This window comes from Tachysurus fulvidraco, chromosome 12 (genome assembly GCF_022655615.1).
Source record: "Tachysurus fulvidraco isolate hzauxx_2018 chromosome 12, HZAU_PFXX_2.0, whole genome shotgun sequence".
Taxonomy (NCBI): domain Eukaryota; kingdom Metazoa; phylum Chordata; class Actinopteri; order Siluriformes; family Bagridae; genus Tachysurus; species Tachysurus fulvidraco.
In genome coordinates, this window is record NC_062529.1 from 11,659,883 (window position 1) to 11,731,703 (window position 71,821).

A 71,821-nucleotide genomic window follows, 5' to 3' on the forward strand; every position below is an offset into this window, starting at 1 on the left:
ATCACATTTGTCTGTAAATTTCAGTCAGAATGTTTCTTTAGTCTTCTGAATTCATTCGGCTGCAACCATCATTAGTAAAGATTAGTGAGACAGAAGCAGCCATGTTATCCAAGCTATGGCACTAGCTCCAACACGCTTGACCTAAGAGGTTGTATGTTTTGGATCATCAGCAGATCTTTTCTTTCTCCACACTTCGGCCTTTCTATCATGTTGATAGATATTTACCTTCTTTCCAGAACTTTTGTGGCTACTCTCTGTATTTCTTTGTGAATTTCAATCGGACTTTGTAAGTCTTACTGCTGATGAGAGGTTTACACCTTGTGGTATGACCAGTCTTTTTCAAATACTTGATTACTTCGACCTAGTCGAGTGTTGTTTTGGGTTTTTCTTCACAGCTCTCACAGTGATTGTCATCAACTGCTGTTTTCCTTAGCTGACCTGTTCAATGTCCGGATGGTAGTTTACCAGTGGCTTTTTCAGGATTTTCCAAATTGCTGTACTGACTTTGCCCCATGATTGTGCTCTGATCACTTTCCTCTCTATTCTCAGAGACCTAGCTTGCTTTTCTCCCATAGGCAGCTTTCTGCTGTCATGTTGGTTTATACTTTTTAACACCAAACAAAGATTTCAGGTGAAACCCAGGGCTCGAACCAAGAACAGATATTCAGAGCTCCTAATTATTTAATATCAATCTAAAAGAGCCCACCTGGGCAGTAAGTAATGATCCAATATTCTGGTCACTTGAAAAAGATGAACTTCAATCATCTCATGTTTAACTTCTGATCTCAAACCCAAATGATTTCAGTGTAAGAAAGAAAAAACATGACATACTTTCAGAAGGGGTTGGTATTTTAGAACCCTATATCATTTAAAAAAAGGTGACAATTTTAAATCACAATCAATTCAATATGACAATACAACCTACATTCACAATGTGTGTCTCAGTCTTTCTAAATAAAATAAATAAATAAATAAATAAATAAATAAAAAAGAGAGAAATATATTAACTTGTGTGTAACAGACAGGGAAAAAAGTAAAATCACGTTGGCCAATATGAGTAGAGTGCAGTGAGGTTTCATTCCAGCATTTCACTGTTGACAATGTTTCTAATCCATGCCACCTGCTCAAACAGAAAGTCCCAAACACAGACCCGCTCTGTCGTACCTCCATAATGAGTCAGAGGCCCCACGGGACACTCACTGCTCCTCTCCCTCCTGTTATCACCCCTTCACCGGCTCACTCGCTAATGCCAAGCACTAATCGCCACAGAAAACAAATAGCTAGTTCTCAAATGTTTGGAAAAGGCTTCAGTGTTTGCACCAGGGCCTAACAAAATAATTTTTACAAGCTATCCAGTTGTGATTAGGGCTGTGAGAATTGAATTTCCATGGCACTGATCATATTAATATTAGACTAATTAATTGTGTTGTTTAACTTTGCCCATTTGTCATTGTGTACCTTCTACACAACAGTACACTTAGCTGGAGACAGAGTTAGGCCAGTTTTGAGCGCCTGCGCATCGTATAGCCGTCACGGCATCGCGTCTTATAAGCGGTGCATGCTTAGAAGCACGGACTCTTCCAACTTCACTTCTTAAATGACAAGAATACATTTTTTCCTTTGGGTATTATTAAGAAGTCCTACTAAGTGTGTGATGAGTCGGTTCTTCCATGCAAATATTTTCATGAAGTTACAACAGCTGCAAAATGAAAGTCATAGTGTACTGAGCTTCAGTAACAGTAGGGAGATTTGAAGTGTGACATTCAAGCCGACTTTCTACACACAACCAGGTATCAGTAGTGACCTAATAAAACAAGTGAACATACAACATGAGCACATGATGGACATACAGATTACTAAGGTAAAGAACATACACTCTTTCACTTCACATTTTATTGAATTGTCATGATGTGTGCATGTTGTTAGTGAGAAAAAAATGGGCTTGACATTGTGACATGTTTTATTTTGTAGATTCATTAAATCATATTGAGCAGTTTCAATCTCAGTATGAGTGCATTTGTAAATAGAGGAGATCAACAGTGAGGAAAAAATTAATAAAAAAGTAACAGAGAGAGTCATCGGACACCTTTTTTCTCCACAAAGGGTCACCACTCTGGTTTGATTTCAGTTTGCTGAGCACTGGAGCTTATTACCAACCTGCAGATGGCAGACGCTTGACTTCTTTAATCAGATTCAGCTAATAGAGAGAGAGAAACTTCCACATTCAGTGCCCTCGAGTCCCACTTTTAACCATTTAATTCTAAACTTTAGTGAATTATACAAAAAAGATTAAAGATTGTATGTAAGTACAGTAATTTGTACTGCCATTTTAATGTTTCTATCAAAAATGTTGTTTGTTACAGTTCTGTGCAAGCTGGTGGTTAACAGCCGTTTATTTAGACTTAATATTTCTGCACTGGCATGCAAGACAATGTCTTATGAGCATTAGATTTGGAGAATGACACTGTGGAAGATTACAATGCTAAATTCCACTAGGTGTATGTCAGAAATGCTTTAGCACACAAAGATGACTTGCTTGCTAAACTTCCATGTTGTATACTGCGAAATGGAGATATTTGGCATTTCAAAATCTTACAGTTCTACCCCATTAACCCCCACTAACAGGATCCTAAAGAAAGAGGGAAAAACAAACAAACAAACATCAACCTGGGCAATTTTTTGTTGCTTAGCCCTCACATGAAGTGTCCTGATTTGTTTAACTTCTGTAATGTTGTACAGAATTTTACATCAGACAAACACGCACCCTTATGTTGGAGTGGGGGACTGATTAGCTGTAGTTCATTAGTAAGCGCATGATGCAACCTGCTGAAGTGCCTCCAGTGCCAGCAGAGCCACATATTTGGTACTATTAACTATTTAATGTTGTTTCCAGATGTGAACCATATTCAAATCCAAAAGCCTCAGCTTCAAAAACAGAAAACCAACAAATCTCTTAATGCTTTTCATTTTACAGATCAGTGTTGTGTGCATTATAACAGTGACGCAAAAGCAAAAAGAGAAGAATACATTTCATATCAATGAAATGCCATACATTCATAAATGTAGTTTACTGGTTAAAAAAAAGAAAGCACAGAGAAGAGACAGCACAAATAAAACTTAAAAATACAAAGGGTCAGATGCATAAATATTCTTTTCTCAGTATACACTAGGACAGACATACTCCTATCCATGAGTTGTTGTGTAATTATAATTAAAAGGTTGGAAAAAAAAAAGTCCAAAAGCCATTCACTCAAACTGAATTGAGTGCTTTTCCGATTGGACAGCTGTGTACATGGGGTGCAGTCTTACCCAGTCATTAGCTAAAATGGCGGCCCAGTCTAGCTGAGCGATAGTCCGCCCTGAGCTGCACAAAGGCATGCAGGAGGTTCCTGTCCAAATTCGTGAGCTGCTCTCCTGAGCAAACCTGCTTCAGATTGTCAGGAACAACAACCAGGAGGTTACAGAGAGCGTGTAATGTGTCAAAGAGCTGCAGGACCAGAGGAACCTGAGACAGAAATAGACATAGTAATAACACACCTACAAATCCAGGTTGGAAAAACAAAACAAAACACTGTGATCCGTAAGCAGACAAAGTAGAAACTTTCACAATTTATAGTGCCAAAGGACAAATTATATAACAGATATATAATTTATAAATAAATATCCTGGTCCAACCCTGCAACAATCTGAAATAATGACTCAGTTTAAAAGTCAATTCTGCATGAGATACAAATTATGGCAGATTACAGTTTGATATTACTAACTACTGTGATCATATTTCTCAGTCAGCTGCAGCTTATATTTTAACTGAAGCTAGATAGATCACTGTTTGAACAGCCAGAAAGTAAGGATTTAAATATTGTAGAATGACCCCTCCTTACCCGGAAGTCTTTGGTGCAGCGGCGGTACTCTGCCACGTCACAGATGGCCAGCATGCCACCCATTGACGTGTAGCTGAACTGCTGCAGGTGCTCATGGATGAGCCTGTGAAAACGCACGCCCAACTCAGCCAGCACTGTATCCACATTTTTCCCATCCATAGACCTCCGTACGCGCTCCACCTGCTTACTCACGTAGGCACATACCTTAGAGCATGCCTAGGAACAGAACACACAGGAACAACACTGCAGCATCATGACAAAGGCAAACAAAAACCAAACTTATGATGATTGGAATATTTACATTAGTTTTTCAGCTATAATTCAGTACTTAATATTACTTACTGAAGTGTACTGTAGTGCACTCATTGCATTGTCCTCATCTTCTGGCCTGAAGTCGGTTTTCTTTTGCTCGGTGGTCAGTATATGTTTCATCTGGCCGATCATGCAATTCAGTGTTCTAAACATGATCAACCAAGTGAGGCCATTTAAGTGTACATCATAATTCAAGCTCATTCATGCTTTATACTGCAGAAGTCTAATCAAACGTATATATCTGTATTTTAAAACATATGGCTACAGGATTTTGGCATGTATCAGGAATGTCTCAAAAATGCAAGAGATTAAGACATTAAAGATATTGAAGACTAACCGGTCAATGCCTGTGTCTAGTTTCACTTCCATCTGATCAATCACCTCCTTTTTCTTTTGCAAACATTCTGTTAGCTTTGGAGAGGAGCTATGAGAAACACAGAAAATCTCATAGAACCAAAGACCCAGTAAAGATTGGGGGAAAAAAAAAAATACCCTTTATCCCTCCCCCCGGAGCACACTTAAGGATTCATCATTTACACTTACCTAATAAGTGGCATGAGATGGTCATTAAACTGCTTATCATAGAGGTGAAAAATAGTGTTAGCCTGCTGCACCACATCCAAAAAATAAAGGTTTGCATTTTTGGCATCTGCAGACGGAATAGCTGTAAAACAAAGACAAATTTACATTTGAACAATAAACACCCTACAAAGATAACACAATCATTAATGCAATACAAATAGAACACAATATTGTATACAACAACACAATCTTTCTCCTTCTACCTGAAAGGCCAATCTCCAAGGCATAGTCAATATGGTCCACACAAAGGTGCTCTACAAGCAGCAGGAAGATAGAGTAGGCATTTTTAGGGAGATCAGCTGGGTCAGACAACTGTGAGGAGAAATACAGATATTAGTTTCCACAATCAATTTTCCCAGAATTTAAGAGGTTATGGATCAAATATGAAACGTTGTTTTGCCTTGTTGCATCTCTGGAAGGCATGCCGTGTCTCTTGCAGCAGACTGACCACAACCTCTTGTGAGAGCAAGGTTTCTCCATGTGTGTCAATACTGGGACCCAAAGGCAGGTTAGTGCGCTGCCTGATCCGCTCTTTCAGCTCCTGGATACTGTATGTAATTATGTTAGAAACGGAATGTAATATTTAAAAAAGGTACCCAAGTTGTACAGAGATGGAATATTAGTCTGCCCTGAAACAGTGCATGTTTTCTGTGCTTTAAATGAACACTCAAGATTTCAACCTAATCACCACCTACTGCATCTGTAGAATAGGGAGATTATCGTGGACATAGTAAGTAGTAAATGTTTACTCCAACCTCACTTATACTGGAGGTCTGTCTCTGAATTTGCAAATTAAGATCTAATACATTATTTAAAAAATTCATTACTTTTCAAAATAAAAGATTTTAGCCTGAAAACATCCAGACAGAAGAAATAGCAATCACAAGACCTCCTTACCTTCCTGTTCCTACTGTACGCTTTTGATGATTCTTCGAGTCGTAGTATCGTTGCAGAATTGAAGCACTACGAGACTGCAGATATTGACGCTCCATGTCTATGTAACTATCCAGGTAGGTCGCGAAGATGCTTTTAATCAGTTTGGATAGAAAGGTGTGTTTGTCTGAACCCAGGTTAAACTCTGTTAGTTTAGCAGCCAAAGCTGTTGTCCTGAAAGCAGAAAATCCAGACATTGCTTAAACTTCCCAGACATTGTTAAAGAAGGAGTCAAACCACTGAGAGCTGTGATTTCATTCAAAGAAAATGAGAAATGAATACCTGGTGTAGAGGTCATAGAGGTTTATGAGGTATTGCTCCAATTCAGTGGAACGAGTCTCAAGTCTTTCTTTTACATGGGTCTAAAAGCATAAAGGTCCAGTCACTCCAGCTCTCAGAGATGCAAATTATTTGCCAATATACATATATGTACACACACAATTAAGATGAGCATGTATAGTTAGGAATATACCTGTAACTTGTTCTCAAAGATGTTTTGGATGAGTTTGGCCATGACCATTTCTGGGCTAGAGAAGACCTCGCCCACCTGTTTATTGACCTTCTGACAGAGAAGAGCAGTGTCCTCAAACACATCACTCTGCATGTATGCAGCCTGAGCGAACAGACAGAAAGATGTTCTTGTATCATTTCCTGGCAACTGCATCAGTTTCTATACTTCTAATATGTGTAAAATATATTAAACAAAATTTTATAAAAGACTCTCACCTCTTGGCACTGTTTGATGTAGACATCTATACAATGGGCATAGCCCTGAGAAAGAAAGCAGAAACAATATGAGGCAATAATTATAGGCAGTGAGCAGGTTCAGAAAATACACTATGGCTGTCTCTCTGCCTCACCTTGAAATGTAGCAGGACTGCAGCCACTTCTCTCATGCGGCCGATTTCCCCTCTGCGCTGAGCTGCTGTGAACTCCTGAATCAGCTGCCGCTCCAAGTCATGGTATTTACCTGAAATCCACACAGATTTATTTTTAAATAGATATATTGCCATCAAAGAGTATAAAAAGGTATGATTCATGATTTCATGATTTAATGCTTTAAATTTCTACTTTTATTCTTTCCCAAATTTAGTGAATTTGAAAGAATAAACACTCACTTGCTATTTTTGCTTTCACATCAGCAAATCTAAATAAGAACAGAGAGAAGAACAGAGAAAGTAGAGTGAACAGGTAATGGATAATTGGAGATCCATGATGACCACCTTGATTATTTTAAAAGGCAGAGCTAAAAATCTTTTACAAACTACGACAATGGAAATGGACATGGCTTAACGCATTGTTACAGCCTTAATAAAATGTACATTGAGAACTTGAACTAATGTTTACAGCAAAAATTCCATATAATTCATGTTCAGCGAATAGGTGGGATGTATTATACTAAAATACTACATTCATATTGTTTAGATCAACAATATTTTAAAGCTAAAAGAATCTTCTTTGATCTTCTAAGTACCAAATGTTTATATCTTAATACTTTTATATCATTGTAAAGCAGAACCACATAACTCTAAGTTCTTACTACATGCAAGACCAATGGCTTACTTTGATGCCCGATTTCATTTACATGAATTTGCTTTAAATAAGGTACTCAAATAAAATGTGTTTAGCTGTCAGCAGTCATGCATCATATTTCCCGAGGTGGACAAATTATAGCGTCATTGCATTAGAATGTTAGCTAGCACAGTGGTCAGTTGAAGGCTCCAAGTCCTTACAACTTGTACTTGTTAATGCAAATTCCTAATCACTGTAATAATGTATGATAAAGTGTCAGGTAGTTAAGTGCATTAATACAGACCAAATGAAATGAACAAGAGCAGCAGGTCCTTGGTTAACATTTTAGGTATGTGCTGTAGTGATCTGGCCTCACATGAGAGTCTTCACTTTCACTCAGTATGTTTAACCACAAGGCTGTCTTGTAAGTCCCATGTCTGCAATTGAACAACATGACCGTTTTGCCCTAATGCAGGGAGTTAGAAAGCTTTTTCTACTTTTCCTGGATATTTAACCTACATGCCCTCTAGGCAACTAGGAGTAAACTAATAGTCAGAACACAAAATCCGCATGTCCCAGGTGCCCCAGCTAGTGATTTATCCACCAGTGTTATTTGGATTATATTTCTCCCCCTAGTCCCATCTCTTTTCTCCCTTAACATCTCATACCACTTACCTGTCAAACGGCAACTCCTGAGCAATCAGGTGCAACTTCTGTATGATGTCAGCTGCTTCCTTTATCTGCTCAGAAAAAAAAAGAAGAAGAAGAAAACGACATGTTACAATGACAACAGATATAATTGAGAGTCAGACATAAAGAGGTACGCAACTTGCTGATAGGAGAAAATGGACATGAGAAAGGTCATCATAGCACAGGCCTTAAACCTGAGGATCAGCTTAGAGTAAATCTTTGCATCACCCCCTCCCTCCAGTCCTTCCTTCCTGTTGTCCAGAGAGGATAGGAGTGAGCCCATGAGCAGTAGCTCAACTAACCCCCTGCTCTGCACTCCACTGCCCATCTAGCGCTTTACTCTCACTGTGCTGTAAGTATTATGAATGGACTACGGCTAATCCCTGGTAGCCTTACCAAATCACCTTCTATAATCTGTCCCGATAGGCAGGTGGGAGGTATTGCCAAAATCAGGGCCAGACAAGAACTCCCCACCTCTCTCTTCACTGCCAACACATGGGAAGAACAGAATAGGAGAAGGCCCCAGCATCCACATCTTCCATTTCTGCTCCCTATTCCTGCCTGCCTCAGCTAACATCATTACTGTGCTCCCATGAGGTGGATCCAGCTTTTCTGCTCTCCTCATCGAGGTTTTCTAAGTATCTGTCCCCCAGCTAAGATTAACTAAATCCAATGTAAGTGATGTAAAAGTCTCCCTGCAGTGAGGGGTTTTTACCAGTGCTTGTCTTCACACTGTCTGGGGCCATCCCTCCTTTTCTAAAGGATTAGGTTGGCGTTCCTTTACTCCATTTCCTCTGCCCCTTTAGCTATTCACCACCATCTCTTCTCCCTGACCCCTCACTCCTTCTGAAGGTGGGCTCATTTATTTAAAAAAAAATAAAAAGGCTGCCGGGTATATTCCCACGCGTCAGGGAGCATGTTGGTGGTCTAACGCTAATAGCATATGATATGCAAGACCCAAGTTACCACGCCACACAGTGACTTGAAAGACACTTATGAAGTACTTATTGAGTTTGTGTGCATCAGTATTTGTGTGGATTATCTAATAATTATTTAATATCTTGTACCTTATCTATAATATTTTTATCTTAGCTGATCATGTAACTACCAACATTTATCATCATTTTACAAATATCCAGTGTTGGAAAACAATCTGACAAAGAATAAAAGGTATGTGAATTATAATTAATCCTAGTCTAACGAATTTCAGAGTGGAACTGCATAAGAATGTGGGATTTTAATCAATCAGCTGATGATTATTTTGTGAAAAGCAGGAAGTGCAAAATAACCATGCTAGCCTGCAATCAACTGCTACTCGCCTCCCACAACCATAGCATTGAGAGTGCTGAGACAGACAAAATCCAGCTAATGCAGGAAGCAGATATGGGCAGAAAAGATGAAAATTTCATCCAAAGAGTGAGGTTATATTTGAGGGAGTATTTATAATTATGATACTAATCTTGTTTATGTTCTGTAAAGCTGCTTTGATACAATGTCCATTGTTAAAAGCACTATACAAATACATTTGAATTTGAAGGTCTAGTCTCATGAGCATCTTCAGACATCTCAGGGTTGGGGAAAGAAGATAAAATGATTATAAAATTAATAAAGAATCTCTCATTTAGAGGCGTGAAAATCCACTGACATACTGGAGAAGTACAGACAAAGAAGAATTTTGTCTTGCAAGCTTTTAGTACAGATGAACAGTTGTATGATCAAACATATGCATATATATGATGGTATATATTGTCAAATAAAACATACCCATCCAATGACAGGAATATTGCATCACAATGTTTATACTTTTGAAATACTGACCTTCTCAGGGTTGGTAAAAACATCACTACGCAAATCTCCATCCAGGAATTCATTAAAGTAGGTCATAAGCCTCTGGGCCTCCACAGCCCTCTGCCTCGGAGTGTTCACTCCCTCCAATTGGTCTCCCAGGTGACACACCTTAGTGGCCACGTAGCTGATGTGATCATCCAGCTCTTGGAAGTGCTGAAAGGCAACCTGTGGAAACAAAACCAGACTCACAGCTAGCAGAGAGCACACTCTGCAACTTTTCTTAGAAAAAACCCCAAACACTGAAGCCTTCACACTAACAAAAAAAAAAAAAGAACAAACAAACAACAACATGTGAGCATGGTCTATCAGGAAACTCAGCCAATGAGGATTTACTGTTTTGCAAAAATAACTTGCAACCAGGGGGATGTGGTAGCCGAATGGCTAAGGTGTTGGACTACTGCGAAAGGCCAAGAACCCTTAATTGCTCAGTTGTATAAAAATGAGATAAAATGCAAGTTGCTCTGGACTCTGGCAAATACTAGAAAAGTAAATGTAGAATTGGAGCTTGAGGACACACACGTTATCAGGAATCATGTCACATGTTTGTAAATGATTTATGAAATCTGGACTAAAATTGTGTAGCATACGGTACATGCAGTCATCCCTGACCCACTTGATTTAATCCATCACTATCAAACCTGGTTACTCCTCTGAAGCTCCTGGACTTTGTGTGCAAACTCTTTGGCTTCCCGATGGCACTGCTGTTCAAGCTTCTCAACTTTCCTCTGGATCCGCTCATCCAATTGTTTCAGTTCCTCTATGTGGTTAACAAATTCTTCTAGCAGCCTGAAACAAAACGAAAACAATCCCCTTGTTTTCAGAGCAATACATAAGGGAAGATACAAAGATTCTATATATAAAATACAGCTACAAATTCAAAACAACAGAGTGAGAGATTGTGTGTCCCAAATTGCATACGTAAGCAATATTTTATATCACTGCTGAGAATGCACAATGTGAGTAGTGTGTTCATGCTGCAAATTTTAAAAAGAAGAACACCGTAAGTGCCCAGATGATGCACTGATTCAACTATAAAAAGTGAAGTGTGGAATGTTGGGCGACACTCTGCTGGACGAGACATCTTACAAATGTATTTTAAATTAACCATTCATTCATTCATTTTCTACCGCTTTATCCGAACTTCTCGGGTCACGGGGAGCCTGTGCCTATCTCAGGCGTCATCGGGCATCAAGGCAGGATAGACCCTGGACGGAGTGCCAACCCATCGCAGGGCACACACACTCTCATTCACTCGCGCATTCACACACTACGGACAATTTTCCAGAGATGCCAATTAACCTACCATGCATGTCTTTGGACTGGGGGAGGAAACCGGAGTACCCGGAGGAAACCCCCGAGGCACGGGGAGAACATGCAAACTCTGCACACACAAGGCGGAGGTGGGAATCAAACCCCGACCCTGGAGGTGTGAGGCGAACGTGCTACCCACTAAGCCACCGTGCCCCCTACTTAAATTAACCAGTGTCATTTAATTTTAACATTGGGGGGGGGGGGGGGGGGAGACATTCTGCTAAAGATTGAAGTGCTGCTTTACAAGCATTTGACATCATATGCCATAAACTGGCAAACAACTATCTAAAAAAAAGTTAGAGCTCCATTTTGGACAATCTTCATCTACAACTCAAACACTAGCTGGCAGATTACACTGTGCATAGTGTAGGTGCATGTAGTAGGTCCTTAGTTCATAGTGCAAGTAGTGAGTAATAGGTCATATGAGATTCAACTGTACATTTATTGGTGTACAGTTACATTAGAATTATTTAACAAAAATATATTAACCAGTTAGTAATCCAAAAAAGTGAGCAACAGTGATAATGTTCTTACACTGTTGTCGCATACTCCGTCAGATCGCTGTACACATAGTAAACAGCTGGATATAGAGAAAATACAGATATAGGATTTCTAGAATATTTCTAGGAATAAACATGCATAATGCAGGTGTTTAGGAACTTATTACAGCCCCACACCATTAGCTACACTTCCTGAACATTAGACAGTCTAAACAGAATTTTGGAAAACTGCAGCAACGCTCAGAAGAAGCATTACATTTCTCAAAAACTATATCTACAGTGCTGGCAAAACAGTTAATTGCCTATTACCAAACTGCAACTCCACATAAAAGTCACTTTATGTGTGAGTGTGTGTATCACACACTACTCAGAGCTTTGTCAGCTGCATTTCTAAGCACATGCAGGACAGCAGTGTAAAAACCTTCACGTCAGCATGTTTGGATTCTCTGGGTGGTAAAAAAAAAAAATAAAGAAATGAAAGAAAAAAAATTTCAAAGTGATGAGTGCAAAATCTCATATCACAATAATTCCCCCAATGCTCAGTGCAGCTTAGGGTCTTTTCCCTTCTCTCTTTCACTGAAATTCGTTCTCTTCCATCATTTGTGAGTCAGCACTTCATGTGCTTCTATCAGCTTCTCCACGGGTGAGAGTGGAGTGTAAAATCTGTGCTGATGTTTCTGCATTGCCAGAAAGCACAAACACACTTCTCAACTACATTAGAGTGAACTGTTGCAACAGATCCTAGATAGACAGTTCAGTCAGTCTGGTCTATATGGCTGTATAAATGATCGATTCATATTAATGCTCTAGTTCTATGCCGTTTTTTCACCACATTCACAGCAATCCGTGTGGCTGAACCACCACATAATTTGAAGACAATAAAAAAAAAAACTTTTTAAAAAAAATGTACTGTTGTTTAACAAGTAAAAACATGAAACCTTTTGCTGGGAGACATTTAAGCATTTAGTGTTCACATTTTAACATTAACTTAAAATTAACACTTTATTTAACATTTATGAAGGGGCTTAAGGAAATGACAATTTTTTAGAACTTTACAGGTCACGAAATGCATACAGCCATAACTAACACAGCATACGTCCACAATATGGTATGCTACACACTGCACTCAAACTTCAACAGTTCAACACTGGACTATACACACACACAGCGTTTAATTTAATATAACAATCTATCCGACAATAAGCTATCGGTACCACAGGACATTTCTGTATCTGTACAGTCTGTTGCACCTTACATGTTACATATATATTCATACTGTACATAATGTGTAGTGCATTGTAAATATGTCTAGTAGAACACTGTGTGTACTGACTATGTATGAGCACATTGCATCTTTTCCACATTTTCTGCATTTGCACATTTCAACTGGTACTAAGCATTTTGCACATTTTTTTAAGCCGTTTGTAATTTTTTCTAATTTCTGTTTCTTAACTACTGTATGTAAATGGTTCTGCAATTTCTGGAGCTCGCCCCCAGAATTTCACTCACCATGGCACGTGTGCTGTGGTGATGTGACAATAAAGGTGACTTGACTTGAAATGTAATGCAGTTTAAACTGGTGTACAAATATTAACATTGTATAGAACATTTTCAGGATGTACCAATCTCATCACATCGATGTCTGGTCATCATTAATAACGAATAAAACATTGTTCCGAATTAACTTGTTACAGTAAATAAAATAAATAAATAAATACACACTAAAATGAATTCAAGCCAGCTGTAAATATAAACCAGCAGTGAAAATATGTTTAATGCACCAGCACCACAGTCACAAGTGAATTTTGAAAAGTCCTTTTACACACCAGATTTTATATACATACATTTACAGCCATAACTTTGTGTGTGTGCATATATAAAAAAATATACATTTAATATATATTCAAAATTAGATAAATATCTCAAACGTGCAGTTTTCAAAATTATAGCAAAAATAATAGTTTGTATTAGTATGTAATAGCATTTTAGAGTACTATAAAATAATATGTAATACTCCACAAACAAGATCCTTAATAATCTTACTTTTTAGGGTCAAACGCTTCTGCTCCTCTTTTAGATCCACCCCCTGGAGTTCTCCAAGCAAGTCGCTCTATGTACTCATCCGCATCAAATGGCTCCTACAGGAGGAAAAAAAATTAATTACATAAACAAATGCAAATGTATTCAGCTAGTATACGACTACACATAGTCATTAAGCCCGATCAACAAATAAACCTCTCCTGTAGGGTAGGTATAAAAATGATTGAATGTAGTTCAGATGTTGCTGTGCACATTCTGTCAGATTTTCTTTACCAATCTGCCACATGATTAACTGGCCAAATATGACCAGGATGGTGGATCACTTTCAGCACCACAGTACCAGTGATATAGTAATAGTTTACACTTAAATGTTATACAGACTGTTGGTCCACCTTTAGACAGTGAGTTGGGCTTTTTTTCATGCACAGTGAGTATTAAATGTCACATGTTATAAAATGTAGATATTATACATGAATAAATTATAGTGAGTGGAGCTGTTAGGTTGTGTTCAACCTCAGCCAGGTCATAAATGGCAGCACTAAGCAGATCACCTTGAACCTTGAGAAGCCTAGAAAAATGAAGGATACTCGAAAAGTAAAGTAAATATATCGTAAACTAAAGTAATAAATGTAGGATACAAACACTGCTGCAAATAAAAACCTACCCAGACACTCCAACTTTAAGCAGTCTTAAATGGGTCTATACTCATTAGTAAGGTACATTACACGTACACAAATGAAAATTAAAGTTTTTATTTACACCCTTTTTTGCACTACATGTAAAACAACAACAACAAAAAAAACAACAACAGCCATTTGAGGTTTAGCCCTACAGCTGCTCTCTACGCCCTATTACATGCTAACAGGCTAAAAGTCGTTGTCTTGAACAACACGTACGAATTTATTGACGACAACGAATTGTTCAACGGTTTTGCCTTTAATACAAACTTCATATGAATATGAACTATTCCGTTTTATTACGGTGAGCGTGTTATTTACAAAGCTAATTAGCAAAACAAGCTAACCTGCTAGCAACTAGCTTATCCAAATAAAGCAACTTACCTCAAATAATTGCGCCGTCGTAGCCATCTTTCCTGAACAGAGAGATGTTACTCGAGGCAAAGAAAGTCTGATGAAAATCAATAACCGTTTCTAAACCATACAGCCGACCATATAAGTTACGCTCATTCACACCAAATCAAGGCCCTCTGCTTCCTGCATACAGCTGCCATAACCGGGCCGGAAAGAGAGAAGGAACAAAACTCAGCCTTCAGCAGCAGGTCTGAAATCAGTTCGCTGTTCGTTTTTTTATATACTAGAATGGTGTGTAGAGGCGTGCACCTGATCTGTCATCAGCGTCCTAAAGGCCTGATAACCAACAGCCACGCCTCCGTGTGTCACATGTCATTTCAAAACAGGAAGCAGAAACCAGAGTGCGATGATTTTAGTTCGTGGTGTGTTTCTGTTGGACGTTTCGAACGTGCAACATTCACCCTGGATGTTAGGGACTTTATAAAGAAAGACCTTTACTAGAATAAAAGGAAACGAGGCTCGATGAGTATCCGGGCGCTGTGGGTCGTCACCCACGAGAAGGGTGAAGCTGTAAAAGTGCAATTTTCCAGGTAAGTGAAAGAAACTTACAGCAGGCAAAACGTGCAAAACTTGACAGAGGGTGTTGGTCAGGAAAAGTGTCTAACAGAATGTTTGGGGATTGTTTGTTTTTATAATGTTCTGAAAACTGCACGATTTTTATTTTGCTCTGTAATTTGTTGGGAAGCTGTTGGGTGGTTAAGGTGTTGGACTACTGATCGGAAGGTTGTGAGTTCGAATCCCAGGTCCACCAAACTGCCACTGCTGGGCTCCTGAGAAAGGCCCTTAACCCTCAATTGCTCAGTTGTATACATTGAAATATCACCATGTATAAGGGTGTCTGCTAAATACCAGAATGGAAATAGTCAACAAACCTATTCTTGTGAAGGCCTTTGTATCTTTACTTATTAAACTAGTTCTACTATTTTATCTAGGCAGCTAGTGGCTAAGTTTAACTGTGTTAAATGGGCTCTGTTTTGTTCTCATATTGAGCCAATTGTCAAGTCTGTATTTCTGCTTACTGTTGGTGTACCTTTTAGCAATTTTTCAAATTTATTTTCTTAAGCGTTTTACTTATAATAACTGGTTTAGTATAGAGGAAGCTTTGTTCACTGTGTTTATTTATTTATTTATTTATTTATTTATTTAATGCTGGCGTGTTCTATCAGAAACGTGCATTTCAAATATAACTGAAACCAGGAAAATTCAATGTCATTTTTCTTAATAAAATACACTATTGTTAGGTATTTTTTGGGGGTGGCACCATCTAATTATCTCACATTGATAAACTTTTATTTGCATGGCCAAATAATGGCATTACTGCATTGGCTGCTCAGTAATACTCAACACTAAAATGATTTAAGCCAGCATGAGCTACATGGGATTCATTATGTGTGCATGATTAGCCCTCATAAAGGTGTTATTTGATGGGTGGCAATTAGGCGCGTATGGTTTATTTCACCCATGTGGCTTTTCCACTGCTGTGGTCCTGTGCTGTGAAATAGAATATGACATGGCTGATTTCTCCCTAACATCTGTCACCGGTGGATGTCCTTGTCTTTTCATTTCACATTGTTCCCTGTGGTCTTTTATTCAGGCGATACCCCTCAGTGGAGTTTCGTGCTAAAACCTTTGCTGGATCTCACCATGTGTCTGTTCCTGAGGATTGTGAAATAGCCCACTTGCTACTGAGTGAACTGGGCCTGGCAGACCCTGACAAGCCTTATATTGCTGCAAGGGATGACTGTTCTCGCCAGCAGCGATCTCCTGCACTGGAGCTCTGTGTTGGTAGCTCAGGTGAGAGGACACTATGGCCGGTCCTAACCATCGTCCAGGGTGGACTAATCCTTGCCTGTCTCCCGCTAATCGAAGTCCCACCTGATCCCCGGCCTTCCCTTCCCAGCCTAGCTTCTGTCTCTCAGGGCTTAGCCCTCTTATCTAGCCTACAGGGCTTTCTTTGTGGCACAGGGGGAAAACTACCAGAACCGGATGTGCTTGTCTCTCGCTTGGCAACCCTTCCATCAGTACTGATGCAGGTTTGTCCATTAGGGACTCCCCTGGACACTCTACCTCAGTCTGAGATGCTGCCTGCTGCTCTGGCTCCAGGCCCTGGTGGTGCTCAGAAACAACCTGCGTGGAAAACAGGAGTTTATCGAGGGAGAGCTGTGGTAAACGTGGCTCTCACAGAGATGGTGAGGTCCATGCAGTATGGAAACCAGAACAAACAGGATCTGTGGGATGTGCATGGGACAGTAACCTGCAAAGTGAGTATAGCCTCTTGTTTGTATGGTTATGTAAATAAATCATATTACTGTACAGTAGCACTTAACCAACATCTTGCCTTTTTTTTGTTTATTATGCTGGTAGTGTGAAGTGGAGGGTGTTCTGCCCAATGTTACAGTCACCCTCACCCTGCCGCCCATTGGCTCACCCCTGCAGGATATCCTTGTGCACCCCTGTGTTACTTCGCTTGATTCCAGTATTCTTACAGCTACTAGTGTGGAGGACAACGATGGCTCTGCCTTTTCAGGGCCATACAAATTTCCTTTCTCTCCACCTTTGGAGCCTTTCCGACTTTGTAGTTATACCTCCCAGGTATCGTGTCACATTTAATGGTCACTTGTGTTAATCAGTGCTTTATAGAGTGAGTTTTTAAAGACATTACTTTAAAGGCAGCATCCGCAAAGATAGACACTAATTATATCTTTAAATGTCTTTTATAACCAGGTACCTGTGCCGCCTATACTTGGTTCCTACCATCTCAAGTCAGAGGACAACCAGCTCAAGCTCAACGTAGTCCTCAAACTCCACGAGAGTGTCAAAAACAGCTTTGAATACTGTGAAGCACATCTGCCATTTTTCAACAGGTGATTCATTGAACAAACATGGCTTATTCAACATCTATTCATTCGTCATTCGTAAACATTTTGTACTCTGCATGCAGCAGGATCCAAAAAAGAGCCTGTATATGAAAAGCAGTAATACTATCAGGTGTCCTATCAGGTGTCTTAACATGAGATGTGTGAGTGAGTGTGTGTGCGAGAGAGTGAGTGAGTGAGTGTGTGTGCGAGAGAGTGAGTGAGTGTGTGTGCGAGAGAGTGAGTGAGTGAGTGGGTGTGCGAGAGAGTGAGTGAGTGAGTGGGTGTGCGAGTGAGTGAGTGAGTGAGTGTGTGTGCGAGAGAGTGAGTGAGTGAGTGTGTGTGCGAGAGAGTGAGTGAGTGAGTGAGTGTGTGTGCGAGAGAGTGAGTGAGTGAGTGTGTGTGCGAGAGAGTGAGTGAGTGAGTGGGTGTGCGAGAGAGTGAGTGAGTGAGTGGGTGTGCGAGAGAGTGAGTGTGTGTGCGAGAGAGTGAGTGTGTGTGCGAGAGAGTGAGTGTGTGTGCGAGAGAGTGTGAGTGTGGTGATTCTAATTTATGATACTAATTTATTTTTTACTGGTAAAACAGAAATGGCATTTAGGGAACAATTGTAGTGTTTATTATTTTTTTTAAATGTCCTCACCTATGAGACTGAATCATGTCTTTATGGATCTTTACAGAAACCTCATGGGCAATGTGGAAATAAAAGTGACCTCAGGACAGTTCGAGGTTTCAAAAGAGAAGAATCTGCTCGTTTGGTTTCTTGGTAAGTTTATATCCAATATAACAGTATGTATTGTGTCAGAATGACAACCAGAAGTATAATTATTTCTTTTTTTTTGCAGGTCAGAAATTCCCAAAGTCACGAGAGGTAACTCTGGATGGTACGATTCATTTCTCAGGGCATGTTGCTGGACCATCAGACCCTATGTGTACAGATCTCACTGCATATGTGAAGGTAAGTGAAATTCTGCTTTCCAGTCTGTTCTTTTCACAGTTGGAGGTTGAGTATGAGTTGATTATTAAAAAGCTCTTCATCTTTAGTGTTTATACTATTTTACAGCTTTATTTCCGAGTACCTGAAATGACTTTATCTGGATGCTGTGTGGACCAGCACTCTGTACAAGTGTACTCCTCAACAAAGCCACGTATCATCACAAGTAAATGACATTTTTATTGAACTATCATATAGAATCGTGTATAAAATGAGACATGAACATAACACGGTCCTATATACTGAATATGAAGTTAAGTCGATTTAATAATATTTTTCCCAAAGCACGAGAACTGGTGTCCTCTGATTACTACATCTGGAACTCCACTGGAGACGCACCTGTGTGTTCTGGACCTGTGACACTGTAGCAATGTGATTAACCACAACATAGAGACCTTCATAGCTGATAAATACACAGTGTTGATTAAAATTGGAGAAAAATTTATAAACTTTTGATTTATTATTTTTTTAAAATAGTGATAATATTGTGGTAGCATTCCGGTATCATAGTGGTTAAGGCGTTGGACTACTGATCAGAAGGTCATGAGTTCATATCCCAGGTCCACCAGGCTGCTTCTGCTGGGCCCCTGAGCAAGGCCCTTAACCCTCAATTGCTCAGTTGTGTAAATTGAAATAAAATGTAAGTCACTCTGGATAAGAGTGTCTGCTAAATGCCAGAAATGTAAAATAATATTCATTGCATAATATATCTGAAGGATTATTAGCTGTAGGTATACCACTGTTCTACTGGCATGTTGTACAAAGTTACCAAGGAACAAAAACCTTTATTTTGTGGAAAGCACAGTGATCAAAATTAGATAACAGTAACCACAAAAAACTGCTTTTGTAGCACAAAAGCAGATTACTAAATGATTTTTTTTTTCAAAATTTGATAACTGTATCCACAGAATAAAGGTTTTTGTTGAAGTCCTGGGTTATTTTTAAAACATGCTAGCAGATCAATGGTATAGTGATGAGCGATGAAGATATTTCAGAATATTTAATTAAAAAAAAAATCAAGTGCTTTTTTCTCTTTTTTGACCAAATCTTTCTCTAATTTTGACCACCACTGAATGTATTTTTACCTGAATAAAAGCCCACAGGACAAAAGAGTGTCAGCAAATACTTCATTGCTCAGTGAATGGGGTGTTAAAGCTGCTACCCAGGGAGAGTCAACCCTCTGCAGGTATTTGTTCCAGTTTTATCCCCCATGCCAAGCCTCTCTACTGGACACATGAGATGCTTTCTTTCTTTACAGAAGTTCTTTACAGAAGTTCTTTCTTTCTTTACAGAAGTTTTTTTTTTTTTTTACAGAATATAAACAATAAGTAAAACTAATAATAAGGCACACTGACTGAAGTTAAATCAAATGTTTTACACACTTGTTGAGTTTTATGTGTTTTTTATTTATTTATTTTTTAATCATATTAATGTTTTTCTTAAATGCAATTAATTGCTCCTTCATTTTGCTTTGTCCCAATTGGCTTTTGGACAAAGGTTATAAGGAGACTCCTTGAAGCTTAGACCTTGTCTGGCTTTATTGGTGTTGAAATAAAACTGACTGGCTTGACAGACAGAAAGACTGGGAAATTGGATAGAAGTCTAAAGTGGTCTCTAGCAATTGCTCCACATTGGCCCACTTCAGCTTGTCTCTGCCCATTATTCTCTACAAAAAGTCCTTCATGTAATAATTAAGCAGTGTCTAACGTGAAAAGCTTAGAATCCTTTTATTTGTCCTGGATGATGGTCAGGTCAGATCTCTTCCCCTCAGTATGAAATTAAATCCTTAAAAACAATTAGAAAAATATTTAGGTTAATAAAGGAATAATAAAATAAAGTGTGCAAGTGTGCACATCACTAAACAAATAGTTTGGTACCTTTTTTTTACTTGTAATTTACTCTTTGTACTAATGCTAATATGTTGACTTGATCAGAATTTCTTACTCTTTCTTGCAAAAACAATCTATATTATCAAATTGTTATCTATATTATCAAATTGTAAGGTTGTGTCCTGTGTACTTTCTAATGTACTTCAGGTGACTCACACAGAATTTAAGGTCTGGACTCTGGTATGATCTTCGTTTGGTTAAGCCACTACTTTCCTAATTTGAATGTATACTTTGGTTCATTGTCAAGCTGAAAGGTAAAACTCTTTTTCATCTTCAGCTTACAAACAGATACCTGACAGCTGTGCACTAAAGTTGACTTGTTTTTGTAGTTCGTGTGTGTGTGTGTGTGTGTGTGTGTGTGTGTGTGTGTGTGTGTGTGTGTGTGTGTGTACAGAATTATTATAACTTTTTGTATTGGTCTCATTGGACCATAACACATAGTTTGGGGTGATTAGAATGGTCTTCCGTCTAGTCGTCCTACCCCATAGCCCCAAAAAAATGTGGAGAGTATGAAATCAGTCACATGCAGAGATTAACCAGTAAATATCAGATATTCCTTCAGCATCTCTTATGTTGCTCTAAGTCTAACTGGTAAGTTTTTATCTTGTCCTTTACTCTTTTCCATTAATTATGGACTGACATCAGGACATAAATTTTATTATAGCAATATGAAACTGAATGTGATTGGTTCATTCTTAACACAGACACACACCCAATTATTAAAGGCTGTGTACATTTGTGCAACCACAGTGTCTCTGTTTTTCACATTATTTTTATACATTGTAATTACACATTGGTTTTAACAATAACGGTATACATGAAATATATTGTACCTGCAGTTTGTAAGACATTTCCGATCAGTTCATTTTAATGTTGAAGCACTGTTAGCAAGACACACGGCCACAAAGCGGCTTTACAGAAACTTGGATGTAGATCTGTAATGAGCAAGATAGAGAGGACATGAGGAAGGAACATTGAGACAAACCGATCTATTGATACAGATGAGCTTATATATCCAAGTCACAGAGAGACTTTTGGATTAAAGTCTGACTGCCAGTTTCTTGTTAAACGTAGCATATTTGATGCACTAGTACTCAGATTCTTTTCTCCATAATACAGTAAACTGAAATGTAATTCTAGTGTTTAGTACATATTTACATCAAAGTGAATTATAACAGTTTTTGCTATGAGAGTGCATTTATCACAAATATCACACCTCTTCAATAAATGGACTAGGCTGTAATATGTTCTCAGGTTGTCTGTTAGTCTGTTCTATGTGGGATTAAATGTTTGTAGGATTTACATGGAAATATTATTGCAACCAGCAGTTTATCTGCTTTGATTTTAGAATCGATCCAAACTGGTTCAAAGTCAAATGAAGTTCAAATGTATGAAATAAATTTACTTCACTGGCTTCCTTCCTGCTTGAATAAAAACAAATATTTAAGCATATTTCTGGCATAGAAGAACTAGACTTGTTGGCAGTGCTGCTGACATTGAGTTCTACTTGTTAATTATATTTTCCTATCATTCTGTTTATATCACTAACTTTTTGAATAATGCCACCTTTAAGTAATACAGTATGTAGAAAAAAAAATTAAAAATCAGCCACAGTGTTGTTTCTGTCAATCTCAATTCTTTTTTCTTCTATTTTGCTCTTGAATTAGCTACATAATAGTGCTAAAGAGTCGTGATGTCGATATTATGCACAATAATGGTGCTGATTATTTTAGCCATTATCATTCCGTGCTGCTATTGTGTAAACACTATGACTGTTATTGTTACACTTGCACTACGATGTTCGTTATATGAGCCTCAGTGTCTGTCGTGTCTGTTGGTTATTTGCCTTTGTCATTGCCAGGTTTTTCTCACAGGGACGTCCTCATCACAAACCCACTGCCTGTGACCAATCTGTTGGCTTGATCTTATCTGACAGAAAGAGCTCATCACCTGTTTGTTGCTGTAAAGCTGATGCCAATTAGCCTGGAACTATATGAAATTTCAGCTGAATATGTAGAAAACACTGTAACTGTAGGTTATACTTATTCCTTGAGCTGAGTGCTTATGAATGATTTAGACACTACACTGAATGTATATTTTTGTTGCATTAAAACCCTTTTTATAAAGATTTGTTCCTAATTTGTGAACTTAATGCTGTGTACATAAGCTTTAATTAAAAAATAATAATAAAGTTTTCAAAGTTTTCTTTTTAAAGAAAAAAATTTTCAGCATAATATTTTCTATTATAAAATATCAATTATTTTATTTTATTAGATTAAAACTTTTGTCACTGGAAAATTCCTTATGTTAATGCTGTTTATACTTTAATTTTTATTTTAAAATAATAGAATAATGTGAAGAAGACGGTGAAACTTCTTGGGAATCTTAACAGTAGTTGGAAGTATAAGATTGTGGATATGATGGTTACATTTGTACAAGTTTTAAATGACACTATTTGTGTCTATTATGCTGGTTATACCGCTATGTTCACTATATTCACACAAGGCCTAGGGCTAAACTTTTATTCTTGTTAAAACACTTTCAGTTCTGATAGAAAGCTTTCTAGGCCCTCGCTATAATGAATGTTTTAACTTGTTGCTCCATCTAGTGGCTGTTTTTGGAAATTTTTTAAGGTGGAAAAAAATTATTTTGAACACCACAAGCTTGTTAAACCTGTGTGCTTTATTTTAGTTTTAATTGAGAATAATAACATTTTCACTTCAAAGTGAGTGGATATTTTAGGCGAATTTAGTTTGTGTGTGTGTGTTTAAAATCTTCTCTGTACTCCCTGATACTTCATTTCCCAGCATTCCCTATGTGTCGCAAATTGCCAAACCTGCTTTGCGGCAGCTGATAGGCCAGCTAGTGTGAAGTGACTTGAGTAATGGCTAGAGGGGACACGAGATAGCAAACGAGATTATAGTTATTCGCTCATTTTTATTTTACCGATACTGTAAATTCGGCGGGTATTTGTCTTATTGGTTGTTTAGCTCGAGAGCTCGGTTTGGGCTTGCTTCTTTTGTTTACATCCATACTGCATGCAGTGGAATGGCTGAAGTGCCGCCTGGGCCTAACACACTGCCTGCGTCCTCGGCCGAAATTATATCGCTGCCCGCGGATGGCTGCTCGTTCCTGGGGAACAATGAAAAATTGGACCGCGATCGAGGAGATGTTATAGCTCGGGCGACAGAGGCGCAACAAGCCACTGAGCCCAAAGGGATAGTAAAATTGAGCCAGAACAGCGTTTATCACCACAATTCGGCTCCTCAGCTACATTCTTCACCGTCCCAGATCAACGGCATCGCCTGCCACCCAGAGCACGACGAGCACCGCGGCCATAAAATCGCTCAAAATCACGTCCAGCACCGAGCTCACAGAGAGCCCGACTGTCAGCTCACTGCTTCTGAATACGTGGATTGCATTGACGAGTGGGGAAACAGGGAATTCGCGTATAACAACCGCGACTGCTCGCTACCCAGTAACGGAGTCGACTCCCCTGATCTCTCGGCCATAACCGAGCCCGGCTGTTCGGATCAGCACGAAACAGATAGGTGTCTAAACGCCGAGCTCGGCAGGACTGTGTGTCGCTCCGAGTGTATCGATAATGTGCAGAAAGCAGCAGAGGACAGAGAGCCAGGCCTGGGGCCGCAGGGAGCTGGAGTTCAGGAGACAGCACTAGAGGATCAGATAGCAAAGCTGTCAGTGAGCACAGCGGATCACAGCCCCATCACTTATGTGAGATACGAGTCCGAGCTGCAGATGCCGGATATAATACGGCTCATAACTAAAGACTTGTCCGAGCCTTACTCCATATACACCTATAGGTACTTCATTCACAACTGGCCCCAGCTCTGCTTTCTGGTATGTATGTAGTTATACTGCCTACTAGGGGTGGGCGATATGGCATTAAACACATCACGATACATGATCTATACATTTTTGACACATTACATATAACAATATTTAGATTTGTTTACAGATTTCCAGACAAAATAGTACTATCCGTGTGAAAGTCGTGTTTTTTGTGTGCAAGTTTGGATCTCCTTCATGCATCACATGCAGTAGTTTCCATTTTTATGTTGCAGAAGCAGCTTCTGGATGCTGTTCAGTGTTCAGATAAAAATAGGAGTTCTACTGTTCACAACCACTGCTTTCTGACAGCATGTTAGCTAAATACAGGCTACATAATGGCTTTTTGTGTCGTTTTTGTTTTACTTTAACTTGACGTTAATTCATTTTTTTTTTGATTCACCTAAAACTTTGCAGGGTAAAACACTATACCATATTCAAATCAAGAGAAAAGGCATCAGTACAGATTGGTATATTGGGATACACAGTGAAACAAAACCTAATTGTTAAAGAACTAGTTCCTTTTGGTAGAACCGTGTGAGCAGATCTTGTCAATACAGCTCAGTGAACCAATATTATTTGGCAACCAATTTGATTCCATTATAATAATAGACTACTCAGAACACTGACATCTTAGCAAACAAAGTTAATAATAAATAATCAATTAATTTTTAGCAGTCATCTGTTAGCGTTTTAAAAAAACTGCAAAAATCAGACCGTGTGAGACTTGTTCTGTGCTAAATAAATAATGCACTTATGAATAGTTTTAAAATGTAAAAAAAAAAAAAGTAATATATTTTAAGACACATGAAATGAAAAGACACGCCTATAAAAATAACTGGGTTCTCAAACATAGATCTTTTTTAATCATTTATGTAATTACCTGCATTTATTTAGATAGTTTATTGTTATAAGTACTTTCTTGCTTTATTTCCCCCAAATCAAGGTATAGGATGTCATTTATGTGATGATTTTAACATTCTGTTGTTTTATAGGCAATGGTGGAGAAAAACTGTGTTGGTGCCATTGTATGTAAGTTGGACATGCATAAGAAGATGTTCAGACGAGGATACATTGCTATGCTTGCTGTGGATTCTAAATTTCGCAGGAAAGGCATCGGTACGTGTGTTTCACGCATGGTCGTGTTTAAGCTTGCCACTAAACGTCTTTTTAAGAGTCTTTCAAAGAGATATTTGAATGACTACCTAATCGGTTAATTTTTTCTTCTTCAGTAGTTTATGGCATGCAGTCAGTTCACATTGGTGCTTGAATTCAATGACCGAGTCGAATGGTCATTAACGTATATTTTTCTGTTGTCGTTTCAGGTACAAACCTTGTTAAAAAGGCCATCTATGCCATGGTGGAAGGGGACTGTGATGAGGTAAGAGACGCATCAAGAGACAGTACATATTCATGCACAAATCCCTGTGGATGTTGCCTACTGTTGTTCTTTTTGCCCTGTGTTGTTACCATCATTGTTTCTGATGAAATACTCACGACCTCTCCTAAATAGGACATTCTGCATGTTTCCTTGCTGTGTTGTGCAGGTGGTGCTGGAGACCGAAATCACCAACAAATCAGCCCTGAAACTTTATGAGAACCTGGGCTTTGTCAGGGACAAGCGGCTGTTCAGATACTATTTAAATGGAGTGGATGCTCTCCGGCTCAAGCTGTGGCTACGCTGAGTTTTCCTGCGATGTCCCGAACTGTCCCTCAATTTCTCTGTCCTCCTGTCCCTGTTTCCAAGTGAGTACGGAGAGTTGGTCTCCAGCAAGCAACAAAGGGGAGGCAGCCGCATGAAAAACAAGCAAAATGTAATAGAGTTTTATGTACCTTTCTCTGTGCGAGAGAAGTTATTGCAAAAAATGGGGGTGCTAATATTTAAAGCAGTCACTGACTCCGAAGAGGAAAAGTTTCTGGATTTCGCTGTTGTCCAAAAGCCTGATTGCAGGTGGTTGTGTGAATGCAGGACATTAGCGTCACCTCTAGGAGTTGTGTCGAACTGGATCAGGCTAAAAGAAAGAAAACAAGGCATCACCCTCCTATTCTTTTATTTTTTATGAGTAATTGTAACTGAGGGATGGAAAATAAAATTCTACCGTCAAAAATTAAACATGCGAGAAAAATAGAAGCTACACTAACAAATCTGATTTTTCTGTTTTTCCTTTATTTTTATTTTATTTTTTTAATTATTTTTTTTTTCCTCAGAAGAGGTTTCAAGGGGATGCTCTGATTGTGTTAGAAGCCAATACATGGGCTTGTGTGTGTGTGTGTATAAAGGGGCCTATTATTTTATGTGTGTATTTTATTCCCTATATTTGAACAGACCAAGCTCTTTTCATTGTAGGAATACAGCTGCTTAAGCCAGATATGCACTTCTTGGTAAAGGAAGACACCACATTGCACTCAGAGATATTGTCCATACATACAAAGCCATTAAATTGCTAAAACAGGCAAATTAAATGAGTTATTACCAGAAATCAGTGTCTGCACCTAAACTGTGCCAGAATGATCCAAATATTCTGTTATCCTAATTTCTTTAGAGCAGCGGGACACACAACTACATGCCTGCACAGTTTGTTGATTTTCAGCCACTAAAACTAGTAATTGCTTGAGTCAGATGTTCTTGAGAAGAAATCACCAAACTGTGCACACCACCTGATTTAAAATGTGCTGCATTGTTTTATGCATTGTATTTTTTTTGTTTTTGGCTTGTTTTTAAAATTTATTTGTTTGAAAAGATTTCTTTGTTGCATCTAAATCCACATACAGCACCAGAACCGTATAAGGAAAAAATCCATCCATCTTTATAAAATGACAGGGTGTTTTTAACAGAAATGTTAATGAATCACTGACAAAAATGTCCTTAATATAAAGAATGAATTCACACATTTACAAATAAAAACCAATGCACTTTTCTCACAATGTACCCAACATAAACAGATATCTTCAAAGGGTTGTGCAGTGTAGAATGATGCATAACTTACTGACTGCCAAAGGGGCAACTCGACTGTGCTCGTCAATAGTTAATTCCTAATGAATGCCTTGTACTCAAATATGCCATATGTTGGGGAAAGAAATGTAATAACTTCCTCATTCTGTGCGGATCACCTGTGCTGTCTGGCACTGCTTTAGTTTAACAGCAGGGGTCAGCATAGAAGAATAAGCGGCTCATCATTCTGTATTAACAACCACTTACGCGGAGGAGGATATGCAACAATTTACAATGTTAAGAAGTTGTTTCACAGAGTGTGTGCTATATAGTGTGATAAATTTTATATGGTGTTAGAATTTAAGACTGATTAAAAGTATAGATGAGTAAAGACCCCACATTGCAAGGTAGTTCATTGTTTTTATTTGTTGTTCCCCCTTATAAATACTGATCTGCGTTCTCTCGCAATCCTGCCTGATGTGCTTTGCTGGTTATTCCTTGAAAACCATGCAAATTTTTGGTGGGGAAAATGTGATCCTTTTTTTTTTTTGTACAGAGGTGCAGCAGTATTGTTCAGAGACATTCTGGAATTTTTATTTTTTTTTCTTGCTGAAGAACTGAATTGTGCATTTGTATTTTGTGAACCTAAACTGCATAAGAAATGTAAAGCTTATGCTAAAGTGGAATTCATTGCTATGTTTATTGGACACAGTGAAAACAGCCAGATGCTGTGTACCCTCAAAACAAACAGGCTCAGGTGTCCAGTTCTCCTTTTGGTCTCTTCTTCCTTGAGAAGAGTTCTTTTACAAGAGCTCTTTTAGACCCCTTTCTTATTAAAAACCATAATATCCTTTAGAGGGAGTTTGTTTATGTAAAGGGTTAGGCTCCTTCAGCATGTGAATAGCTGTTGAGAGATGGAAATGTGAGCTCTTATTGTGCAAATGCCCCCTCTCATCATTCACCACTGTTGAACGATATGCCTCTGATTTAAATAACTCCCAACTCTTTTGGCCTAATCTGTGTTAGGAATAAGTCTAAATCCAAATCTCTGAACAGATGCTGATGACTGTTTGGTGACTTGGGCAGTTCTGTATCTGTTCATCTTTGTTCTGCTACTAGGTTAAGCGATGTGATGAGGCGCATACACAATTCTAAAAGAGCTTAGAATAGTTGCACTTTCAATTACATTGCTACTTAATTTTCTTTACTAATGTCTGAGATCTTTAATATAGGTTCTTTAACAAAAACCCAACAGCTTCTGAAGTAACAGCTGGCAGGTCCTAGCTGCATATTACACCATTCTTATTAGTAAAAGTAGACATGATCCTGTGTGGTCTGGTCATGGCTTGATCAAGGAATGATCAGTGGGGCTGCTTTCTACCATAAACATTTTTGTTGTGTGTGAGATCTGGTTCCTAGTTGCTTCTGTATTTTTTTTTTTTTTTTTTTTTTTTTTTTTTTATAAAAAGGATTCTTGCACCTCACTGAGTCATGGAGTTGGGAAATACAGTATGGTCCACATGTTTCGTCATCACATTCAGCTTCCATTCACACTCACCTCTGACAACATTTCTTGCAAATTTTCTTTGATTTCATGTGGACAACAGACTTTGTTTAAAAAGTATAAATAAATTATTTGATTTTTTATTGCAATGTGTAGTTGTTTAATTTGCCATCTGCTTTACTTGATTATTACTGTTTTTTTATTTGTACCTGAGTATCTGTTTTGTCTTGTTGTACATCCTTTATGAATATTGGCTGACTCGGATGAAAATGAACATATTCATATTATATTACTTTACAATGCACTTTATTACACGGAAAATTAGTTTTAAGATCAAATTTATCTCGTATCAAACCGAATAAGCACTATCAAACTGAATTTATTGTGGTTGGTAATTAGCAACTCATTTAAATTGGTGTTAAATTCATATTTCTACTGGATAAAGCCCACAATACAACCAAAATGAATGTGTATTTTATCATGATAATTATGTCAGCTGGGAACCATTCAGCAGCAGCTAACACATTGTTTTCAGGAGGCTTGGGAACAGGAAATCCACCATGAAGCTGCGCTTTGCCTGCCCAACATATCAGCTGACATTTAGGTTTATTTTTAGATTAAAACCTTTCATCATAGAACATATTTTTATTGGTTTGCGGTATTTAGTTTTTACATCCAATTATGTTATATGGAACAATCAGTGATTAAATATGATCAATCATTTGCAATAAAATTAAGGAGAGCTAAACATTAAACACTGGTCACTTTTTCACAACACAAATGGACTTTAGCACATGATTCAGTTAGCTTAATGTATTTACATTAGCAAATAATGCATTTGTTAAACATTTGTTCAGTGTCCAAGGTGACCGATGAAAACACACAAGCCATTTAGAAAGCTGTAGAATAAAATATATATGTATATATTGGACTTTATAACAAGATACATTACGATTAGTTTGTGTATTTTTTTGACTCCATATATAGTAACGAAGGGGTTAGACAAGGATATCCACATCGATAGCTAAGCTATGTCGGTTTGTCCCAATTTTTCCATTACCGGTGAATAGAATTTACCTGACCAGAAGTATTCCATTTCATTTCCCCGTTTTCTTTTTCACGACTTTCCCAGTGTGTGTCTTGCCACAGTTTGTGTCCCCACTGGCTCTCCAGTATGTCCCAAGTGTTTAAACGGTTTTGCTCATTCTTTCGAAAATCCTCAAGCCAAGGTAAATTCTGCTGTCTTATTCTCCCTGGTGATATTGTTACACTTTCATTCAAGTCCCTGGACAAATTACCCTTCAGTCCAACTTCTGATTTTAGTCGTCTTGTCATTTCTTCCATTCCTGAGTCTGGCTCTGGCATCAGTGGAGGACTTGGCTGCAGAAGCTCCCTGAAGTCTAGATTCTGTCCCTTTGTCTCATCCCAGAAGATGTCTCTCTGAGTTGGCCTGGACACCACTCTGATTTTTTCTATCCGCGAATTACCAGCTCCTCCAACTGGAGAAATCAGAGAAGTTGATAAGAGCTTGTCTTCTTTAAAACAAACTTTAACTTTAACTGAATCAGAAAATACATCTAAACACTCTTCTAAATCAAAACCATTCTTGTTTAATCGCTCACCAGTGGAAGTATAAATTCTTTGCTGTTCCCTAATGTGCTGCTGACGCTTCTTGGTTCTTTCACCAATCAGGAGTGTCTGGGCTTGCAGAAACCCTCCTTTGTTTCTCTGTGTGATATATAAACCCACTTAAGAAATCCTTTCATTACGAGGTGGCAACATTTTGGGTTGCAATAATAGTTTAACACTTTATGCTGTAATTTAGGACCCTCTCAATGCTGAAATGGTTTATTTATTGGAGGGTACATTTAAAAGGCAAAAACCTATTACAGGTGACCTCTTATCTAATGATGATCTGATGACCCCTGATGATGACCAGTTAGAACAGATATTGTTCATTGTTTATAGTTCTGGGCTTTCCTTAAAGGAAGGAGGACCTGTCTTGTACCAGCAAAGTGTATTCCATGGAGGAAGCACTGTGGCTTCAGCCCAGACTACTTTCCACTCCAGCAGCATGGTAATCAGACCCACAGGGAGTACCAGCTGTCTGCGGTGTACTTCTTCTCTAATAACTTCTATGTGGGGTTCTAAACATCTATAATAGATCACACCTATGTTCTATGCTGTTTTTTATGTTAACCTACAGGAACTTGTTTGGACAAATGCTGCTATATCACATTTGTCATATTTAAAATCCAGCAGTAACAAATGCAGTCTAATCCATTTACATTTATGGCATTTGGCAGATGCAGAGAATATTATCCAGAGTGACTTAAATTTTATCTCATTTTATACATCTGAGCATTTGAGGGTTAAGGCCCTTGCTTGGGGACCCAGCAGTGGCAGCTTGGTGAATGTGGGATTCCAAATCCTTCGGTAGACCACCAACTTAACCGCTTAATTCACATCCCCCAGAATGCCTTATCTCTAATCTAGCCTAAGATATATAACAAAATGTTTATATATATATATATATATATATATATATATATATATATATATATATATATATATATATATATATAATGTGGAGCAATCATGGCCTAATGGTTAGAGAGTCTGACTTGTAACCCGTGGGTTGTGGGTTTAAGTCTCAGGCCGGCCACGACTGAGGTGCCCTTGAGTAAGGCACCGAATCCCCCCCAACTGCTCCCCGGGCACCGCAGCATAAATGGCTGCCCACTGCTCCGGGTGTGTGTTCATGGTGTGTGTGTTCACTGCTGTGTGTGCACTTTGGATGGGTCAAATGCAGAGAACGAATGCAGAGGACGAGAGTATGGGTCACCGTACTTAGTCGTATGTCACTTCACTTTTTTATATATATATATATATATATATATATATATATATATATATATATATATATATATCTATATGGACCTGAATGGTTGATCTGGGTGAACTCAAACACCCTTGTTAAAGGCTGTGGAGTTTCACATCTAGGTGGCCAATATGCCAACTTGATGCCACCTCACAGCTCCAGGTCACAGGTTTGATCTTAAGCTTAAGTTTCTGCCTTAGTAGTGTTTTGCATGTTATCCCCATGTTTCCAACAGGTTCTCTGCTTTTCTTTTATCTCCAAAACAAACAATGAAAGGCAGATTAATGGTCATGTGTGTACCATGGAAACATGTTCGTTAGAAGACATAGATGCTGCTGACAGCTCCATTGGACATGTTATTGGTTTCCATGCCTGTGAGCAAAGGGAAATAATCAAGGTCAGCTCCACTGCAATCAATTGCATGGCTACATTAGAAACAGAACCAGAAAGAGCTTTATTTATTAGTTCCATTTTGTATGAACAGCTAAGATTATGGTGACATTTTAGACCTTTGCTCTTTGTGGTGGATGAGACTTGATAATGCTTTGGACTGGTTTAGCATATAGATTCCGTGAGTCTGTAAAAGACATTTTACAACACAATGAAACCAGCACACTTAAAGAAAACAAATGGTGACAATTCATAATGCAATTATGAATATGTACAACATAGAATTCTCTTATAAACCATAATCATGTCTGTAGGTCTTGAAAAAATGGAAAAGGTCTGGGCTTTAAAAAGCTGCTGTTCACAAGATATAAAAAAAGAACTGAATTTGGATTAAAAATAAACTGACCTGGTGGTGAAGAAATAATTTGAGGTACATGCTGCTTAAGCGGTGGCAGCTGGCTGATCTGCCGGTGTCCTAGAATTCCCTGCTGGTGTTGTGGTAAACGTTGCGCAGCAGTGATCTTCCTCGGTGAGACTGCTTGACAGAGAGGCTGTTCCTCTTTTGGTGTGACTTTGCAAATTTTTGGTCTGGAGTTGCTAGTCCCCATTTTAAATTCATTCGCAGAAGAATTGATTTACACTGAAAATCCCTTATAATGCTACATCAAATTAGAATCCCATCAAATTTAAATGCACTGAAATGATCCTTACAGACATGGAGACATCATGAGGGTCAGCATTTCATGGCGCAATCCAAGTATCTTTAAACCTTTGACTTCCTGTGAGTCTTTTGCGTATTCTATTGGCACTCATGTCTGACTGATCTGAGCTTCAGCACTAGTTATCCTCTACCTTTAATTTATGTTAAACTATTCAGAAGTGTAGAGACTGTCAGGTATTATGTCCCTCTTCTTGCTTTATATTTCTCAGGGTTTTTTTTGTCATAATGTGGCATGTTACCATAGTGACATTCCTCATGGGTTACTCTGTAACAGAGTGGAAATGGTTGGATGCTGACGCAGGGACGTCTCTCCTTCTGCCTGGCCAGGCATGCCCCAGTTGTAGGGGCTGTGTTTGATGATTGACAGGATCTGCTACTTGTAAAACAACTCTTTATGGTTTGTGTTTTAGATTTTATAGGTCTAACCAATTGAATTGAAGGTCATGCAGTGCACATTTATTCAGTCATCCAAACAACCAATCATGTGGCAGATACATACTGCATAAAATCATGTAGATTCAGGTCAAGAGTACAGTGTGATTTCTGTGACGTTAACCCTGGTACAGATGTTGGTTCCAGATGGGCTGATTTCAGTATTTGACCTACTGCTGATCTCCTGGTATGCTCACACACAACAGCCTTTAGAGTTTACACAGAATGGTGTGAAAATAAAAAAGACCGTGTTGATAAGAGAATGAAAATGTAAAATAATGGGTTTGGCTCAAACTGTCATGAAGGATATACTAACATATAATCACCATAACCATGGTGAACAGGAAGGCATCTCATGCACAGCATGAACAAGTACCATTGTACCTTAAGGTTGGTGAGCAAGACCAGCAAAACGTCACATTGTGTTTCACTCCTATCAGCCAAGAACACGAATTATAGGCACATGCTTATTAAAGGTGAACGATGGAGATTAGAAAATGTCTATGTACTCAAACTGCATGTTTTTTATTCATATAGCAAAATGTGAAGCCGACTGAGATGTCTTTGTTTTCACAATGACCAAATGGACCACAAAGAAACCATACTCACATCGCCTCTGACCGTGACTTGTGTTTGCACAACCATATAATACTAAGATCTCATCATGTGCCTTTTCTGGCATATTGTAAGAGTCAGTGTCATTTTTGGCATGAGAGATTTCTTCATGTTTCCCAGAAGCAGGGGCGGTTCTAGGCCTTTTTTAGGGTGGCTCCATCCCCCCAGTCTGTAATCTCAGCCACCGTAAAACTATAAGTATAATTTTTACTTTCATAAATAAACAATAAAAATTCCGTTAAAATGCAGGACATGTCGTCGATGGGAAAGAAAATTATTTATCAGTTTCATCCAAGAGCGATTGTAGTCTTTCAAAAGTGCGTCTTCAGCTGTCTGCTTTATTTGAACGGAGAAGCACAGGTACGCGCAGCGTGCACGCGCAGTCAGAGCTGGAGGCGTTTATCTATAACGTTAATCGGCGGAAAGACGCAAAGACGGCAACCAAAAGTAATGAAATTTCACTATTCTTATTACCAGAGTTGTCATATAATATATAATATAAAACTCTTCTTGTTTTAAATTCTCACTGAGGGCTAAGCCCTCTAAAGATGAAATCCTAGAACCGACCCTGCCCAGCAGTTTATTTTTGAAAACATTTATTACCAACAAGAAGCCCAAGAAAAAATGATCTGCACTACAACAATATTATAACAGAATCCTAAAACAAGTGACAAGTGTTCAGCTTTTCTTCCATCTGGACCACATGGGGAGTACTGTAGATGTCATTTCAACATATGGATGTTATTTTTTTTTTTTTTATGTAACTCGATTTTTTTTTGCTTTGTGCTCATATTTATATAATAAGTGGCAAAACATTTAAAATAATCAAAACTGAAATAAATAATGAAACTATCAAAAATCTCAGAATCAGGGCTTGTGGTGTTGACAGTTCAGCGTTTCTGTTATGCATTGTATTTAACACTTCACTATCAGAATATTACTAGTTTTTAACTGATGATTAAGCAATTTTGAGAAAATCTATCAGAGTTAGAAGTGTCTTTCAGGACAGAAAGATTTCAGGACAGAAAGATTGCATCAATAAATGTAGAGGAACAGAAAGAAGCCAGAACCAATAAATTAAACATAATCTATAGAAAGAACTGAAAGCAATGCAAAACTAAAGCAGAAGAGAAAGTTTAGGGAAAGTAAAAGACGGGTAAAAAGGTTATGGCCAATTCATCGGTAGAGGATATTTTATGTTTTACTTTAGGTAGTATCCAAACTTTTTGAAACATGTATAGAGAAAAAAGGGAGAAGATTGTTTGCATTTCATTGTTTTTAATTTAGGAGTAGAATCTGGAATAATCATATTATAATATTAGTATATGCATGTAATTATAATACATTCCACATTTGATACTTGACAAAGAAATCTTAAAACAATTTTGAGTTTGGGATAAGAATCAGGTTCTTTGAAATTTAATGTAAGAAAAAAAGTTTTTATGTATGTTTAAATCAAGTCATACATAGATCATGTCTAATACAAATGTTTTAAGTCTCAAAGAACTACTGAATTTGTATATTGTATACACTGTTCAGAAATAATCCTCTTTAGTTTTCCTCATTTATAAAATATGCATGTTTTTGTATCTCTGTGACTCAACAAAATGATGCGAGTCTTCATTCTGTACCGCGGGTGGGTTCATGCTGTGCTCTCCAAGATGATGGTAATGAGACTGTAATATGGACTGAAAGTGTTTAGTGGTTTGCAGTAAATAGTGTTCCCTTCTCTTTCGGCTAAACACTATTCTCTGCTTCATTTTAAATCAATGGGGCATCAATCACTCAAAACTAATGGGTGCACACAATGTACACTGTAACTACAGCCTACAGTATATCTTTGTGTCTTGGAGAATTAAAATTGAAGGAAAAAAGAAAAGGAAAGGTTAACTAAAACTTTATGAAAGTTATACCACAGCATGTCTACTAACACAGGAATGTAAATTGATTATTATTATTATTATTGTTATTATTATTATTATTATTATTATTATTATTATTATTATTATTATTATTATTATTATTATTATTATTATTATTATTATTAATGTATTTATTTCTTTTTATATTTTTTTTATCTCTAATATTTATTTTGAGATTATTTGTACACATTCTTCTAAAGTAAAATGTATGCAAAACCAGAGTATTGTATTTTCATTCTTTTTCAGATTACATAAATTAAGGCCCTGGGGAGGGTTGTAATAAATGCAAAACCTAATATATACCTTTTATTGCTAAACTCCATAAAATATTATGACTGGTGATAAAGAACAGATTAGAAATGATGCTCGAGTTCAGAGTGTTTTGTTTCTTCTCTCAGTAGAGAATGATTATAACTGTCATAGTGATACATTATTCTGCACAAAGATAGTGAGAGTCAGAATATTTGGCAAAAATCACACTCTGAGGCAGGTTTTTAGTTTTGGTCTCGGTTTAAGAAGAAACGAGAGCCTTGTTCATATATAGGATAATATATTTCTCCTTCTTATGTACATTATAATACCATCAGATACAATGGAAATAACATTTGCATTATATACGCTTCTCTCTCAGGTGCATGCATTTTAATACAGTGGGCCAAATTGGCCCTGAATGAGTCTATATTCACAGAATACAGTCCATGTGAGGGTTCAGCAGGCATAGCTGGGATGAAGGCGTGCAAACAGAAAAGGCTATGTACTCCATTAATCACGAGAGTTCGTGAAGTCCCAGCATGAAAAACAAATAATGGAACTAAATCTTTCTTTTATAAAGGGAGATTTTCCTCCTCAGCACAGTCTGTAAAATGCTCCTCTGCCATCTCTCTTAACGGAGAAGGAAGTGATGCTATGAGCCTCTGATGTTCAGCTCCACCCACTTTTACACACAGTTGATATTGTGACTGTCGTCACAGCATGTTATGATCCTAGTTCTCCTTTATCTCCACTTTGTTTCTTTAAGAATCTCCACTCTCACTCAAAGTACCACGACTCAGGCACTGTCTCATGGCGGATCTCTAGCACTCTTAGCTCTAGGGCCAAGGACTAGAGGTCAGAGTTCATGCCAAGGGGATTGAGACAGCACCGTTAGCTCTGCTGCGGCTGCGCATGTTGACACTGGACTCTGTCAGCTCCTCTCCATGCTCCTCTGACTTCTTGTCAGCGAGTGTGGCAAGGAAGCGCAGTGTGACCGTGTCCCACTCCTCAGGCAGCAGCAACAACAGGAAGCCCACACAGATGATGCAGGTTGCGGCCAATCGCACCACGCTGAAGATCACCTCATGCTTCAGCACGTCGATCGCTTCACAAAAGAATGTCAGAAAGCAGAATAGTGGTGAGGAAGGACAGAAGGGAAGGATGACTTATTTTTCATTTTTTAATTCACTGATTTTACTTTTCTGGTCTCACTGATTACTGAAGATAATTTATAGTGACACATCAGTAACTTACATTCCAGTCAGAGATTAAATATCAACAATAAAGATAACCCAAGTATATGTGTCTGTTTATTTAGTGTTCCAAATATTCCTACTGTATATATCTTTAGATGTATTCATATTTTAAACACAAAGTGGACATGGCCTGATTTAGAAGAGGTGTGTTGTTTGAAATAAAGTATGAATATTTGTCTCCAGAAAAATATTGGAGGGGAAAAAGCCAGAGGTGAAAATACTAGCACTGTCAGCATGGTCTATGTGCTTGCAAACCATGCAGGTCCACTTATTTTCACCTGCATGAATAAAAAAACATCCTGCTCACATGACTTTCTAGTTGCTCCCTTTGGGATCTTGATGCACACCTTTAATCTTAATCAGATGCTCTGTAAATCTTTCTAACTACAAGCAAACAAAACAAACAAAAACACGAACAGCATTGAAATCCATTTACTAACCTGTAGAAACTTGTCGAACTACAGCACAGAAATCAAACTCATTTTATTCTACCTCTGTCCTAATGCTGTCATAACTCATAACTGGCTTTGACTCCGAAATTATTCATTAAATTCATTACATTCATTCAGTTCAACACCTCAACCCTAAGGCACTCTTCTAAAATCACAACACAACTGAAAACAAGGAAAACTCAAACATTCGATTAAAGGCTAATTTTAATTTACTAAATGCTTGCATAATATTAGCATACATTAAAATGATTTACATCGGCAGTTCCTGGAACGTGAGTATATGACTGAATTCGGAATATTTCCTGCCCAGTTGGTTAATAACTGTAGTAAATTAGGTCCCTGGAGATTAATTTCAGCTCCACTAGCTCCTTCAAGCAGGGGAATGTAAAAAGTACAACTGCGCCACAGCAGTGATCATGCACAGATAAAAAAAAAACCCACATACTTGATCTCAGTGCTGCAGCCAGAACAAATAACTCAGGGGGTCATGTTTGCTAAAAAAAGCCGAGCCTGAATTAACCTACTGACCTTGGCAGGCTACTTTTACAGACAAGTACCTTCATCAAGCATTTAGTGTCGCTTGGCAACGTGTTGTGTTTTTTATGATGAGCATTGCTGCTGTTCAGGATACACACTGCTGATCGGGTTTCTCTCGCTGGTATCTTAAGGAAGGAGAGATGCTGTGGGAGGCTGGCAAATATGCTGCGTAATGGTTTGGATGCTTTTAGCAGTAGAGAGGGTTGGGGAGGATGGAATATAAAAACGCTAATCACTTGAGACATCCTGCTCAGGAGTGTGTGTGTGTGTGTGTGTGTGTGTGTGTGTGTGTGTGTGTGTGTGTGTGTGTGTGTGTGTGTGAGAGAGAGAGAGAGAGAGAGAGAGAGAGAGAGAGATGCTAGATATAATTTACTGAATGTGTGTGTGTGTGTGTGTGTGTGTGTGTGTGTGTGTGTGTGTGTGTGTGTGTGTGTGTGTGTGTGTGTGTGTGAGTGTGTGTGTGTGTGTGAGTGTGTGTGTGTGTGTATGAGTGTGTGTGTGTGTGTGTGTGTGTGTGTGTGTGTGAGAGAGAGAGAGAGAGAGAGAGAGAGAGAGAGAGAGAGAGAGAGAGAGAGAGAGAAATGCTAGATATAATTTACTGAATGTGTTTGGTTAATAATTTCCTGAAATTTCCTGACAACTAAATGACACTGAATGTGTTTGAAATGGATTGAACACACACACATACACACATACACACATACACACACACACACACACACACACACACACACACACACACACACACACACACACACACACACACACACACACACCTGCATTCCCTGGAACGCTGAGTAAAGTCCCAATCGATATGAGGATGGGGTAGGTGAGAACCACACCTACATTTACCAGGATGTTGAATACTGTAAAACAGCACACACAGAGGGAGGGTGAGAGAGACGAGAGAGGAGAGAAAATAATTTGTGACACCGTCTTTCAGTTGGCGGTGTGGAGAAAATAATCGATGCTGCCTGCTCCTCAGAGAATTAGTGCTCCACTTCAGTTTTAAAAGACAGTAAACAAGTGGATCTCTTACTATCAGGCCCACGCCTGCTGACACATCACATATCGGATAGCTGAGGTGATGAAAAGCTACTTCAGAGTGTAATTTGATGATATAAACCCCAAATTCTCCCTTACATTGCATTTTCAGCACTCTGAAAAGTTTACTATAGTGTTTCATTTTGTCCTCAGCAAATTCAATATATGGGTCAGGGATAATGTGCTTCTCGATTTGTTTATGCTTTTAAACTTGAAGGTTTAGTTAAAGCTGAGTGCAAAAGTCTGAAAAGCCTTAAGCCAAAATAAAGAAGAAAAAGTAAGTATGTTAAGATACTGAGGTCAGGGCTCTATGCAGTGCACTTCAACATCTTCCTCTTTATGGAGCTCGCTTTGTGCACAAAACCATTGTCATGCTGGAACCATGTTTGGGCTCCTTCGTTCCAGTGAAGGCAAATTCATTCTATATAGTTCTATACATTCTATGTGTGCTTCAGCTTTGTGGCAGCATTTTGTAGATGACACACATACTGTGATTGTCAGACATCTACATACTATCAGTATAGTTTATAGAATAACAAGTGGCATCTATATGGAGGTAATTTAGTGTAGGGCTGTTTCCTCTTCATAAAACCAGAGGAAACCCACATCATTTTGAATGTTGTGTAAATATTTTCCTAATAACTTAAATGTCTAAAGTGTAGCTAGGTGATTGATTACAAGAAGACAAAAACAGCTCCAAATCTGCTAAACGAATTCAATACAATTAAATTTAGTTGTATAGTGCTTTTAACGATTCACATTGTCTCAAGGCATCTTTACATAAGCATAGAAACATGTTAAATAAAAATAGAATAAAAATGTTTAAAGTTTAAAATTTAGTTACTATATACTAGAATATCTACTATCTACAATCTAATAGAGAAAAATACAACATCATGTCAGAATTGGTGTTCAGTCATCAGTTCAAAAACATGTAGAATCTGATAGAGAAAATAACCAAATATAACTTTGATCCTCACTACTTGGTGAATAAAATAGTTTCATTATTTAGAAGCTTGTTTTTCGCTACAGTAGATAAATACTCTGAAGACAGAGACGATCATGACAAATCTTTTTTTTTTGTTTGTTTAAAGGATCTGTTTTGCTTTACTTTTCGATTCTTGTCTTGTTGCAATATGTTTTAATATCCACATATAATTTGTAACAATTCTAAATGTTTACATTTATTTATTATTTGCTTGGTCTGGCATATCATTCTAAAAAATATAACAAATAAATTGATTTCTTTTATTCAAAAAGCATGGCATGTGCAAACGTTTGCACTGAACTATTTTGGTTTTTTTCTACTATTTTAATTGGTCTTTTTGCTCACCCAGCCACAGGCCAGCCACGCCACACAGGTAGCCCCATGGCAAGGAAGACAGCGAGCCCCAGTGCTCCACTCTGGTGAAGTAGAGGATGAGGGGCACACAGGAGATGAAGATCAGGTTGAAGAAGCCCATGGTGGAGAAGAAGTGGGCAACTTCTCCCAGGTTGGCACTGCCCAGGAACATTTTAAACAGAACCTGATTGTGGACAGACAGCAGAACAGTGACTTAAAGAGGCTGTTCTGAATGTCCTTACATTCAGCAAATAAATAATTGTTCATGAACATTTAAAAGAGCATCAATGCTAACTGCACTGCACCTTGTAGAGTGCCGAGGTGGAGGCCGAGCCCACGGCTAGAGCCACACCTATGATTGAGTCTCCATGGAAGCCATCAGCATAGGCCATCATGACAATTCCTGTGATGGCCATAATGGCAGCAACAATCTAAAGATTGAACATCAGTGGAATGTTCAGGGGAAGACACGCATGGCAATATGAAATACTTCAAATCTTTTTTGAATCACTGAAGAGAGTATTAACTTTATCTTTTGCCCCTGCAAAATAGATTACAAATTTGTGATTGAGTAAGATGTTTTCTTTTAAGCTTTGCTGATTATGTAAGGGGACAACAATTACCACATTTAGGCTAAATCGAAAAAAGAAGGTAAAATGTGATTATACATTATGAAACTTTATTAAAATTAGATATCTGCTAAGCAACTCCCAATTCTCAACCATGCTGTTCCCACTTAATGAGATAGCTGTAATATCATTAAAAAGTCTCCTGTACACTGCAGGTCAGTGATAGCTGTGGAATAAAAGCATGTTGGAGCTTATGATCCATAGGGGACCTTAGACTAAAAAACGCTATTTTAGAACATTGCTGCTTCTATGAACTTTAAATCAGAGATTTGCAATTTAAATCAGATGAAACCCGAGACACTGTAGAGAATGTCATTAAATCAATAAAGGCATAAATTTGTATAAAACAGGTTGTCATGCTGCTTCCTCTATTGTTTTGTATAACCATTAGTATGTACATTTGAATCTTTATTTATAGACATTTAAAAAAAAATCTTCTGTCTCCTGTAAGCCACAGCCAGATAGATTGTTACAGTGAAGGTTTAGATGTCTATTATTATATAAGTGGCACATATCATGCTATTTTTCCCTGATAGAAGAAACTGGTTGATTCTGTGATAATATAGTCTGTTTGCAAACATGTCCCAGTAGACTTGAAGTATTTGTGTAGCTGTGGATTTAATTTAAAAATGAAATAATACATCTTTGTGCTTCAATACAGTTTATGATCAGAATGCAAACTTTCTCAAGGTGTGCCATGCTGAGCTTTTCAGAGTCAGATACATATAGTTACTGGATTAAAATTTCAAAATAAATATTATCTTGGAATTTTAGATGTTAGTAGTAAGTAATAATGACAAGCTTGCATGCTTTCTGGCAAGTTTCAGGAAAAGTTTGCACACTATTCAGTTACAAGTCAGTCAGATGACTGTTTTCCTATTAAAATAGGCAGTTAATTTTTTTGAATAGTACCAGACAGCTTTAAATCTGACTTGTCAGAACGGAATAATCATCTTTTTTAAACAAGAGAGCATTACTTTCAATATTTGTAGATTAGCGTACTAAATCTCCACATATTCATTACTGTCGGTTAGAAGGATGTTAAAGATACAGACCCGCACACCCATGAAGCGGTCTTTAAGGACGATCCAGGACAGGAGGAAGACAAAAGCCTTGTGGCAACAGTAGAGTGCTGAAACATCTGTGGCTGTTAGTTTCCTCAATGCCAGCACATACAGATAGTTAGTCAGCGTCCATAATATAGAGAAAGGTGCTGTTCTCTTTAGAAAGAGCCTCAGCGTCATTCCTTCTTCCCCAAACAATCGACTGCATTCCCTACACAATGAAAACCCAAGGCAAATACAAATTGCTTTATAAGATCCAAAGAAACACTCTTTAATTTTTGCTTCACACCCTTATAGTCCAATTTTTAAGAAACCTTGTCTGTTGAAAGCATACGCTGAGAAAATGTTGTGTACAACCAATGGCAATAAAAATATAGCCTCACATTTTACAAGTAAATATGTTGTATAGTTTTAAGGAATAAATAGAATTAAAGTCAAAACTGAATCCTGAATAAAAAGCAATGCTGAATATCTTTATTCTGGTTTTATGACATATGAATCTGTGAAATTATTCTGATGTACCTTCTTTATTGGCTTTAATTATATTTGTGTCATTTTGAGATGATAGAAATAATTAAAGTACATTGATGTTGGTACAAATACCAACAGAATTGTTTAATAAATCTTTTAGTATAAATCATGTAGCACTTTATTTGAAGGGCCTTATAACATATTTATAAGGATTGCATGAATCTTTTAAACGTGTATAAAAAGATATACTTAGTATAAAAAAGTAAGAAAAAACAGAAAAAAGTGAAAAAAAAAACAAAAACAAATATAAATTAAGAAGAATGATCAAAATAACAGGGTAACATTAATATTAACAGCAATCAATACCACTGTATTGATCATTTGTGTGAATGTGTAGTAAGAACCCATTCATGTTCTGATTGGTTGTTCTTTTGTATTATTATCTTTAGGATATCTCTGAGGTAAGAACATGATGAGATGTGTGACAATCAAATTCAGTGGCTCTCAACACAGACATATTTCCAATTCATATAAAGTTAGATGTTTCTGACTGAGACTGATGTTTAATTTCTAATACCTCAGGCTAATATTCTTGGTTATGGTGTAAGAAGTACTGCTTTTTTTTAATGATATTAGTTTCTGCTGTGTCTCTAAGCAGATGTGGTGGGGTGGATCAGGAGGACGGATAATTGACTAGTGAGCTGTTGGCAAAAATATTTAATGGGTTTGTGGCACAATATAACTTCCAGATTTAATTGCTTTGTTAGTATAAAGGCATTAAAATGATTACTATCCAGTTTTTAAAACAGATGAATTAAAAGAAACTGGAATTCCCAGTGCATAAAAAATACTCAATACTCACCTGAATTTTTGAATGGGTGTTTGCTTTTCCCTTGTGATGGCCACATGACCAGAGTAGTAGAGAGGAAAAAAGAGGATGTTCCAATTGGTGCTAAACCAGGAGATGAAGAAAGGGCAAGAGAAGGACTTAAAAGTCCACTGGACCACCTGAGTGGTGCCCACCCATGACGAAGAGACACACAGCACCAGCAGCAGGCCGCCTACGACCTTCAGAGCCACGTTGGCACAAGCCTGATAGGCGGTGACTTCGCCGCTCGTCTCACTGCCCGGAGTATCGATGTGGGAGTCTGAGCCTTCATCTCCTACAGATTACACAATATTAACAAATAGTTTCAACTTGGATCAGACTTCAACATACTGCACAGAAGCATATGTACAGTATGTCAAAATACATTTGTACAGAAAATAAGCACTGATTATGGCAGGGTTAAAAGAACCTAAAAAAAAACTCAAATTGAAGCATTTGAACATTTCAAATCTACAACACTGATTAAGCTGCATCTGTCCCTGGTGTCTCTCTCTGAGCTAAAGAAGGATGTTCTGATCAATAGCCTGCAGTGTCAGTTATCTGCAGGTAAAGCACTAATGGCAGATACTGTTAAAAATTGCCTACCAGGCACAGTCGAGGCTTATGTCAAAAATAGCTCCACAGGGTCATGGAGCAGCACCACTACAGTCTCAGCATGGGACTCCTGCTACCTATTCACTATATAATAACATAAATGTCAGTTTCACAGATCACATCCTACTAATGATACCCTCAATCCTGATTATCTGTTCTCCTACTTTTACAAAATATGGGTTAGCTGCGAGCAAGGCTTTTGATTCAGTTTGACTCTGGGGATACAATAAGAGAGCTTATGCTTTTTAGAGCATTCTGGACTCAGATATGCTTAGCAAATATATACACTGGCAGAGAGCCCACACCGAGACATATTTAGAAGATTAGGAAATGCACAAGGATTTTATCCATGTGATGTAAATGAAATAGATTTTTTCAATTCAGTCCCAACAGAATATGGTTTGATTTTTTTAAACATGTTTCTATTGTTGAACATCATCTTCGCCATCATTTAATAGGAACACCTGCACTGCTCCTCATTCATGCTTTTATCCAATCAGCCAATCTGGCAGCGGAACAGTGCATAAAATCAGCCAGACACAGTGTAAAGCTTCAGTTACTGCTCACATCAAACATCACAATGGGGAAAATGTGTTCTCATTGACTTTGATAATGACATAGTTGTTGGTGCCAGACAGGCTGATTCCAAGTCTTGTGGGATTTCCATACACGTCAGTTTCTTCAGTTTACCAAGAATGGTGCAAAAAAAAAAAAAAAAAATCATCCAGTCAGCAAGGGCTTTGCAGGATTGTAAATGCTCTGCTGATGTCTGAGGTCAGAGGAGAATGTTCAGATTGGTTAGAGCTGACAAGAAGGGTCACTCAAATAACCAATTCTTACAGCTGTGGTGAGCAGAATAAAATCTCAACACATTGAACCTTGAGACAGTTGGGCTACAACTACAGAGCTCTACATCGGGTTCCACTTCTGTCAACCAAGAAAATGAATTAAATGCTAGAGTGGGCACAGGCTCAGCAACACCGGAAAGTACAGCTGAAAAGCCTTACCAGTCTAGCCATTCCCCTTTGGCAACTCTTATAAGCAACACATTTTTATGCATAGAACTGCCGCTCGCTGGATGTTTCCTATTCTGATCTTTGATGTGAACATTATCTGATGCTCTTCACACTTATTATTTTATACATTGTGCTCCTGTTACCACTGACTAATAGAATAATATAATTTTTTTGACTGACTAATAGAATAATATAATTTTTAATAATATTTTGAAAATGTAGCAAAAAATAAGTTTCAACGACTTGTTTATGACAAGTTCCTGGACAAGACATGTTCATTTTTAAATGTTTAGTAAACTGAGAAATTTTAGAAATGATTACTTACATCAATTAGGAACACTACTTACTTAAGTTTAGCAATTAATACCATCACAACAATTTTAACCTTCAGTCTTGTTTGCCTTTATTAAAGTCTCAGTTAAAACGTCCCACAAAGATTTACATTTTATTATTTAGCTATTCTGTATAATTTTTGTTTGGTCTAGGCCCAGGTTTCCAGCCCTGATGCTGGAGTACCTCCTGTCCTGCACATGTTAGTCTTTCCCTGGTCCCAATGCATCCACTTCATTAAGGGCTGATAATTAGCTGATTAGTTGAAGTTGGTGTGTCACTAAAATGTGCATGACAGGAGCTACTCCAGTGCCAGGGTTGTGAACCTGTTGTCAATGGCAACAATATCAGAATCTACAGGTGTTCAAAAATATTTGTCACTTCCAGTTCAGAAATGGCTTGCTGAAATAAATAAAGAATATTCCAGAGTAAACTGGCAAACAATTCATACTCCAATAAAAACTGTTCACAAAAACCCCATCATAACCCATAAACTGTATAGCATTTAGTTGCAGAAATAATTGTCCACACATACAGTCTTAAATGTTGATTACTGTAATTCTCCTGTCCTCTGGTTTTGTTCTTTATCTCAGAATGGAGGTCAAGGACAAGCTATCCGAGATCCTTAACCTCAGCATAACAATGCATGTACCAAATACAGTATTACTCAGTGACTCCACATTATTAACACTTAAAACCTTTTATATTTATATCACTATCATTTGATATCAATATCAACAGAAGTAATTACTGAAATGGAATCATAAACCAAAAAATATCCGTAAAGCTGATCATAAAAATGTAGAAAAAGTCACAGCAATACTTAGAAACAAATCAATTTGATCATTTGAAGAATCCTAGGCTTAGTTTTCCAGAACTTACAAAACTTATAGCTATTTATGTCATGTTTATCGCTGCCTTTGGTTTGAACACTAAAGAACAGGGCCGGAATAATTCAAACAAATATTTAAACATTTCTATTTGAATAAAAGTAGAATAAAAATAAGAAAAAATCAAACCAACAGTAAACCACAACAGATATTTAGAGGTTTGCGTTTGGAAATGTCAGGGTTACTTGTGATATTTGTTCTCTTACAAACAAAGCAGGAACAGAGTCTGATGACAGACTGAACAGAGATGAAGAGAGTTAGTAGCACAGAGCCAGTATCCATTTTGCAGTAGACACAGAATGATCATTTTACACCAGGCCAGGAATAAAAGATGACACGCGCTAGACCATCACTGCTATCTTGCAGTATTCTTTGTCAGCACGTGCACACACACACACACACACACACACACACACACACACACACACACACACACACACACACACACACACACACACACACACACACACACACACACACACACAGTTCTGCGCTAACTGAAAAGCATTGTCATTTTTGGTCATTCTTACAGTGATGCACTGAGAATATTGAATTACTTAATATTTATAATATATATAATATAAATGTATAATACAATATTTATGAATACTTTAATAAATGTAATTATAATTTATTATAATAAAATATTATTATGTTATTATATATTATTATTATTATTAGTATTAGTATTATTAGTATTATTATTATTATTCAGTTCATTTTGGACTGTTGATCATCTTTAGAGACTTCCTCCTACTCTTCCTCATTCTTTAACATGATCTCTACCTCACTTTTGCTTCCTTCTTCCTTTTTAATTTTTTTTATTTATATGTTCACTGGTGTCCACTAGACTTATATAAAAAAGTATATATGATAAACATATTATATTTTGTTACTTTCTTAAAATAAGAAATAAGGAGGATTTTTAATAGTGTACTAGATTAAACCTTACAAATAATATAATATATATATATATATATATATATATATATATATATATATATATATATATATATATATATATATATATATATATATATGGGAAAACACTCTGTTGTAGAATATTAGAACTATGTAGAATCTCTGTGTTTATACAACTAGAATCTGTTTTTAACCCAAATAGAATCTCTACATTCACCCAAAATAGAATCTCTGTGTTTGCTTATATAGAATCTCTGTGTTTTCCCAAATAGAATCTGTTTTTTAACCCAAATAGAATCTGTGTTCTAATAATGCATGTAACATTCAATCCAAATGAAGAATAGTTGCTTCATTACCATTATACCTTATTCCTGTAGAATATGTGTTCACAAATAGCTTGCGCTATGATTTGTTTCTACCCACAAATGAATATGTTCTAGTAGTAACAAGCAGTATGTCAAATGACACTACACTTAGGCACTCTTTACCTTAAACAGAGCAAAAAATATACTTGATACTGAAATACTTGAAAAAAATATTAAATACTTTTTTGAGTGTATGTTACTCAACACTACATCATTTACTATAGTTTTTGGGCCGCTTGAATGTACAGTGCAGACATTACAGCAGATACATCATGGCTTATACTGTATATTCTCAGCTTCCCCAGAACTCAATCATCTTCAGTAATATCCGCCAATGGAGATTTAGTATGTCTCTGATACAGACAAGCAGCCTGTTTGTCAATTCTAAATCAGAATGGAATTGATCAATTTGGTAGTTGATACTTAGTTTGGTTTAGTTTTACACTACAATGAACAAAAAAAGCAAAAAACACTGGATAAGGGTTGGAACTGTGATCAAAACTCCTTCATTCATTGGTCAGAAACATGATGATGGAAAAGGAAAAACAGATCTATGCCAAGATTGCATTGAAATGCCAAAAATAATCTGTGCACAGAGAACAAGGCGTCTGCACTCTTTTGTTTTGTGTTGCATCTATTTATTTTTACCTTTTGTTCATCAGTTCAAATATCAAAAACACATGGAATTTCTGCACCATTTCTGTCTTGTCCTTTGGCTCTGTTTGCAACTCTTAGCTCAGTTTAGCAGACAAAAGTTTTGCTGCCTGTTTGCTGTCTGCAGTTGGGTCAATTCAGAGTTTTCTCACTGCTATCAAACTACACTAGAGTTTGCTGGATAATGGACCACCTTGAGACCATGCAGATTATTCATCCTATTTGAACCAACTGCATTTGAGTTTATTATATTATATTGTGTTGCATGAACCATGAATATTGCTTGGATTTTCATCATCCTCATCAGTGTTTACTTCCTTGCTAGTTCCATGAGAATTAGCTTGTATTAAGAATCAGTGAATACAGTATAAAACACAGATCCCTCTCTAGCCCACTCTTCATAAGGAACTGAAGTACGACTAGAGTATAATAATAATGTGAAGTTTCCAGCTTAAGGTTATTGTTAGCTTTTTTAGTTAGATTGAGTTTTATTTACCAAAAAGTTAGTTTAAACTCTCCACTATTTACTCGTGTGTCTATGCAGACAAGTTCAGCTTTCACTTCATTACAGCTCTAAAATACTCACCGTTCTTTAGAGTGGTGTACTGATCGAAAAAGTAGTTTTAATGTAGCAGAAATATGTATTAGAGCCTGCTCTGTTACACCACCATTCTTCATTTTATCTTTTATAATTTGTATAACTCGATACATTTTTATTTCATCTAGTTGTAGTTTAGATTTGTATTTATAATGTTGTTCACTTGTGCTAGCTAGATTTACTGGTACATTTACATTTCCAGCATTTGGCAGGCACCTTTATCCAGAATGACATTATCTCATTTTTTATACAACTAAAACTAAACTTAAGGGCCTTGCTCAGGGGCCCAACACTGGCAGCTTGGTGGACCTGGGATCAAACCCACAACCTTCCGATTGGTAGCCCAATGCCTTAACCACTAGGCTACCTAACTATACTTTACTGTATACAAAAAAACTGAAAAATGCACTGACATAAAATTCAGGATTTTATATTTTACAGATGTTGAGATACCTGTACATTTTGTAAGGAGGACTTCCGTTAATAATGGCACTGTTCTGGTGGATGAAAACCAATGTGACGAGTCATAAAACATGTTCACCAAGCATTCTGTATTATTTCTGTGTGTTGATAAGAGGTTAATGTAGTTATAAGATGCTTCTGCATGCTAGTTAATATCTTAGCTTTCTAGATAGCAAAAAAGGACTCTGCTCTTCCACAAAACCCTTCTTTCATCCACCCTTCAAGCTCATCATACTCTACACCGGGCATCACCAAATGGCGGATCGTTGTCTGGATCCGGACTGAGTGACGGGTCTGCCCGGACCCGTTAAAATTCTAATATTATCATATTAGGCATCTCCTTATTATAATCTAATATTATAAGATTATATAAGATATTTTTATTTTATATTAATAAAAAGATAAATCTTTCGTTCATGCGCAGTTAATCTAGTTATTATGACAGGAGCATCATCAAAAGCCAAGCCAAAAACAGATTGTTTCTGTTCCATACTCCAGAGCAGAAGGTGGCAGTAATGCACCTAATTACGCTGACAGGACAATTAAGATTCAACCTGCTGGCAGGACAGTTACATGCCCATTTCTCTCACTAGGAACGGAAGATGGAAAGAGAGTACGGAGAGGTGGAAAGGAGAGAGGAAAAAGGGAGCTGCTCAAAGCTCTGCACTTTTCTTTTATTCAGTAAATTCTGCCCTGTTCTATTTGACTTGAAATGTTCTTTTGCCTATAGGTTCCTGTGTTATTAATGTAGTTAATGTTTAAAAAAGGGTCAGCTCAAAAGTCTTTTGTTTAATTTTTTTCTTAAAGATTAAAAACACTTTTATTTTATTCAAAAGATTCTGAATGTTTTACATTACTTGAAATATAGGCCCTAAGTTCAGGCTGCTCAAAGCTGTTTGCACTTTTTATTTATTTTATTCAGAAGAAATTCAGTGTCTCTTGTCTGTTACTTGACATGTACAATCTACAGGAATGTTTTCCATTGAAGTGCCATACAAGTTCAGACTTTGAAAACATTTGAAATTTAACAATAAATTATATAGAAATGTATGTGCGTTATTGATTTTATTAACATGAGGGTACACTATTTTAAGTGACAATATAAGATTTGGACCTTTGCTGGGAGGAAATTTTAGTAACTGGACCTCTTTGAATTTTAATTGAATACCCCTGGTCTACACCAAACCTCTGCACATGTGTGCATGCACATAAAACACACACACACACACACACACACACACACACACACACACACACACACACACACACACACACACACACACACACACACACACACAAACTCATGATCCACTCATAACACGCCTTTTTAGAAACAGCAATAAGAACAAGATCCGACAAGATGGTTCTACTATTCAGTATAAGAGACATTATATAGTAGACCTGCTTGTTTCACACAAGTTTCAAACCATATATCAAATATCAAACATTATAATAAGTTCAAAGCAAACATGATCCACATAACTAACACATTATATCAATACTTTTATTTAAATATTTGGCAGATGATTCAATAATCTAATCAAAACTGTAGTACTATTGGCTACACTGTGCTTCCTGTTTTTTAGTCTGAGAAGGTACAAAAATAAATGTTCATAAGTACTGTAATTTCCATTTCTTTTAACATGCTTTGGCTAACACAGAGAATATATCTGTCTTGTATTTAAACAAATAAATTAAATATGAATGAGATTGATTAGTGTTCATGCATACACTAAACAAATAGTTCTTTGAATTTATTTGTTCAGGTTATTTTTAAAAATGTGGTCCGAATCAACTCAAAACATTTAACGATACTTGGCTCTCCAAAGATCATCATATACAATGAAAAATCTGTTAAAAAATTACTTAAGTAGTTTCTTTCATCAAATATTAATGAATGTGTTGTTAATACGTGTGCTATATATAATAATGTAGTATACTTTTTAAAAAAAAAAAAATCCTTTTATTTGTTTTCAGGTGAATTATCACTACAGTAGCAGCATCCAAGATTCTTCAGTACTCTTGAAACCACTGTTCACATCAGCGTCTCTGCACTCAGCACGTTCACTGTCACTGAACAAATCCTGCCTACTTTCTGTTCCTTGTTCCAGGTGTGTAAGCAATCCAAAATGTTATCAAAATCAACAGAGAACCAACTTTCTCTCTATATATATGAAATTAACTATGTGTGCTTTAGCAGCAAAATATATTTCTTTGCTCTCCTATCACATCTTTACATATATATTTCATGCTCACTTTTATATAAGCACATATGATGGGAAAATAAAAATAAATCACACACACACACACACACACACACACACACACACACACACACACACACACACACACACACACACACACACACACACACACACACACACACACACAGAGAGAGAGAGAGAGAGAGAGAGAGAGAGAGAGAGAGAGAGAGAGAGAGAGAGAGAGACTCTCTGTCAATCACTGTTTTTTTCACTCTCTTCAGTTTTTAAGAACAACCACAAAACTATTTACCTTCAGAGATGGGGCAGGTGAGGACCTGTGTGCTGTAAGAGCTGAGAGGAACCACTCTAGCAGAATGTTTCTTCATCCTTCTGTGCGTCCCTGTTTCAGAAGTGTGCCTGATTGTGTGTGTGTGTGTGTGTGTGTCTGTGTGAGAGACAGCTCAACTCTTCTGACAGATCCTCTTTACCCCTACGTACATCTTTGCTTTAACTCACTCTTTCAAACTATTCTTTCCATTTTTCTTATTGTTTGTTGTCTTTCTCCTCCTCCAACTGTCAACTGACTTCCACCTGCCTTCTCCAACTCTCTCTCAGTCTCTACATATAAACATAACCTTCCACGATTCTCCCAGCGTCACAGCCGCACTGTCATTCTGTTATCCTGTGTCTCCTAGGGAGACTGGGCTTCAAGTGTGTGTGTGGAACAGTGCAATCATTCTCTTCATATCTCTCTCTCTCCCCCTCTATCTCTCTCTCGTGCTTCTCCTCTCTCCGCCTCCCTGCGCAATGGAGCCACCGCTTTGTTTGGAAGGTAACCAAGCAGCTCAGGCTAACTACGATGGGTTTGCCCCTTTCCCGTTCTGCCCGTTTGTCTCCTGCCTCACGTCTGTTGCCTATATTGTCACATAAGCCAGTAAAAAGAAATCAAAGGTAATCGTAGACTGTCTTTCTCTTCATTTCTCTTCTTCCCCAATCACTTTCTACCTCCTTCAGGAGCCTCTTGTCCTCAACTCAAAAGCTCTCTAGCCTTACGTCTGATCGTGGTCTTACTCTGATGTTGGAGCCACTGCAGCGCTATGCTTGCCAAACCCCAGGCCTCAGGGACTCTGAAAAATCTTATAAATGATACGCTGCACTTTTCACAGCACTAAGATGATGTTTCTTAGATTACCTCAGGCTGGGTTGCTCCTAAAGTGTCAACAGTGCTGGACATCTGAACTGCTGCCGCTGAGCACTCAGAGATTCACAGATGAGTGCAGAGATGTGTGTGAGTTTGTTAAAGACACAGAATTTTTTCACAATACTGGGCATAATAAACTAAATAAATTGGATCATTTTCTTTGCCACCTCTATATTTCTCCATACTTAGATTTTTTTTAGTTAGATTATTAGTTAGAAGGCTGTGTCTAATGAGTAGCTGGCTGTTGGAGTGGAATAGATCAAAAACATATGATTAAATTATCTTTTTTTTCCTGATGACTTAAATTATAAAGACTGCAGTGCAAGTACTGAACTACTGAATTTGGGGAAACATATTGAATGTTTTTTTTAAATCTGTGCATCTCAGCAATTAATGGTTTTTAGAAATGTAGAATTTAAAACTGAATGTACAGTATTCTTACTGTATACAATATATATCTCTAATACTGCATGCACACTTTGTTAATCAAAAATCATGTATTATAATATGTTTGTTTCTACCGTATATAATATTTGGTTTTTTTATTCATATGATATTTGATCAGTCAAAATTGGTTGTCCTTGCTATTGGACATACAGTAAGGTGCTCTCTTTTTTTTAAACATTTAAACACTCTAAACACTCTATATCACTCTGATATATTGTACCTTCATATCCTTTGATATCCTTTGTTTGGTTAAGACTGCAAAAGACAGCACAGCTAAAATATGATTACAGTTACTGAAGTGGAAAGTCTCCATTATGCGGTGTGGATTTCTACAGCAGGGTGTGTCCCTAGGCTTGGCTGTCCTAGCCCACAGCTGTCCTGTCAACTCAGGGAAATCCCATTAACACAACATCATCCTAATCCTGGAATACACTCTGTGGTTTCAAAGTCATCCCTTCTTCCCCATCTACACTTCTTCAAACACCCACACTCTCCTCCTCCAACACACGGTTCCTACTCTCTCCAAGCAGACAGCATGGGCACAGAGTGAGATATTCCTGACATAAGCGCATGTCTTACCCTACAGGTCTCTCTCTCTCTCTCTCTCTCTCTCTCTCTCTCTCTCTCTCTCTCTCTCTCTCTCTCTCTCTCTCTCAGTATAAAACACTGCTGTGAAGCACACAACATAAAGGGCTTTCTTTTTTAAATGTTTCTCCTGTCAACTCACTCAAGATATACAACAGGACTATGGGAAAAATGTTTCACAAACATGTCACAGGTAAATAGAGACAGCGAGAGAGAGAGAGAGAGAGAGAGAGAGAGAGAGAGAGAGAGAGAGAGAGAGAGAGAGAGCTTATTTACACTTGCACACACAGAAGCACCAAGTGCTCTATGATAACCTCATAATGCATGCTTTATATTATTAGTTTAATAACTTAGTGTTTCTTTCAGACTAAAACACTCAGCAACAGAATCTGAATATGCCTGAGGGGACTACAGCTCCCTCAAAAAAATGTTGTTTCTTAAACTGTGAGGGGGAAAAAAAGCAAGTTACATGCCTAAGACTAAACATCCCAAGTTATAGACAAAACAGTCCTTAATATATAAATATTATTGTATTCACTGTGTAGAAAACAGTTGTGGCTTTATATGTCCGAGACAGAAAGGTGAGAACTGCTTGACTAAGTTTTCTGCACACCATGGTTGCAAAGAACGGCTTTTTCGCACCATTCTGAGTAAATACTAGAGACAGTTGCGTGTGAAAATACCAGAAAATTAGAAGTTCCTGAAATATTCAAATGGGCAAAATCACCGAGATCCAAAATCACCTACTCTTGTCCCGATTCTGATCTCAAAATTAACTGAAGCTCTTGAGCTGTAGTGGCATGATATTACACACTGTTCTGCTGCCACACTGCTGTTTGGATGATTTTTATTTGCATGATTGCGCAGAGTGGTGTAGGTGTTGTTGTATTGATTGTATTTTATGTGTTTTATATATAAAAAATGTATATTTTTTTAATTATATATAATAACTGGTTTCAACATGAGTGTTTTTATCCTGATCACCCTGTTACTATTTTGCCTGTACCTGCCTATGATATATTCTAATAAATGTACTTTTTCCATTTCTCAAAATATAAACCAACTAGTCTCCTTGAGCAAGTAGTTACTGTGAATGAATGTGAATGAATGATGTAAAAGCAGGTTAATAAATGTTGCGCTTTTGAATCTAACAATTCACTCATGCCAACTTGCACAATTATTTTGTTTCTTCTCTTGGGATCCCAGCCCCAATGCACACATCTAGTTTGATTGTAATAGAGAAATTTCTTAACATCCATAATAGTGTTTTTTTTATCGTCTAACTGACATCTCTCCAGGGCTCATCACCCTTCTATAAGTCCAGCTATCACCATTCTACCATCCATCTATCACATACAGAGACTCCTGATCAGTGAGGCCTGCTGACCTGCAGTCTCATCATGGACCATGATTTCAAATGCGCCCCTTCTTTCCCCCTCCCATAGCAACAGCCGAGCCCTGGCCTTCTACCCTGGTACACTGCTGCTATCAAGCTTTTGTCATTTAGATCAGTGGCATGTTCCTCTACTATTGTCTACACACCTTGCCTGCCTTTTGTATGTCTCCGACACTCAGTGCTCTAGGATACGAAAGAAAGACAGAGAGCTGAGAGATACGACAAAACGGAGGCAACACCCACACAGTGAAAGTGTTTTACATACTTCATATCCACTTACTCAACTAAGACCTCATAAAAGACCTCTGAGTGAGGAGGCGATGAGTGATTTGCATAGATATTTAAGCACACATCTTTCATGAGCAGTCTCAGGTTGGAAAAAACTGTTCATTTTTTTTTTCTTTTATAGTATAAAAGAATCTGAGATTTTGAGACCTGAGATAAGCAAAATAAGAATGTGTTTATACAGAAAAAAATAGGATTAGTTGATGGTTTAAAGGTAAAGCAAACTATAGTATGGAAATGTATATGGATTAAAAATGGTGAGGGTGACACCATGTGGATGTGGTAAAGTGGTACACCATAACAACAGAAATCACGTGTTAATTAATTATTAATTAATTAATATTAATTAATATTAATTAATATTATATAATAAAGTATTACTTCTTAAATGCCCCTGTTATGTTACTCATTACACTGTTAATAAACTATTTTCCTGGTTATTTTCAAAGATGTAGCTGTTTCATTAGTTGTAATATAGCTATAAGTTTAGTTATATAGCCATTAGTAGTTATTTATATAGCTATAAATTTACTGCTGCATTAGCATGACCATTATTAAATATAACCAAAATCAGTGACTTACAGTACTGCCACATATCAGTCTACATCTTTAGAATGTGCAGTAGTATGAAAATGACTGACTCTGGATGATTAATATGCCACCTTACTCATCCATGTATTACAGCAAGACCATCAGAGCCTGGAAAAAAAATCATAAAAATGCCACTGCGACTGAATGTTACTGGCATAGTAATCAGTATAAGTAGATTTGCAGTCATGGCGCCAGCAGTCACAACACTTTTCACTCCCTCAACCCCTCAGTGCCAGAATGCTGCAGATATGAGAACCAGCCAGACGGGGGCAGTATGGAAATCTAAGTCTGCTCTTCTACCGAGAAGGGGTTAAAACGTCATAGTATAAGAAGAATCATTTAAAACAATGTCTCTAACCTCTAAGAGTTCATAATGCAATAAATACCCATTTGAGCAGCAGAAAGAAGGAAAGAAGGAAAAACACATGGGTCATACATTCACTACACATCAACTGTATGCCATCCATTGGTGTCTTCACAAGACAAAATATGAACTTCAAGTAAAAATTATCCGCTGGAAACATGCCACACAACATATCTACTCTTTACCCAAGAATATCGTCTGAACATATAAATAGTGCTTATACCGGAGGTTTCACACCACATACAGGCATAATATCACAGGGGAGTGGATGCTGGAATTTAATCTTTCCACTCCTAAACTTTGCTCTCTATATATCTACTCTTCAAACTTCACACTCAATATTTCTACACGCATGTTCTGATGGTCATAGGGTCAAGTATTCGAGTCAGCAGACTGCTCTATCTCTATTCTCAGCGAGTCCGCAGCTAACAGCGCCTCTTCGGTTGTATATCGTCCCATTAGGTTTGCAGATAAAAATAGCCCCTCCAAGAGAGGAGGTCTCAGGAAAGCTGGAGATATGAGTGTTGTGATGGGGCTGACTCTGCATTCAGAGTACTCACCCAAAATGCTTAAAATCATATCCATATCTAATATATATCTAATCACTTTATGGAGAATTAAATCTCCCTGAAACTCTTTTTCCTGAACCAATTACAGCCGTACAGTTTCCTTGCAAATTCACTGCAATGTGTGAGGAAAAATCAACTTACGAAGCATACATTCTTTTGAAAAAGGGTCCATCAGTGGTTCCTTCAATGGATAGTTAAGGGTTCTTAGTTTTAAAAGTTATATCTTTTTTAGATTGGAAAAACTTACATAGAAAACCCATACAGATTTAAATCATCCAGCCCATTTTCTCCCAGGTTCAGTCACATGCCATTTCAGCTCTCTCCATGTTGACACCTACCAGCCAGGGAGGTTGAAAGCTATCGTGCTCTTTCATTGAATCATGTGAACTGCACATTTTTTTCAAACTGCCTCTCATGCTGCATCCACCTCGCAGCTTTACACACTTAGAGGGAAATGTTATCGGGACTTTTTTCATACATTATCTCATAAACATCTACAATTTGCTAATGTCAGTGTGACTGACAGGGGAGAGAGTAATAACATCCCTCCCACCCAGAGAGCAGGCCAATTTTGCTCTCTTGGCTTCTGGCCATGGATCGCTGTGGCATTCTTTGGATTCAATCTCCCAATGACAGGGTAAATGCTTTATGTTGCAGCACTTAGAAGCTGGATTTAGTATTTTTTAAATTACGGCTTATTTCAAGGACATACCAGGGTCATTTCAGTGTAAATGTTTAATTTGTGTAATATGTTCTAGTTGTCGCCTACTTGGACGGCTAAATCAAAAAATGAAATGAAAAAATGTTTCTTTAACAAATATGATTTTTTTACATTAACATGAAAAAAAAAAAACTATTGTATAATAGCAGCAATATTTTTTTTCAAACTTTACATTACAAAATTAGTACATCAGCCATAACCGTGTGTTCGCGGACACAAAAATGATATTGTTGTCATATATTTGATTTTGTTATTTAATAACAACATATTTGTTTTTGTCAGTCATGAACACACAGGCAATATGTCAGATCCAGTCCAAGTGAATCCAGCTTTTCAGGCTATTATCAGGTTATACTGTATATGTTATATTCTATGTTTCAAAAATGTACAGGCATTTGTTTTTGTTTTTTATCACGTTCTATGATTATTCTCAATTCTTCTATGTTCATAAATATTTGCTGTGATTATTTGGATAACTTATACCATTGGTATTATTCACAAAATTATAGTTTGGCCAAATGAATGGAGGCATGTTTTAAGTCACACTTTCACCAGTTGTTGTATAAATTGCATATTACTATTACGATGAGTCACAGTATAAATACAATATGATCATTCTGACCATAAAATGCATTTCTATAGCTTTTTATTTGTCATTAATATGATTATTGACTTAATGCTAAGTCTGGTCTGGCGTAAAAACGTGGATGTAGATTAGTGTATTTCAAATAACAGTAACTCTTTGCTTACATTTCAGATCATACCACACTCAGCCTTTCACACTTTCTCCGTTATTTATATAACTGCCGACTCAGACTTTAACGGCCATGAAGTGGGTGTAATTTCAAAATAAAAAGACCTGAAGGTGCTCAACTACGACCACTTAAATCAAAGTAGGACTGTGATTAACTGTAATAATCATAAGATATGTAAGGATATAAGCTTCTGGTTTTAGTTTTTTTTTCCTTCTTCAAATCCTTTACCTTCCCACTGTTTAACTTGTAATAGAAATCTCAGTAGGTATAAGAGATGTCTGAGAGAACTGCAATTTATTTCCTCCATAAAGCTGTCAGAGAAGCAATTCATGTTGGAAGAAACCAGCAGTGCAAGGACGCACTGACCCTTCTCTTGGTCCTGTGTTTTTTTGTCAGGTGTGAGAGATTTATAAACTGTAAAGCTACTGTTACACCAAGAGCTACAGATCACAACACCCTGGAGTGCTTTTCACCCTGGTGCTTTAAAACTCTGTTTTCATTATTTTGTTTTACATTAAGTCCTAGATTACACCAAGTTGTTGCTGAGTTGCAGAAGGGATGTTAATCTGGAATTCTAGAGCAAGGAGGTCTTAAATCATTTGTACCACTGTGACTGAAAAATAAAACCCACAGACCTCCATAGGACATTTTTGTTTAATGAAAATTATTAAAATGTACAATTATTTTTTTCTTTATGACTTACAGAGCTTTTTGTGCCAGAGCTTTGCATTAACAAAGCACAATGACAGGTTGACATTATTTATAGACCTGCTCATGAGTTATTGAGCTTTGGATTGATCCTGCACCAGTCAGGGGAACAGTGTAATATGCTAACAAAATAATTCTAATAAAAATACAAATTGTATATTAGTGGGATTTCCACCACTGCAACAAAATGAAAATAAATAAAGGAATAAATAAAAATTGCAATACCTATGGCAATGCTTCACATATGCCTGGATATCAGTTTAAAGTATCACTGCTCTTGGATATTTTTTGTTTTGCCTACACACACACACACACACACACACACACACACACACACACACACACACACACACACACACACACACACACACACACACACACCTCACGGAGATTAAATGGATCAGGTGTGTTAGGAGCATAGAAAACACTTCTATGTGTAGGACATAGTGTACTCCAAGACCAGGGTTGGGAAAACCTGGGTTCTAGAGCATATCATTTACATTGCATCCAAAGTTTGCCAGGAAGTTATGGCTTGTGCTGCCTACCTCCAGTGGTGGTGCAATGTGAATTTGGAATCCATCAGGTTTAAATACCCCCCCCCCCCCCCACACACACACACACACACACACACACGCGCGCAGCTCTACGCCAAGTGTATTAGAACTGTGAAATAAATGGTCCATCCTAATGCCCCAGTGCATCAGCTTTCCTTCAGTACCATCGTGCCAACGCGTCGCGAACCAATGACAGCCTAATTAACATAAGCACGATCTGCCAAGCGCACAACTCAGTTTGTACAGCTTTATTAGTCCCTGTGTTTTACTTACTCCTGTGGCTGGAATATCCAGGGTAGTAGCCATAGTAGCCCGTCATGCGTAAAATGCGGTCCTCGATGTCGTGCACGCCGTTGGCCGCCACTCGCGGTGCGTTTCTGTAACCCGCTCCGGGAGATGCTTTGGTCGATAAGTGCGAGCTCTTCGTGCTTTTGGCTGAATCCGGACGACAGCTCGCCTGTTCCACCACATTACTCTCTGTGCTGCTCATCCTCCCGGAGATCACGGGGATAAAAGGCGGGTCGGCTTCTGAGCAACAACCGATAACCACGCGAGACCTGCCGACAAAAGCATCACCAGTGGCGGAGGAGACGCATTCCGATACTACTACACAGCCTCAGAAAGGAGGGGGAGAAACTTGGCTCGGTGGATTTCTGCACCCGGTCGCCAGGGGGCGCAAAAGTCAGTGCCAGGGGAACACAGCAAATCCGCATCCTAGCGTACCAAGTAGTATCGAAAATACTAGGTTACGCCACAGGGAATTGATTTGAAGATAAATGAGTCTGCGCACTGCCATCGCATGCGATACAACTCAAAACGAGCCCAGCGCAATAATACAGTCCCGAGAGAGAGATAACATTACATGCCTTCTGCTGTTCATCGTGTCTTTTCATGAGGCGGAAATAATGATGAATAATTCTGCGCTTCTCGTGGGAATACAGGAAGGATAGTTTGGTCGTTGTATCAGGATTTGCAATTAAAAACCAAAGCAATTGTATATGCTAAGATGAATTATTTTTCTTACTTTTGCGTGTCATTAAAAACAATGGAATCAAACTAGTATCAAATTAAAAATAGGTTTGATGATTAAGGTATGTTAAAAGTCTGCAAGCATATTCGATGCTTAAATGATATCAGGTGGTCCAGTGTGTACCAAGAAAACATTTCCTTCATCGATACAACATGCAACCTGAACTTTCAACAAAGGGCAGGTTCCATGGTGTTCATGTAAGAGGCAACACACTGCACAAAGCCAACAGCATTGTAGATGACCCCCCACACACACCCACACACACTCTGCACCCTCCTGCCCTTTGGAAAATATGTACGCATAGCGTACCATAAAGCATCCAATCCCTGACAAGTGAATAACAGTTTCTTCCCCCAAGCCATAAGACTTCTGAATCCCAAGAACTGAACTGAACTGAACTGGACACAAACACTCATATTAAATATGCATCTCTGTTTACACCACCACTTTTTCAATTCTGCCATTTTTTATTTATTTATTTATTTATTTGGAAATGCTATTAAATACAGTTTTTGTACTTCAACCTTTAATGCCGCTACTAACTGCTGCTGTCAGACGTGTACATATGTTTAGAAACAAACATCTTTATTTGCACACAGGGCCAGACAGACTGGATTTGTCAGCACTCTAACAAACTGTATCTGTCTTGTACTGTATTGTTTTGTCTGTCTGCACTGGCTTTTTTCTCGCACTAGGTTGCACACGTCACACTTTATGTAACTAGTTTAACTTACTTTTTAGTCCTAAGTTCTGTGCTGTTTTATGTAGCTCTGTGTTTTGATGTAACACCAGGGTCCCAGAGAAACGTTTCATTTCATTGTCTACTGCATAAGCTATATATGGTTGAAATGACAATAAAAGCTTCTTGTCATCTTCTTGAATTGGAAAAGCATGGTAAGATTTCCATTTCTCCTCAGCTTATGAAAGATAAGAGCAGCACTTAAGATAAAAATAACAACGTACCAGAAAACCAAAAGAAAGGTGATCCAGCAAGTATACCATATCACTGAGTTACAATGTCTTACAAAAGTATTCATACCCACTGAACTTTTCCACATTTTGAAATTTATGAAATAGACCGAAAGAAAGTGGCACATAATTGTGAAGTGGAATGAAAATTATAAATGGTGTCCAAATTTTGTTTTTACAAATAAATATCTGAAAAGTCTGGTGTGCATTTGTATTCATCCCCCTTTACTCTGATACCCCTAACTAAAATCCAGTGAAACCAACTGCCTTCAGAAGTCAACTAATTAGTAAATAGAGTGCACCAGTGTGTAATTTAATCTCAGTATAAATACAGCTGTTCTTTGAACCTCTCAGAAGTGTGTTAGAGAACATTATTGATCAAACAGCATCATGAAGACCAAACGACACACCAAACCAGTCAGGGATTGTTAAAGTTGTGGAGAACTTTAAAGCAAGGTTAGGTTATAAATTAATATCCCAAGCCTTGAGCACTGTACAATCCATCATCTGGTAATGGAAAGAGTATGGCACAACTGCAAGCCTACCAACACATGGCCGTCCACCTAAACTGACAGGCCGTACAAGGAGAGCATTAATCAGAGGCCCATGGTAACTCTGGAGGAGCTGCAGATATCCACAGCTCAGGTGGGAGAATCCATCCACAGGACAACTATTAGTCATTCACTCCACAAATCTGCGCTTTATGGAAGAGTAGCAAGAAGAAAGCCATTGTTGAGCGAAAGCCATCAGAAATCCTATTTGCAGTTTGCGACAAACCATGTGAGGGACACAGCAAGCATGTGGAAGAAGGTGCTCTGGTCATATGAGACCAAAATTGAACTTTTTGGCCAAAATTCAAAATGTTATTTGTGGCGGAAACCTAACAATGCACATCACCCTGAACACACCATCCAACACCAACTATTTTGCAAAGGAGAATGTGCAAAAATTTCACTCTTTAGATGTGCAAAGCTGGTAGAGACATAAACCCCCAAAAGACTTGCAGCTGTAATTGAAGCGAAAGGTGGTTCTACAATGTATTGACTCTGGGGCTGAATACAAATGCATGCCACACTTTCCAGATATTTATTTGTTAAAAAAAAAAAAAAAAATTGGACACTATTTATCATTTTCCTTCCACTTCACAATTATGTGCCACTTTGTGTTGGTCTATCACATAAACTCATAAAAAAATTAATTTTTGTTTGTGGTTGTAACGTGTCAAAATATGAATAAGTTCAGTGGGTATGAATACTTTTGCAAGGCACTATAGCATGTCTCATAACTTTAGTTCAGTTAAGAGGCTTACAAATAAGTCAGATGCTATCTGTTTGAATGTCTGATGAGTCTGTGATGTCAGTTAACCCTAAAGCTGTGTGTTAAATCACACTGACTACTGGGGAAAAAACCTAGCAAGTGAAACCTTCTTTAATATAATCCAATTCATCTAGCATTTCTAATTCTAATTAAAGTTATATATAATATCTGCCAATATAGTTTTTATATTTAGATTATCATAATTTATTAACAGGAAATACTAGATCAATTTGTCTATATTCAAGATATCTGACATCTTCAATTGCTAAGATGTTTTTTTTTTTTTGCATTATATTTATGATTAATTTGATTGCTTATTTGCTCACAGGACAGTGATAGTGAGAAAAGTCTTCTGTATAGCCAGCCTACTCTGTAGCCCTCAGACATCTGAAGAATTAAAAGTTGCTACAGGCTTCAGACTCCGTTATAAATATCTCTTTTGTCCTTTCTTTGTTCTTGATGGCTTTCACAGTGTTTCATGGTACGTGAAATGTGTTGGAAATACTTCAGTTCTATTCATTTTTGCACTTGGGTTTTGTTGGTTGTAATTTCACATTGAAGGTAGAAAAGGGTCTGTCATGGGTTAACTTGGTTTTATTTTGTACATACTGTAAAAAACAGAGTATCTCTTTTACCTTCACTTCCAAGCATTTATCTGCCTGTCTCAAATTAGTGTTTGACCATAACCAGCTTCACATTTACTGATTTTGTTTCGTCTGTTTTTATGCTTATTCACCTTGCCTTTATGTTTATAGTACCACTGGCCTGCATTACATTTTTTTTATTATAATTTTCAGCCCTTTCTTGACTGAAGAACGGAGATAGTATTACTAATATCACTTTCTCTCATATCAGAAACATTGCTAAACTAAAAAATATGCCTTTATAATATTCAGAAAAATAAAACCTAATGCCTTTATTAAGCCTAATTTGAATTTGGACTAGGGGGCACGGTGGCTTAGTTGGTAGCACATTTGCCTCACACCTCCAGGGTCAGGGTTCGATTCCCACCTCCGCCTTGTGTGTGCGGAGTTTGCATGTTCTCCCTGTGCCTTGGGGGTTTCCTCTGGGTACTCCGGTTTCCTCCCCCGGTCCAAAGACATGCATGGTAGGTTGATTGGCATCTCTGGAAAATTGTCCGTAGTGTGTGATTGCGTGAGTGAATGAGAGTGTGTGTGTGCCCTGCGATGGGTTGGCATTCTGTCCAGGGTCTTTGATGCCCGATGACGCCTGAGATAGGCACAGGCTTCCTGTGACCCGAGGTAGTTCGGATAAGCGGTAGAAAATGAGTGAGAGTGAGTGAATTTGGACTAAATTGTTTTGCTGTTAATGACCTATAAAGAACTGAATAATCATGTTCAGTGGTTGCTGAACTTTTGATCACATTATAGTCCTCCATGTCTGCTTGAATCAAAAGGTCCAGAGTCTTTATCAGTGTCTTGAATAATGAAAGTCACAGCTGGAGCAAAGCTTTTTCTTCATGGTCCCTCAGCTATGGAATGGCCTTCCAAGTGCTCAAAACTCTTTATATATAGTCTGAAAACCCATTACTTTAGTCAGCCATTGTGTTAAATTGCATTTCTTTTTAAAGGCAATTTATTTTAGTGGTTCTTGAGGTTACAGAGTTTTGGTAAACCTGGATATTTTGGATGCATTGATGATGTTGCCCTTCTCTCTCACATGATCACTCAGCATTGTTGACGGTGGAATAATGGGCCTCTTTCTCTCCCAGGCTGCTTTCATGCCTGTGTTTTTTTATGGCTTTTGCTTTTAATTATGCTGTCAAATCTCGAGTGGCAAAGTGATCGAGTGCTCCAGTGCTAGAGTGATTGATTGCACTCTGATCACATTGTAAATCCTTTTAATCATGAAAATGCCTAATAATCTGTTCTCTCTCTCTCTCTCTCTCTCTCTCTCTCTCTCTCTCTCTCTCTCTCTCTCTCTCTCTCTCTCTCTCTCTCTCTCTCTCTCTCTCTCTCTCTCTCTCTCTCTCTCCCTCTCCAAACCTGAAGGAAGCATAACTGGAAATCCAGCTCTTTAACCACAACATTTTCTAGCCGTGTGAATTTGCAGCATCTTATGTTGCAGACCAGCCACATTTAGCACAGAGAACAGAGTTGTATTGCCAGGTCAATAGTAGACCACAACCTGAAGCAGCTGTTTATCACCAAGAGTAGTTCTAGGCCAAGCACTTAAAATGTATCTATATTCTACCTCACATTATAGTGGAGACCATTCCCAAATTGAAATAATACATTTTGAAACAAAACAGTTATACAAGGTGAAAAAAGGGCAAAGAGATATTTGAGTGTCAGAAGAAAAAAAAGAGCTTTTAGGGAAAGCTGACATGGGGATGGACATGAGGTTGCAACACATTTCCAAAGCAATTTATTTATTTATTTATTTATTTATTTTTTAAAAGAAAATATCATAATGCTAGTTGAAAATTGTTAAAAATGTACTTTTAAATACAAACAAACTCACACAATAAACTTAAAAAAGTAAAGTATTTAATACTTGTCTATAAATGTCTAATTGTCTAATGTCCTTGCCAGTGCATAGAAATTGCAACACTTAGTTGTACAAATACCAAAGTTGGTTTATACCTAGGGGCAAAGTACAGTATCTTAGTGATTAGCATGTTTGCATTGCTAACTCGGTTCAATCCCAAACTCCTCCCTGAGTTAGCATGTTCTCCTCCAGTTCAAAGACATGATTAGTATTAGTACGATTTGCCATCTCTGAATTGTCTGTAGCATGTGATTGTGCCCTGAAATGGCTTGGTACCTTAACCAGCTTATCCGCGATAAGCTCCATGTTTTCTGTAGTAACCCTGGGTGGATGGATGGATTTTTATACCTATTTATCTCTTCTCTAATTGTAATTCGTTTGATTCTGAGTCAATGCCACTACTCCATTTAAAGTATTTCAGTACTGTTTCTTTATTAGGAATTCAAAATTCAAAAATGTTTGACCATAAATTACATTTCTGTTTTTTTTAAAGGGAATAATAGGTTTTGTTACAACAATGAAATACTTAATGTTCAGTAAACTATGTAGCAATGGGTGCATGGACAAATGGCAAAAGATAAACAGAAATGTGTAAGTATGTGTTGGGATTACAACACATACAAAAAACAAAGAATAATTTGCATGTATTAAAATGGAGAATACCAGGACAGTCTTGCATATTATTCTGACACAGTTTATTATGGTTGAGATGAGCTGGTGTCATCAGAATGAACAGTTGAACAGGCAAATGAATTCTGCAAAGAATGTGGAGGAGGAATAAAAGAGGAGGAGGAGCGGATGGATTTCCACACTGTCGTCACGGAATTTCTTTGCCTCCTCATCATGCAGTTTGCTCACCATAGGCCTGTGAGAGAGCCAAGGACAGTCCATATGTGTCGTTCTTGTCAATTTTTCATGGTTCAATAACATATACAGAAAACATGCAATACAATATTATGCAAAATTTGAACTTTATTTTAACAACCAAAAACAACTAGTCTGGTAACTAAGAATGTGAGTATTTTAAGTATCCATAATCATGCTCTTAGATAAGCTGATATAGCCGTATGTCTAATGCATGAGGGGCCATTAAGTTTGGGCTCGAAGGGCCAATTATTCAGTTATATAACGCTTATTTTTGTCTTTCTTGAGAAAAATGTTATACAAGTGCAAACCCCCAACACAATCTCTTTCCCAGTGCAGAGTACCGGCTCGCTGTGGGCTCTTATCCCATCCTCAGCTTTACAGCATCCTCCTGCTTCAGCAAGCTGCCCCGAAAAATGTGCTGATGCACAGGCCATCTCAAATCCAATATTATATACGTCGTATTTCAGAGCCTCTGTTTCTGGGACCTCAGTCCTTTTGTGTCAAATTGATTTGCAGAAACCTAGGGGCAATTTTCCTGCAGTGAAACATACATGCTGAGCTTCGCTGTCGTTCCCATTTTATTGCCAAAATGTGTTAGCTTTTCCTTACTGTATCTCTAAACCTGTTAGTTCTACAGAAAAGAGAATTTTCTCTTGCTCTCCATCAGGTTTATGCTATTTTTTTGTTGTGTGGTTTCGAGTATTTCAAGGTTAAAGCAACAATGAAGACGATTAACTCAGATGATTAACTTAATGCTTTTCTAAGAGCAAAAAAGAAAGAACAATTACATCATTGTTTACTTATGTTTGTTTACTAAATCACAGAACACACATTGTTAAATGGTAGAGCAAACATCACATTGGGCACTGAACCTAACAGTTAAGTTAAGAAACTAAAGAGAGCTCATTGAGTTTTCTCTGAGAAGAAGGAAAATATGAGTATCAGTTAAACCGGATTTTATAGGACACCAACCTCCATATTAATTCTATTTTTCATTTTATTGTTTATCAGATATAATACAGGAAAAGCAGTAATATGTTCATGGTGGCTGAGCTTCACAAAAATGAAAACTAAGATGGGTAAGTGAGGTGAACAACATTGCTGGATGAGAGTGTTGTGATGGCCTGGCTGTCAGCCCTCTGAGTAGGCTGTTAGACAGATTGCCTTGGTGAGGAGGGCCTCTGCATGATAATAAGGGCTGGACCTGAGAGACCGGCCTCCTTCTCTCTCTCAAGGCATGTGGCATGATCTGTTCCAGGCTTAAAAATGATTCTGCTGATAGAAAAGTGGATTCCATCTATTTAAATGCTGTAAATATCTGTCTCTCCCTCTTTCTCTCACTCAGCCAGACGTGCTGGAAGCGGGTGGTTGAAACCCAAGCCCATAATGAGATAGGGAACAGACTGGGTTTGAATGCGTGGCTGGACCGGCAGAATGACTGTTTGGCAGCTGATTTGCCTGTTTAGCCATTCATTTAACCAACGGGAAAAAGAAAATGAGAGAGAAAAGGAAAAAAGAGATAGAATGTAATAAGATGTCAGGGTGACATTGCATCAATTAGGCCGATGGCAGGATTAAAAATGAGAGCCCGTGATCACAGAACAGAGTGATTATACAGTTTAATTCAGATTTATTTTCTTTCAACAACCAATTTGCACATCTTATTGCAGCATTGTGTTCTTTTGTTCTTCAAAATATGTCTCAATGTATTGGGAAGGCCACATTTCTCCCAAGTACACCATTCCAGTTACAGAAATCCTGTGCCCAGTGCAGCCTAAGATTCCTGACAGGATCTGAGCTCTAGGTGGTACAGCATGTAGATTGGAAGATTGCATAAGTGCATGAATGAGCAGGTGTTCCTATTAAAGGTCTGAGCCACATGCAAAGAAATGCTGAAAACTAAAAATAAACTTTAAAAGGAACTGAAAACTGACTTATGTAATAGTAAGTGCAGCAATCTAAACAATCCCTTGATTTCTAAAAATGCATCAGTAGTCTCTCGTACACTTTGTCTAGGTTTATAAAGAAATCATCTGGTAAGTTTTTAAGCATTTTTGAGATTGTGCTGTAAGTATTCTGGAGATTGCTGACTGCCACACTTCTGCTTTTGCAGGTAAAACCTGACAGATGCATTTAGTGACATGCAAGCATTTTTCTGTAACATTAAACTTTTCGCTAAAAAAGTTTTGTAATCAGCTATAACAAAACGAACATACTCAGTACATTACTGTTGCAAAGGTTTTTGTGATGTACTGTAAAAAAACTAAACCAAGAAACCATGTTAGATCTTTTTCTACCTTTATTGTGCTGAAGTATATTTTAAATACATTTTTTTAGGTGAAAAAAGAAAAAGAGAAATGTACAATATTAAATTGATATACTCCTTGAAAGGGCTATACAAATAAAATAAAATTGAATTGGTAGTGTGCATTTAAATAATACCTAAGAGCGAAGAGTTTACCAACTTAGCACATCCTGAATGTGGGAATATTATTCCACTCTTCTTAAAACTATCCCATCTTTTGAGCATGGAGCTTCTCAAGTCTTTTTTCCATAGGATTAAGTTCTAGGCTCTGACAAGGCCAATTCAAAGGTTGATAGTTTTATTCAGAACCCTTTTTTGTCACTTAGATCTTTTTTAATCTTTGTTCTTCATCTATCAGAAACCTGCAGTTATTTGTGCCACAATATATATATTAAACTTTATTTGGGGTTATTCAGAAACACAGAAAAACAGCTACATGCTCATTACTTGTCTGTGTAATGAAATATATACACATATAGATAGATAGATAGATAGATAGATAGATAGATAGATAGATAGATAGATAGATAGATAGATAGATAGATAGATAGATAGATAGATAGATAGATAGATAGATAGATAGATTATTTATACATTGAACATACACTGAATGTCATAGGTGCTGGCTAGCTGACTTAAACTTTACTTTTTGAGGAAAACCTTTCTTTAACGTTAACCCAGTTAGCATTCTGACAGTGATGTCATGGAAGCATTCATTACCTTGCCTTTTCTTACACAGTTGTGGCCCCTGTCATCCCCTGACTTTCACCAGATCCTGCAATTAGTTGTTAAAAATACATCAAAATGTTCTTCGCTTCACACCGATACTTTGATCCAGGTTGAAGAACCAGTGAATAAGTGGACATGGACATATTCAGTAAGAAGGACATGTCAGCTTAACACTTAAACCTCTACTTAATGTGCTAATAAGTGAAATCTGGTATGGATCAGCCTGTGCATGCATATTCAAAATCACCAGACCACATACAACATAAGATTATAGGCAATGATTGCTTTTAAACAAGATTTGTGGCTGTGACTGTAAAATCCTTCAACCGTATCCTCATTACACTGAAGGATACGGTTGATGAGAATTGTACATGCATTTTTTTGGTTAGACAATGATAAGGACAGTAGCCTTTTGAGGGTCTTTATTTAGGAAACCACAGGGTGACCTTTATTGGATGGAGACCAATCTTTGTGTCTCTTTGAAATACTGCATAAAACAGCTCTGAGACCCATTGTCAGGCAAGGTTTCAGCATTGTTTGTTTGTGTAGAATTGTCTCCTGAATAATATACGCCTCAAAAATTATATCTGGAAATGGGCACAGAACCCTCTGTCACTTTATTGATCTTGAGTTGTTCAGAGGCTGCTGTAATGTAATATGGCAATACAGGCAAGATATTAAGACTTGGGCTTGGGTGCTGTTCGGAAAAGATAAGAGGGACACTTCAAGGGGATGAGCAACCTGACGAGTCTCTTTCTTCTGGCTCTCAGCCATGCCTGGTCACCTTTGTGATCAGTTTCTTAATCCCTCGTTTGTCCTGGAAATATATCATGTGCACTAAAGATAAACTGCTGCTCTGACATCATAAAGAGAAAGGCAGGGTGTGTTCATAGCGGCAGATGAGGCAAAACACTACCATATATAAACCATTCAACAAATGTTAATATTCAGAAGTCCTCATTCAAAACATGCAAATAAGTACTGAAGGATTAAATAAACGACAATTAAAAAGCATTGCTTTTGACAGAAATAAGATGAAGTTCTGTTGAGTTGCTCACTGTCCCATTTAAATTCATATAGTATTATTGCACTGGGAACTGCATCAAGCGATAATAGACACCCAGTGGGGTAAAAATCACACTTCTGTGGAGGATAAGCAAATGACAAGACAGTTTATGGAAGGACTGACAGTGTAGTAGTTTTTTCACCAAATTGGGCTTGTTTAAAATGAATGTGTTTAATCAGAAGGGTAGAAGAAATAATCAGACTTTAACAGATTTCTGCAAAGACAAAGTGTAAGTGGGGTGTTTATGAGTCTGTGAACCATTTCTATTTGTTGCTTAGATTATGAGTGGCTGTGAAAAAGGAGAAAAAAATGTTAATTTTTTTTTTCAATATCGAAATTATTGTGTCTGTTTTCAGGTAACCCTGGTTAATGCTATGACCTCTTCTGTAAGCACCTCATTGGAGAAGGGAAACACACTTGCTATTTCAAACACAAATGATCTGCTAGTCTGTACTTTGGAGAACTGTATGATTTCAACTCTCAAGTGCTTTTAACAGGGTTATTCAAAAAAATCACTTGATCACTTGACATAAATCATACTGTAGGTGATAGCTTTCAATTTCATTTTGTTTGAGGCTATATTGTTATTAATGTTGTCTTGCCACAGCAAACTTGATTATGAGTCGCAGCTGGAGAAAAGCTAGCATTTTGGAGTTTAAAATTAGCCTTAGCAACCTGCATCTTCAGCAAGGGTTAATTAGAAACTAGGTTGGAGAATATTTAATGTCAAGGATTACTTAAACACGTGGGCCTGCTAAAGCCATGGCTTTAATTAGTCGAATGGATTTAAAGAGCTATAATGCAAATAGACCTGGTGGGCCAGAAGACAGGCAGTAGTATTACTGGGACTATTGATTTAGATAAGGTATTTACATAGTGAAGCAGTAGCTCTGCATTTAGAGATTCAGTTACAGCAGTTGAGTTTGTTATATACACCATCTGACTGTGTGATATTAGTAAATGTTAGTATGGGTCATCTGTAGCAAACACACTGCCAATTGTTTCCGAAAGATGAATAATTAGTAAGAATACTACTGGAGGGTTTGACCTTTCAAGGTTGCACGTATCAGAATCTAAGGAAGATGCTCAAACAGCCTTTTCCTGTTGCACTAAAATGCATTTCAGAGCACACTATATTCACATAACATTATGGTGGGTGTTTTGTAAAGCCTATGTACTGTAAGTGTTACCAGCCTCTCC

The 71,821-nt window shown here is 37.6% G+C and overlaps 5 protein-coding genes across 7 annotated transcripts; 2 read left to right on the top strand and 3 right to left on the bottom strand.

The window, feature by feature from the left end:
* Positions 1-1,942: 1,942 nt before the first annotated feature.
* On the bottom strand, positions 1,943-14,874 carry exoc5 (exocyst complex component 5). Its single transcript, XM_027172302.2, has 18 exons — positions 14,671-14,874; positions 13,613-13,707; positions 10,397-10,544; positions 9,729-9,923; positions 7,896-7,960; positions 6,827-6,855; positions 6,569-6,678; positions 6,435-6,479; positions 6,181-6,321; positions 5,991-6,070; positions 5,673-5,882; positions 5,176-5,323; positions 4,979-5,087; positions 4,737-4,857; positions 4,531-4,617; positions 4,224-4,338; positions 3,882-4,097; positions 1,943-3,505 (listed from the first exon to the last, which is right to left on the bottom strand). The coding sequence occupies exons 1-18, from the start codon at positions 14,695-14,697 to the stop codon at positions 3,317-3,319; spliced, it is 2,130 nt and encodes a 709-aa protein (XP_027028103.2). The 5' UTR covers positions 14,698-14,874; the 3' UTR covers positions 1,943-3,316.
* Positions 14,875-15,023: 149 nt separating this feature from the next.
* Positions 15,024-22,563, top strand: ap5m1 (adaptor related protein complex 5 subunit mu 1). 2 transcript variants are annotated; one of them, XR_007144495.1, is made up of 9 exons: positions 15,024-15,230; positions 16,295-16,961; positions 17,065-17,292; positions 17,425-17,564; positions 18,233-18,318; positions 18,398-18,510; positions 18,616-18,712; positions 18,832-19,732; positions 20,583-22,563. XR_007144495.1 is itself a non-coding variant. In XM_027172303.2 (8 exons), the coding sequence occupies exons 1-8, from the start codon at positions 15,163-15,165 to the stop codon at positions 18,912-18,914; spliced, it is 1,482 nt and encodes a 493-aa protein (XP_027028104.2). In that variant the 5' UTR covers positions 15,024-15,162; the 3' UTR covers positions 18,915-22,563. The 2 variants fall into 2 exon arrangements, 1 of the variants encoding a protein (XP_027028104.2); XM_027172303.2 differs by having other exon boundaries at positions 18,832-22,563.
* A 707-nt stretch (positions 22,564-23,270) lies between these two features.
* Positions 23,271-28,869, top strand: naa30 (N-alpha-acetyltransferase 30, NatC catalytic subunit). The gene is made up of 4 exons (XM_027172738.2): positions 23,271-24,296; positions 25,280-25,403; positions 25,610-25,665; positions 25,832-28,869. The coding sequence occupies exons 1-4, from the start codon at positions 23,484-23,486 to the stop codon at positions 25,967-25,969; spliced, it is 1,131 nt and encodes a 376-aa protein (XP_027028539.1). The 5' UTR covers positions 23,271-23,483; the 3' UTR covers positions 25,970-28,869.
* Positions 28,679-33,181, bottom strand: LOC113659380. Its single transcript, XM_027172104.2, has 5 exons — positions 32,398-33,181; positions 32,111-32,178; positions 31,902-31,973; positions 30,343-30,448; positions 28,679-30,219 (listed from the first exon to the last, which is right to left on the bottom strand). The coding sequence occupies exons 1-5, from the start codon at positions 32,597-32,599 to the stop codon at positions 29,777-29,779; spliced, it is 891 nt and encodes a 296-aa protein (XP_027027905.2). The 5' UTR covers positions 32,600-33,181; the 3' UTR covers positions 28,679-29,776.
* Positions 33,182-35,874: 2,693 nt separating this feature from the next.
* On the bottom strand, positions 35,875-60,468 carry slc35f4 (solute carrier family 35 member F4). Of its 2 annotated transcripts, none has more exons than XM_027172077.2 (7): positions 51,962-52,345; positions 43,591-43,891; positions 42,249-42,468; positions 40,870-40,995; positions 40,556-40,748; positions 38,955-39,044; positions 35,875-37,038 (listed from the first exon to the last, which is right to left on the bottom strand). In XM_027172077.2, exons 1-7 carry the CDS (start codon positions 52,035-52,037, stop codon positions 36,797-36,799), a joined length of 1,248 nt encoding a protein of 415 aa, XP_027027878.1. In that variant the 5' UTR covers positions 52,038-52,345; the 3' UTR covers positions 35,875-36,796. The 2 variants fall into 2 exon arrangements, with proteins under 2 accessions (XP_027027878.1, XP_027027877.1); XM_027172076.2 differs by lacking the exon at positions 51,962-52,345 and adding an exon at positions 60,101-60,468 and having other exon boundaries at positions 35,877-37,038.
* Between the last annotated feature and the right edge of the window lie 11,353 nt (positions 60,469-71,821).

Coding starts and splice junctions, on each gene's coding strand:
- exoc5 (XM_027172302.2), bottom strand. CDS start 14,697: ATGGCTACGACGGCGCAATTATTTGAG. Junction 4,858..4,978: donor CTTGGAGATTGGCCTTTCAG/GTAGAAGGAGAA, acceptor TTTGTTTTACAG/CTATTCCGTCTGCAGATGCC. Junction 3,506..3,881: donor GCTGCACCAAAGACTTCCGG/GTAAGGAGGGGT, acceptor TTTCTGTCTCAG/GTTCCTCTGGTCCTGCAGCT.
- ap5m1 (XM_027172303.2), top strand. CDS start 15,163: ATGAGTATCCGGGCGCTGTGGGTCGTCACCCACGAGAAGGGTGAAGCT. Junction 15,231..16,294: donor GTAAAAGTGCAATTTTCCAG/GTAAGTGAAAGA, acceptor TCTTTTATTCAG/GCGATACCCCTCAGTGGAGT. Junction 18,713..18,831: donor AAAGCCACGTATCATCACAA/GTAAATGACATT, acceptor TTTTTCCCAAAG/CACGAGAACTGGTGTCCTCT.
- naa30 (XM_027172738.2), top strand. CDS start 23,484: ATGGCTGAAGTGCCGCCTGGGCCTAACACACTGCCTGCGTCCTCGGCC. Junction 24,297..25,279: donor GGCCCCAGCTCTGCTTTCTG/GTATGTATGTAG, acceptor GTTGTTTTATAG/GCAATGGTGGAGAAAAACTG. Junction 25,666..25,831: donor TGGAAGGGGACTGTGATGAG/GTAAGAGACGCA, acceptor TGTGTTGTGCAG/GTGGTGCTGGAGACCGAAAT.
- LOC113659380 (XM_027172104.2), bottom strand. CDS start 32,599: ATGGGGACTAGCAACTCCAGACCAAAAATTTGCAAAGTCACACCAAAA. Junction 30,449..31,901: donor CTAACGAACATGTTTCCATG/GTACACACATGA, acceptor TATATCACACAG/AGAAACAAAGGAGGGTTTCT. Junction 30,220..30,342: donor AAGAATTTATACTTCCACTG/GTGAGCGATTAA, acceptor TGATTTCTCCAG/TTGGAGGAGCTGGTAATTCG.
- slc35f4 (XM_027172076.2), bottom strand. CDS start 60,317: ATGAGCAGCACAGAGAGTAATGTGGTGGAACAGGCGAGCTGTCGTCCG. Junction 40,996..42,248: donor ACCGCTTCATGGGTGTGCGG/GTCTGTATCTTT, acceptor TTCAATCTTTAG/ATTGTTGCTGCCATTATGGC. Junction 39,045..40,555: donor CGTGGCTGGCCTGTGGCTGG/GTGAGCAAAAAG, acceptor GCTGTTTTACAG/TATTCAACATCCTGGTAAAT.